The sequence below is a fragment of the Mya arenaria genome, chromosome 6 (assembly GCF_026914265.1).
Source record: "Mya arenaria isolate MELC-2E11 chromosome 6, ASM2691426v1".
Classification (NCBI taxonomy): Eukaryota; Metazoa; Mollusca; class Bivalvia; order Myida; family Myidae; genus Mya; species Mya arenaria.
Window position 1 is genome coordinate 68,557,244 of NC_069127.1, and position 64,622 is coordinate 68,621,865.

General features: G+C 37.5%; 2 protein-coding genes, 2 long non-coding RNA genes and 2 pseudogenes across 4 annotated transcripts; 3 read left to right on the forward strand and 3 right to left on the reverse strand.

The window, feature by feature from the left end:
• Positions 1-20,621: 20,621 nt before the first annotated feature.
• Positions 20,622-24,468, reverse strand: LOC128237454 (procathepsin L-like; annotated as a pseudogene).
• A 5,870-nt stretch (positions 24,469-30,338) lies between these two features.
• Positions 30,339-35,001, reverse strand: LOC128237455 (procathepsin L-like). The gene is made up of 7 exons (XM_052953014.1): positions 34,718-35,001; positions 34,370-34,512; positions 33,574-33,726; positions 33,199-33,231; positions 32,258-32,431; positions 31,794-31,959; positions 30,339-31,348 (listed from the first exon to the last, which is right to left on the reverse strand). Exons 1-7 carry the CDS (start codon positions 34,872-34,874, stop codon positions 31,146-31,148), a joined length of 1,029 nt encoding a protein of 342 aa, XP_052808974.1. The 5' UTR covers positions 34,875-35,001; the 3' UTR covers positions 30,339-31,145.
• Positions 35,002-40,477: 5,476 nt separating this feature from the next.
• Positions 40,478-42,957, reverse strand: LOC128237996 (procathepsin L-like; annotated as a pseudogene).
• A 5,562-nt stretch (positions 42,958-48,519) lies between these two features.
• On the forward strand, positions 48,520-52,995 carry LOC128237456 (uncharacterized). The gene is made up of 3 exons (XR_008261609.1): positions 48,520-48,654; positions 49,464-49,537; positions 50,453-52,995. It is a non-coding gene; the product is annotated as an uncharacterized LOC128237456 (long non-coding RNA).
• A 2,017-nt stretch (positions 52,996-55,012) lies between these two features.
• Positions 55,013-59,058, forward strand: LOC128237997 (uncharacterized). Its single transcript, XM_052953571.1, has 4 exons — positions 55,013-55,283; positions 55,845-55,885; positions 57,658-57,807; positions 58,963-59,058. The coding sequence occupies exons 1-4, from the start codon at positions 55,187-55,189 to the stop codon at positions 59,056-59,058; spliced, it is 384 nt and encodes a 127-aa protein (XP_052809531.1). The 5' UTR covers positions 55,013-55,186.
• Positions 59,059-59,331: 273 nt separating this feature from the next.
• On the forward strand, positions 59,332-60,274 carry LOC128237457 (uncharacterized). Its single transcript, XR_008261610.1, has 2 exons — positions 59,332-59,712; positions 60,171-60,274. It is a non-coding gene; the product is annotated as an uncharacterized LOC128237457 (long non-coding RNA).
• Positions 60,275-64,622: the final 4,348 nt, after the last annotated feature.

The window sequence follows — 64,622 nt, forward strand, 5'->3', positions numbered from 1 at the left end:
CATCTCTCCCTTTACATCCTTTTCCAATCCTCTCTCTTAATAGTTTATGACTTCTCTCCCCTTACATACGTTTCCCATGATCTCTCTATACTATTCATGACTTCTCTCCCCCTACATCCTTTTCAGCTCCTCCCTTTATATAATTCATGTCTTTCCTTCCATACATTATTTTTTCTATGTCTGTCTCTATATGATTCATCTCTTTTCTCATCCTCTCTTTATATAATACATGTCTTCTCCTCCCTATTCTGAACCAGCCTCCCTCCAACCCATTCCTCAGCACCCATTTCCAAGTCCTCTCTCCTTTCCTTTTGCCCATTAACGTAAACACAATAGTTATTTGGTCGAATCAATGAAATAATACTTACGGTGTTCACAAGGTAAAGTTTTGCGATAATATTTTATAAAAGCAAATGAAACTAAAGCTGCGATAGAATTCTGCGAACAGTTACAATATAATTCAGTAACACATATTAAATTATTTTAAACTGACACAAACAAATAGCTTCATCTTAAGTGAATGTTACAGTGCAAAACATAAGCAAATTTGTAGGATTTTATTCTACAATTAAAGTAACCCTTACTTCAAACTCTTTTGGCTTTTCTTCAAACACCTTTTTAATGTATATTTTGTGCATGAGTTGCTACGTGCATTCCATCAGTTGTTTGTAGTCGGGTGATATTGTGAAAAAAATGTGCACATTTGGTTAGAATTTTGAAACTTGGTACACTTGCAGAAAATATGAATGAAATTGAAAAAGCTCAGGACCCAATCTGGATTCATCCAATATGGCTGCCAAAGTTCACAATGGCCGCCATTTCCATAATTATGTTAATATATATTTGTGGTTTTAAAACAATAAATGCCTTGTTCAGTGATGTTTAATGATGTTAAGATGTTGAAAGTGACATATTTCAAAATTCATACAAATACTCCTCAAAAACAAGATTCATGTTGCCCTGGAAACCATAATTTCCCTGAAAAATATGTATATTGCTCATGTTCCCAATTTACCTTGAATTAACATGCTGCATTGACTACCTAAAGGTCAAGGCCATTTCATGGCCAAAGTACATAAATTTGCGATTTCCTGTATAATTTTCTTGTATTATGCTATTAATACAAATTTGTGTGTATCCAATTTGGTACGACATATATGTAAATTGAAAACGCCTTTACATTAGCTTACTTTTCATGAACTCTTAAACATAATTAAGTAAACTACCCTGTAATGGTTAAGGTAAGGACCCTCTCAGGATATATCCAATATGTCCGTCAAATCCAATATGGCAACCACAGGGCATTGAGTACTTGCCCTAATGATGGTGCTGCACATGGGTTTGGTTGGCTTTTAATGGGTTTTATAGCTGCCCAAACGTGAAGTATTTGGCACTGAAAATGCCAAATGTGAGAAGCACATGGGTTTATTTGGCTGTGAATGGGCTTAATCATGGATTGCCAACATGTGGTGTATTAGGCACTAAGAATGCTTAATGAAACTAATCACCTTATCAAACTCCGGTAATAAAATAAAGGCGGGGCTCTTTAAACGGCATAGATTGCCATTTGTTTCATTTAAAACGGAGAAGTAAAAGAAAAGTTATCTGTAAATTTTGGAAGCGTTTATATGGTAATTGATAACATCAATTTTTAAAAAAAACGTCATTAGTTTGTGTTAAAAAGAACATTAGACAAAATGATGAAGCTAATGTTATTCACGGAAGATATCAATATCAATACAACTCCTTTTCACTAAGCGATATTATGTTGCAGTATTTAAAATGTAATCCTGTCAGAAAACATTTTGACTGCACGTATTCACGTTTTGTTTTTTCATTCTTAAAAACATAAGAATCAAGAATGTGTTTAAAGCTAATAACATCCAAAGTATAAACTGAACTAGGAATGTTATAGCTTTTATAGTTTTATGTATTTGAAATTTGAACATTCCATTTTGACAGCAGAGGAGTCTCCAAGAAAGTCCAAATATACTTAAAAAGAAGAAAAGGATATTGGAAAAAACGTTAGATTTTGGATTTTTATTACTTGACCTTGAAATGACCATTATATGTACTTTAAAGTCGTTAGTGTTTTAAGTACAATTTTAGAGAAGCTATATCCATGTGACTGTTCATCCTTATCTAAGTAAAGAGATTTGCCATATTTAAACATAACAGTTTTACTAAATTGAATTTTTTTTTCGGCCTTTTTGGACACCACCTCAGATTTCTCGGGCCACACCAAGCGTTGGAAATTAAAGCCACCACTTCCATTTACTATAGACTTTGATTTTTTTTCAAACATTAATGAACTTTCAGAAGTAGACATGTTTTGGGTCCATTACAGGCGCGTAGCTAGGGCCAATTTTGGGATTACGCAGATCGAAATTAGTTCGTTTGCGGACAACATATTAACCCCTTTACCCGCTACGGTTTTCATTTCAAATTCGGGGGTTTTGGTATGAAAAAAAACTTCAACATGTCAAAGTTTTATTACTCAACTGCGTATTTGCGTACAGTCAGCAACGCGCCTGCATTGCATAAGCAAACTTAAATAATGTATTGACTGAGTTTATATATAAAGATAAAATTGCTTGTTTCAGTGTAAGATCGTAATATATTTTACCGAGCGAGAACCAAAACCTACTTCACGAGTGGCGTAGCCACAAGTTAAATATTCACTTATGATGTTAACGAAGTGAAATATTTTGCGATCTTAAACTAAAAGCACATTTTTTTTTTATGATATGCCTAAAAACTGAGTAAAAAGTATATAATATGGCATTTAATTGGTAAATTCAGAAACGACTGTTGAATTTCATTTATTGTTTCAGTAAGTAAAACCGAATTTTTATCCAAAATTCTATAAAGCAAATTATTGCACGTGTGGAGAGCACCCTACGCATGAATTTTCCGACACAAAGAGCTCCTTATGCGTAGAGCTCCCGACACATAAAGCTCCCATCACATACAACTCCCAACACATACAGCTCCCGACACATACAGCTCCCAACACATACAGCTCCCGACACATACAACTCACAACACATACAACTCCCGTCACATACAACTCACAACATATACAACTCACAACACATACAACTCCCAACACATACAACTCCCAACACATACAACTCCCGTCACATACAATTCCCAACACATAAAACTCCCAACACATACAACTCCCAACACATACAACTCCCAACACATACAACTCCCGTCACATACAACTCCCGACACATACAGCTCCCAACACATACAACTCCCAACACATACAACTACCGTCACATACAACTCCCGTCACATACAACTCACAACACATACAACTCACAACACATACAACTCACAACACATACAACACACAACACATACAACTCCCAACACATACAACTCCCGTCACATACAACTCACAACACATACAACTCCCAACACATACAACTCCCGTCACATACAACTCACAACACATACAACTCACAACACATACAACTTACAACACATACAACTCCCAACACATACAACACCCAACACATACAACTCACAACACATACAACTCCCGTCACATACAGCTCCCAACACATACAGCTCCCGACATATACAGCTCCCGACACATACAGCTCCCAACACATACAGCTCCCGTCACATACAGCTCCCGACACATACAGCTCCCAACACATACAGCTCCCGACACATTCAACTCACAACACATACAACTCCCGTCACATACAACTCCCGTAACATACAACTCACAACACATACAACTCCCAACACATACAACTCCCGTCACATACAACTCACAACACATACAACTCACGTCACATACAACACACAACACATACAACTCCCGTCACATACAACTCCCTACACATACAACTCACGTCACATACAACTCACAACACATACAACTCCCGTCACATACAACTCACAACACATACAACTCCCAACACATACAACTCCCAACACATAAAACTCCCGTCACATACAACTCACGTCACATACAACTCACAACACATACAACTCCCGTCACATACAACTCCCGTCACATACAACTCACAACACATACAACTCCCAACACATACAACTCCCGTCACATACAACTCACAACACATACAACTCCCAACACATACAACTCCCGTCACATACAACTCACAACACATACAACTCACGTCACATACAACACACAACACATACAACTCCCGTCACATACAACTCCCAACACATACAACTCACGTCACATACAACTCACAACACATACAACTCCCGTCACATACAACTCACAACACATACAACTCCCGTCACATACAACTCACAACACAAACAACTCACAACACATACAACTCCCAACACATACAACTCCCAACACATACAACTCCCGTCACATACAACTCACGTCACATACAACTCACAACACATACAACTCCCGTCACATACAACTCCCGTCACATACAACTCACAACACATACAACTCCCAACACATACAACTCCCAACACATAAAACTCCCAACACATACAACTCCCAACACATACAACTCACGTCACATACAACTCACAACACATACAACTCACGTCACATACAACTCACAACACATACAACTCCCGTCACATACAACTCACGTCACATACAACTCACAACACATACAACTCACGTCACATACAACTCACAACACATACAACTCCCGTCACATACAACTCATGTTACATACAACTCACGTCACATACAACTCACAACACATACAACTCCCGTCACATACAGCTCCCAACACATACAACTCACGTCACATACAACTCACAACACATACAACTCACAACACATACAACTCCCAACACATACAACTCCCAACACATAAAACTCCCAACACATACAACTCCCAACACATACAACTCACGTCACATACAACTCACAACACATACAACTCACGTCACATACAACTCACAACACATACAACTCCCGTCACATACAACTCACGTCACATACAACTCACAACACATACAACTCACGTCACATACAACTCACAACACATACAACTCCCGTCACATACAACTCACAACACATACAACTCCCGTCACATACAACTCACAACACATACAACTCACAACACATACAACTCCCGTCACATACAACTCACAACACATACAACTCCCAACACATACAACTCCCGTCACATACAACTCCCAACACATACAACTCCCAACACATACAACTCCCAACACATACAACTCCCAACACATACAACTCCCGTCACATACAACTCCCGACACATACAGCTCCCAACACATACAACTCCCAACACATACAACTACCGTCACATACAACTCCCGTCACATTCAACTCCCAACACATTCAACTCCCAACACATACAACTCACAAAACATACAACTCCCAACACATACAACTCCCAACACATACAGCTCACAACATATACAACTCACAACATACAACTCCCAACACATACAACTCCCAACACATACAACTCCCGTCACATACAACTCCCGTCACATACAATTCCCAACACATACAACTCCCGTCACATACAACTCACAACACAAACAACTCACAACACATACAACTCACAACACATACAACTCCCGTCACATACAGCTTCCGTCACATACAACTCACAACACATAAAACTCACAACACATACAACTCCCAACACATACAACTCCCAACACATACAACTCCCGTCACATACAACCCACAACACATACAACTCCAAACACATACAACTCCCAACACATACAACTCCCGTCACATACAGCTCACAACACATACAACTCCCAACACATACAACTCCCAACACATACAACTCCCAACACATACAACTCCCGTCACATACAACTCCCGACACATACAGCTCCCAACACATACAACTCCCAACACATACAACTACCGTCACATACAACTCCCGTCACTTTCAACTCACAACACATACAACTCCCAACACATACAACTCACAACACATACAACTCCCAACACATACAACTCCCGTCACATACAGCTCACAACACATACAACTCACAACACATACAACTCCCAACACATACAACTCCCAACACATACAACTCCCGTCACATACAACTCCCAACACATACAACTCCCAACACATACAACTCACAACACATACAACTCCCAACACATACAGCTCCCAACACATACAACTCCCAACACATACAGCTCCCAACACATACAACTCCCGTCACATTCAACTCCCGTCACATACAACTCACAACACATACAACTCACAACACATACAACTCACAACACATACAACTCCCGTCACATACAGCTCCCGTCACATACAACTCACAACACATAAAACTCACAACACATACAACTCACAACACATACAACTCCCAACACATACAACTCCCGTCACATACAACTCCAAACACATACAACTCACAACACATACAACTCCCAACACATACAACTCCCAACACATACAACTCACAACACATACAACTCCCGTCACATACAACTCACAACACATACAACTCACAACATATACAACTCCCGTCACATACAACTCACAACACATACAACTCCCAACACATACAACTCCCAACACATACAACTCCCGTCACATACAACTCCCAACACATACAACTCCCAACACATACAACTCCCAACACATACAACTCCCAACACATACAACTCCCGTCACATACAACTCCCGACACATACAGCTCCCAACACATACAACTCCCAACACATACAACTACCGTCACATACAACTCCCGTCACATTCAACTCACAACACATACAACTCCCAACACATACAACTCACAACACATACAACTCCCAACACATACAACTCCCAACACATACAGCTCACAACATATACAACTCACAACACATACAACTCCCAACACATACAACTCCCAACACATACAACTTCCGTCACATACAACTCCCAACACATACAACTCCCGTCACATACAACTCACAACACATACAACTCACAACACATACAACTCACAATACATACAACTCCCAAAACATACCACTCCCGTCACATACAACCCACAACACATACAACTCCCAACACATACAACTCCCAACACATACAACTCCCGTCACATACAGCTCACAACACATACAACTCCCAACACATACAACTCCCAACACATACAACTCCCAACACATACAACTCCCAACACATACAACTCCCGTCACATACAACTCACAACACATACAACTCACAACACATACAACTCACAACACATACAACTCCCGTCACATACAGCTCCCGTCACATACAACTCACAACACATACAACTCACAACACATACAACTCACAACACATACAACTCCCAACACATACAACTCCCGTCACATACAACTCCAAACACATACAACTCACATCACATACAACTCCCAACACATACAACTCCCAACACATACAACTCCCGTCACATACAACTCCCAACACATACAACTCCCGTCACATACAACTCACAACACATACAACTCCCAACACATACAACTACCGTCACATACAACTCCCTACACATTTAACTCACAACACATACAACTCACAACGCATGCAACTCACAACACATACAACTCCCGTCAAATACAACTCCCAACACATTCAACTCACAACACATACAACTCACAACACATACAACTCACAACACATACAACTCCCAACACATACAACTCCCTACACATACAACTCCCAACACATACAACTCACAACACATACAACTCACAACACATACAACTCACAACACATACAACTCCCAACACTTACAACTCCCGTCACATACAACTCCCAACACATACAACTCACAACACATACAACTCAAAACACATACAACTCACAACACATACAACTCCCGTCACATACAACTCACAACACATACAACTCACAACACATACAACTCACAACACATACAACTCACAACACATACAACTCCCGTCACATACAAATCCCTACACATACAACTCCCAACACATACAACTCCCGTCACATACAACTCACAACATATACAACTCACAACACATACAACTCACAACACATACAACTCACAACACATACAACTCCCGTCACATACAACTCCCAACACATACAACTCCCGTCACATACAACTCCCAACACATACAACTCACAACACATACAACTCACAACACATACAACTCACAACACATACAACTCCCGTCACATACAACTCCCGTCATATACAACTCCCGACACATACAGCTCCCAACACATACAACTCCCAACACATACAACTACCGTCACATACAACTCCCGTCACATACAACTCACAACACATACAACTCCCAACACATACAACTCACAACACATACAACTCCCAACACATACAACTCCCGTCACATTCAACTCACAACACATACAACTCCCAACACATACAACTCCCAACACATACAACTCCCAACACATACAACTCCCGTCACATACAACTCACAACACATACAACTCACAACACATACAACTCACAACACATACAACTCCCGTCACATACAACTCACAACACATACAACTCACAACACATACAACTCACAACACATACAACTCCCAACACATACAACTCCAAACACATACAACTCCCGTCACATACAACTCACAACACATACAACTCCCAACACATACAACTCCCAACACATACAACTCACAACATATACAACTCACAACACATACAACTCCCGTCACATACAACTCCCAACACATACAACTCCCAACACATACAACTCCCAACACATACAACTCCCGTCACATACAACTCCCGTCACATACAACTCACAACACATACAACTCCCAACACATACAACTCCCGTCACATACAACTCACAACACATACAACTCCCAACACATACAATTCACAACACATACAACTCCCGTCACATACAACTCCCGACACATACAACTCCCAACACATACAACTCCCGTCACATACAACTCTTGTCACATACACCTCCCAACACATACAGCTCCCGACACATACAACTCACAACACATACAACTCCCGTCACATACAACTCCCGTCACATACAACTCCCAACACATACAATTCCCAACACATACAACTCCCAACACATACAACTCCCAACACATACAACTCCCGTCACATACAACTCCCAACACATACAACTCCCAACACATACAACTCCCGTCACATACAACTCCCGTCACATACAACTCCCAACACATACAACTCCCAACACATACAACTCCCGTCACATACAGCTCCCGACATATACAACTCCCAACACATACAACTCCCGTCACATACAACTCACAACACATACAACTCACAACACATACAACTCACAACACATACAACTCCCGTCACATACAGCTCCCGTCACATACAACTCACAACACATACAACTCACAACACATACAACTCACAACACATACAACTCCCAACACATACAACTCCCGTCACATACAACTCCAAACACATACAACTCACATCACATACAACTCCCAACACATACAACTCCCAACACATACAACTCCCGTCACATACAACTCCCAACACATACAACTCCCGTCACATACAACTCACAACACATACAACTCCCAACACATACAACTACCGTCACATACAACTCCCTACACATTTAACTCACAACACATACAACTCACAACGCATGCAACTCACAACACATACAACTCCCGTCAAATACAACTCCCAACACATTCAACTCACAACACATACAACTCACAACACATACAACTCACAACACATACAACTCCCAACACATACAACTCCCTACACATACAACTCTCAACACATACAACTCACAACACATACAACTCACAACACATACAACTCACAACACATACAACTCCCAACACTTACAACTCCCGTCACATACAACTCCCAACACATACAACTCCCGTCACATACAACTCAAAACACATACAACTCCCAACACATACAACTCCCGTCACATACAACTCACAACACATACAACTCACAACACATACAACTCACAACACATACAACTCACAACACATACAACTCCCGTCACATACAAATCCCTACACATACAACTCCCAACACATACAACTCCCGTCACATACAACTCACAACATATACAACTCACAACACATACAACTCACAACACATACAACTCACAACACATACAACTCCCGTCACATACAACTCCCAACACATACAACTCCCGTCACATACAACTCCCAACACATACAACTCACAACACATACAAATCACAACACATACAACTCCCAACACATACAACTCACAACACATACAACTCCCGTCATATACAACTCCCGACACATACAGCTCCCAACACATACAACTCCCAACACATACAACTACCGTCACATACAACTCCCGTCACATACAACTCACAACACATACAACTCCCAACACATACAACTCACAACACATACAACTCCCAACACATACAACTCCCGTCACATTCAACTCACAACACATACAACTCCCAACACATACAACTCCCGTCACATACAACTCACAACACATACAACTCACAACACATACAACTCACAACACATACAACTCCCGTCACATACAACTCACAACACATACAACTCACAACACATACAACTCACAACACATACAACTCCCAACACATACAACTCCAAACACATACAACTCCCGTCACATACAACTCACAACACATACAACTCCCAACACATACAACTCCCAACACATACAACTCACAACATATACAACTCACAACACATACAACTCCCGTCACATACATCTCCCAACACATACAACTCCCAACACATACAACTCCCAACACATACAACTCCCGTCACATACAACTCCCGTCACATACAACTCACAACACATACAACTCCCAACACATACAACTCCCGTCACATACAACTCACAACACATACAACTCCCAACACATACAATTCACAACACATACAACTCCCGTCACATACAACTCCCGACACATACAACTCCGAACACATACAACTCCCGTCACATACAACTCTTGTCACATACACCTCCCAACACATACAGCTCCCGACACATACAACTCACAACACATACAACTCCCGTCACATACAACTCCCGTCACATACAACTCCCAACACATACAACTCCCAACACATACAACTCCCAACACATACAACTCCCAACACATACAACTCCCGTCACATACAACTCCCAACACATACAACTCCCAACACATACAACTCCCGTCACATACAACTCCCGTCACATACAACTCCCAACACATACAACTCCCAACACATACAACTCCCGTCACATACAGCTCCCGACATATACAACTCCCAACACATACAACTCCCGTCACATACAACTCCCAACACATACAACTCCCAACATATACAACTCCCAACACATACAACTCCCAACACATACAACTCCCAACACATACAACTCCCGTCACGTACAACTCCCAACACATACAACTCCCAACATATACAACTCCCAACACATACAACTCCCAACACATACAACTTCCGTCACATACAACTCACAACACATACAAATCCCAACACATACAACTCCCAACACATACAACTCCCGTCACATACAACTCCCGTCACATACAACTCCCGTCACATACAACTCCCAACACATACAACTCCCAACACATACAACTCCCGTCACATACAGCTCCCGACATATACAACTCCCAACACATACAACTCCCGTCACATACAACTCCCAACACATACAACTCCCAACATATACAACTCCCAACACATACAACTCCCAACACATACAACTCCCGTCACATACAACTCCCAACACATACAACTCACAACATATACAACTCCCAACACATACAACTCACAACACATACAACTCCCAACACATACAACTCCCAACACATACAACTTCCGTCACATACAACTCCCAACACATACAACTCCCAACATATACAACTCCCAACACATACAACTCACAACACATACAACTCCCAACACATACAACTCCCAACACATACAACTTCCGTCACATACAACTCCCAACACATACAACTCCCGTCACATACAACTCACAACACATACAACTCACAACACATACAACTCACAATACATACAACTCCCGTCACATACAGCTCCCGTCACATACAACTCACAACACATAAAACTCACAACACATACAACTCACAACACATACAACTCCCAACACATACCACTCCCGTCACATACAACCCACAACACATACAACTCCCAACACATACAACTCCCAACACATACAACTCCCGTCACATACAGCTCACAACACATACAACTCCCAACACATACAACTCCCAACACATACAACTCCCAACACATACAACTCCCGTCACATACAACTCACAACACATACAACTCACAACACATACAACTCACAACACATACAACTCCCGTCACATACAGCTCCCGTCACATACAACTCACAACACATACAACTCACAACACATACAACTCACAACACATACAACTCCCGTCACATACAACTCCAAACACATACAACTCACATCACATACAACTCCCAACACATACAACTCCCAACACATACAACTCCCGTCACATACAACTCCCAACACATACAACTCCCGTCACATACAACTCACAACACATACAACTCCCAACACATACAACTACCGTCACATACAACTCCCTACACATTTAACTCACAACACATACAACTCACAACGCATGCAACTCACAACACATACAACTCCCGTCACATACAACTCCCAACACATTCAACTCACAACACATACAACTAACAACACATACAACTCACAACACATACAACTCCCAACACATACAACTCCCTACACATACAACTCCCAACACATACAACTCACAACACATACAACTCACAACACATACAACTCACAACACATACAACTCCCAACACTTACAACTCCCGTCACATACAACTCCCAACACATACAACTCCCGTCACATACAACTCACAACACATACAACTCCCAACACATACAACTCCCGTCACATACAACTCACAACACATACAACTCACAACACATACAACTCACAACACATACAACTCCCGTCACATACAACTCCCTACACATACAACTCCCAACACATACAACTCCCGTCACATACAACTCACAACACATACAACTCACAACACATACAACTCACAACACATACAACTCACAACACATACAACTCCCGTCACATACAACTCCCAACACATACAACTCCCGTCACATACAACTCCCAACACATACAACTCACAACACATACAACTCACAACACATACAACTCACAACACATACAACTCCCAACACATACAACTCCCAACACATACAACTCCCGTCATATACAACTCCCGACACATACAGCTCCCAACACATACAACTCCCAACACATACAACTACCGTCACATACAACTCCCGTCACATACAACTCACAACACATACAACTCCCAACACATACAACTCACAACACATACAACTCCCAACACATACAACTCCCGTCACATTCAACTCACAACACATACAACTCCCAACACATACAACTCCCAACACATACAACTCCCAACACATACAACTCCCGTCACATACAACTCACAACACATACAACTCACAACACATACAACTCACAACACATACAACTCACAACACATACAACTCACAACACATACAACTCACAACACATACAACTCACAACACATACAACTCCCAACACATACAACTCCCAACACATACAACTCACAACACATACAACTCACAACATATACAACTCCCGTCACATACAACTCACAACACATACAACTCCCGTCACATACAACTCCCAACACATACAACTCCGAACAAATACAACTCCCAACACATACAACTCCCAACACATACAACTCCCGACACATACAGCTCCCAACACATACAACTCCCAACACATACAACTACCGTCACATACAACTCCCGTCACATACAACTCACAACACATACAACTCCCAACACATACAACTCCCAACACATACAACTCACAACATATACAACTCACAACACATACAACTCCCGTCACATACAACTCCCAACACATACAACTCCCAACACATGCAACTCCCAACACATACAACTCCCGTCACATACAACTCCCGTCACATACAACTCACAACACATACAACTCCCAACACATACAACTCCCGTCACATACAACTCACAACACATACAACTCCCAACACATACAACTCACAACACATACAACTCCCGTCACATACAACTCCCGACACATACAACTCCCAACACATACAACTCCCGTCACATACAACTCTTGTCACATACACCTCCCAACACATACAGCTCCCGACACATACAACTCACAACACATACAACTCCCGTCACATACAACTCCCGTCACATACAACTCCCAACACATACAATTCCCAACACATACAACTCCCAACACATACAACTCCCAACACATACAACTCCCGTCACATACAACTCCCAACACATACAACTCCCAACACATACAACTCCCGTCACATACAACTCCCGTCACATACAACTCCCAACACATACAACTCCCAACACATACAACTCCCGTCACATACAGCTTCCGACATATACAACTCCCAACACATACAACTCCCGTCACATACAACTCCCAACACATACAACTCCCAACATATACAACTCCCAACACATACAACTCCCAACACATACAACTCCCAACACATACAACTCCCGTCACATACAACTCCCAACACATACAACTCCCAACATATACAACTCCCAACACATACAACTCCCAACACATACAACTTCCGTCACATACAACTCACAACACATACAACTCCCAACATATACAACTCCCAACACATACAACTCCCAACACATACAACTCCCGTCACATACAACTCCCAACACATACAACTCCCAACATATACAACTCCCAACACATACAACTCCCAACACATACAACTCCCAACACATACAACTCCCAACACATACAACTCCCAACACATACAACTTCCGTCACATACAACTCCCAACACATACAACTCCCAACATATACAACTCCCAACACATACAACTCACAACACATACAACTCCCAACACATACAACTCCAGTCACATACAACTCAGAACACATACAACTCCCGTCACATACAACTCCCAACACATACAACTCACGTCACATACAACTCACAACACATACAACTCCCGACACATACAACTCCCTACACATTTAACTCACAACACATACAACTCACAACGCATGCAACTCACAACACATACAACTCCCGTCACATACAACTCCCAACACATACAACTCCCAACACATACAACTCCCGTCACATACAGCTCCCGACATATACAACTCCCAACACATACAACTCCCGTCACATACAACTCCCAACACATACAACTCCCAACACATACAACACCCAACACATACAACTCCCAACACATACAACTCCCAACACATACAACTTCCGTCACATACAACTCCCAACACATACAACTCCCATCACATACAACTCCCAACACATACAACTCACAACACATACAACTCCCAACACATACAACTCCCGTCACATACAACTCAGAACACATACAACTCCCGTCACATACAACTCCCAACACATACAACTCACGTCACATACAACTCACAACACATACAACTACCGTCACATACAACTCCCAACACATACAACTCCCAACACATACAACTCACAACGCATGCAACTCACAACACATACAACTCCCGTCACATACAACTCCCAACACATACAACTCACAACACATACAACTCACAACACATACAACTCACAACACATACAACTCCCAACACATACAACTCCCTACACATACAACTCCCAACACATACAACTCACAACACATACAACTCACAACACATACAACTCACAACACATACAACTCCCAAGACTTACAACTCCCGTCACATACAACTCCCAACACATACAACTCCCGTCACATACAACTCACAACACATACAACTCCCAACACATACAACTCCCGTCACATACAACTCACAACACATACAACTCACAACACATACAACTCACAACACATACAACTCACAACACATACAACTCCCGTCACATACAACTCCCTACACATACAACTCCCAACACATACAACTCCCGTCACATACAACTCACAACACATACAACTCACAACACATACAACTCACAACACATACAACTCACAACACATACAACTCCCGTCACATACAACTCCCAACACATACAACTCCCGTCACATACAACTCCCAACACATACAACTCCCAACACATACAACTCACAACACATACAACTCACAACACATACAACTCACAACACATACAACTCCCAACACATACAACTCACAACACATACAACTCCCGTCACATACAACTCCCGACACATACAGCTCCCAACACATACAACTCCCAACACATACAACTACCGTCACATACAACTCCCTTCACATACAACTCACAACACATACAACTCCCAACACATACAACTCACAACACATACAACTCCCAACACATACAACTCCCGTCACATTCAACTCACAACACATACAACTCCCAACACATACAACTCACAACACATACAACTCCCAACACATACAACTCCCAACACATACAACTCCCGTCACATACAACTCACAACACATACAACTCACAACACATACAACTCACAACACATACAACTCACAACACATACAACTCACAACACATACAACTCCCGTCACATACAACTCACAACACATACAACTCACAACACATACAACTCCCAACACATACAACTCCCGTCACATTCAACTCACAACACATACAACTCCCAACACATACAACTCACAACACATACAACTCCCAACACATACAACTCCCAACACATACAACTCCCGTCACATACAACTCACAACACATACAACTCACAACACATACAACTCACAACACATACAACTCACAACACATACAACTCACAACACATACAACTCCCGTCACATACAACTCACAACACATACAACTCACAACACATACAACTCACAACACATACAACTCCCAACACATACAACTCACAACACATACAACTCACAACATATACAACTCCCGTCACATACAACTCCCAACACATACAACTCACAACACTTACAACTCAAACACATACAACTCCCAACACATACAACTCCCGTCACATACAACTCAAACACATACAACTCACAACACATACAACTCACAACACATACAACTCCCAACACATACAACTCCCGTCACATACAACTCCCAACACATACAACTCCCAACAAATACAACTCCCAACACATACAACTCCCAACACATACAACTCCCGACACATACAGCTCCCAACACATACAACTCCCAACACATACAACTACCGTCACATACAACTCCCGTCACATACAACTCACAACACATACAACTCCCAACACATACAACTCCCAACACATACAACTCACAACACATACAACTCCCAACACATACAACTCCCGTCACATACAACTCCCAACACATACAACTCCCAACACATACAACTCCCAACACATACAACTCCCGTCACATACAACTCCCGTCACATACAACTCCCAACACATACAACTCCCAACACATACAACTCCCGTCACATACAACTCACAACACATACAACTCCCAACACATACAACTCACAACACATACAACTCCCGTCACATACAACTCCCGACACATACAACTCCCAACACATACAACTCCCGTCACATACAACTCCCGTTACATACACCTCCCAACACATACAGCTCCCGACACATACAACTCACAACACATACAACTCCCGTCACCTACAACTCCCGTAACATACAACTCCCAACACATACAATTCCCAACACATACAACTCCCAACACATACATTTCCCGTCACATACAACTCCCAACACATACAACTCCCAACACATACAACTCCCAACACATACAACTCACGTCACATACAACTCCCAACACATACAACTCCCAACACATACAACTCCCGCCACATACAGCTCCCGACATATACAACTCCCAACACATACAACTCCCGTCACATACAACTCCCAACACATACAACTCCCAACACATACAACTCCCAACACATACAACTCCCAACATATACAACTTCCGTCACATACAACTCCCAACACATACAACTCCCAACACATACAACTCCCAACACATACAACTCACAACACATACAACTCCCAACACATACAACTCCCGTCACATACAACTCAGAACACATACAACTCCCGTCACATACAACTCCCAACACATACAACTCACGTCACATACAACTCACAACACATACAACTCCCGACACATACAACTCCCAACACATACAACTCACAACACATACAACTCACTTCACATACAACTCACAACACATACAACTCCCGACACATACAACTCCCAACACATACAACTCACGTCACATACAACTCCCAACACATACAACTCCCGTCACATACAACTCACAACACATACAACTCCCAACACATACAACTCACAACACATACAACTCACAACACATACAACTCCCGTCACATACAACTCCCAACACATACAACTCCCAACACATACAACTCCCAACACATACAACTCCCAACACTTACAACTCCCGTCACATACAACTCACAACACATACAACTCCCAACACATACAACTCCCAACACATACAACTCCCAACACATACAACTCCCAACACATACAACTCACAACATATACAACTCCCAACACATACAACTCCCGTCACATACAACTCACAACACATACAACTCCCAACACATACAACTCCCGTCACATACAACTCCCGTCACATACAACTCCCAACACATACAACTCACAACACATACAACTCCCGTCACATACAACTCCCAACACACACAACTCACAACACATACAACTCCCAACACATACAACTCCCAACACATACAACTCACAACACATACAACTCCCGTCACATACAACTCTCAACACATACAACTCACAACACATACAACTCCCGTCACATACAACTCCCAACACATACCACTCCCGTCACATACAACCCACAACACATACAACCCACAACACATACAACTCCCGTCACATACAACTCACAACACATACAACTCCCAACACATACAACTCACAACACATACAACTCACAACACATACAACTCCCGTCACATACAACTCCAGTCACATACAACTCACAACACATACAACTCACAACACATTCAACTCCCGTCACATACAACTCCAGTCACATACAACTCCCAACACATTCAACTCACAACACATACAACTCCCAACACATACAACTCCCGTCACATACAACTCCAGTCACATACAACTCCCAACACATTCAACTCACAACACATACAACTCCCAACACATACAACTCCCAACACATACAACTCCCGTCACATACAACTCCAGTCACATACAACTCCCAACACATTCAACTCACAACACATACAACTCCCAACACATACAACTCCCAACACATACAACTCACAACACATACAACTCCCAACACATACAACTCCCAACACATACAACTCCCAACACATACAACTCCCGTCACATACAGCTCCCAACACATATAACTCCCGTCACATACAACTCCCGTCACATACACCTCCCGACACATACAACTCCCAACACATACAACTCCCGTCACATACAACTCCCAACACATACAACTCCCGACACATACAACTCCCAACACATACAACTCCCAACACATACAACTCCCAACACATACAACTCCCGTCACATACAACTCCAGTCACATACAACTCCCAACACATTCAACTCACAACACATACAACTCCCAACACATACAACTCCCAACACATACAACTCACAACACATACAACTCCCAACACATACAACTCCCAACACATACAACTCCCAACACATACAACTCCCGTCACATACAGCTCCCAACACATATAACTCCCGTCACATACACCTCCCGACACATACAACTCCCAACACATACAACTCCCGTCACATACAACTCCCAACACATACAACTCCCGACACATACAACTCCCAACACATACAACTCCCAACACATACAGCTCCCGACACATAGAGCGTCCGACGCATTATTACCCCCGGTCCATACAATTCCCAGATAGCAGAAGGCATGATGGATTCGCATAAATGTCCTCTATACGACATTATTGAATTACAAGGACATTAATTTTACATACCACCACCACCACCACCACCACCACCACCATTATTAACACCACCACCTCTACTGCTATTGCCACTGCTACTACTACTACTACCACTACTACTACTACTACTACTACTACTACTACTACTACTACTACTACTACTACTACTACTACTACTACTACTACTACTACTACTACTACTACTACTACTACTACTACTACTACTACTACTACTTCTGCTGCTGCTGCTGCTGCTGCTGCTGCTGCTGCTGCTGCTGCTGCTACTACTACTACTACTATGGACCGCACCGGGGAGATCTAAGCAATACACATAGAGTTCTATGATTCGAGTTCTATGTCTAAGAGGTGTTTTATGCTCATATGACCGGCATGCAGTGTTGCAATGTATCCACGGAATAAATTTTAAGATTTACAAACCAAAATAAATTTTCTATAAGAAAAACGAACTAGGCAAACAAAAAAATGTTTATGGAATTTACATAAGATTCATTGACGGTTATATGGTAATAAATGGATAATTGGTTTGAACGTGCATGTGATAATTTTGTAACAACATTCCAAATACTTATAATTATAGTACTCTTCTCAAACACATGGGCCTATTTCTTAATCTATAAACACAATGTAACATGACGCCATTGAACGGTGACATCCGTTTTTGTATCATTACATAATTGACAGCCACAAGTCTGTGTTTAAGGCTTTATCATGGAAGCTTTATTTAAACTGTCGGGAACACAGGGCTTCTCGCGATCCCACAAACGTTTCCCTTGTTTCTAGCCATCCGGATGTACCCTTGTTCGCCCCAGCGTGGTCCCCACGAGTTCTTGACGAGCCAATATTCCCCGGGGGTCGAGCCATACCCCACAGCCAACACCGCATGACCGGCTTCTGCACTGATGCAACTTGAATTGTAGAATATGCCTGTGATTTCCAAAAGAAAACACAACCGGTTGAAAAATAAATCATTTGCATTTTGCTTTATACATCCGTTCCTTAAACAGGACGAATACACTTGCATATACATATATTTAGGAACTTGAAAAAAACATACTTTAGAAAACGGTATTGATGATAAATCTCAGCATCAACACATTATTTGCGGTTATGAGCGTTATGAAAATAATCAAAGGTCTGAAAGTACTGTTGGGAGGATTGTTTTAACAACATTATACGATTTGTCCATGTTGATATACTTTTAAAGCATTGTTTTGTTTTGTTTATATACGATAAAAAAACCCATGAAAGATGAAAAACTATAATGAATTGTAACCTGTCCTATTGGTATTAACCAATCCACTCATCGTAAAGAAAAACAACAACAACAACAACAACAGCAGAATAATCCTACCTCCGTCATAATTCTGGAATTTTTTGTTGACCTTGATGGAAACTGCAATGGGCCCCTGTGACGCGACTGCATCCATAAGACTGGATTCAGTCGAATCTACTCACTTAACCCCAGTCACCGTCGCAACTGCCATGGACTTTGTGAATCGGCAAGAGAACACTTTACTCTAAAAACATTTAAACCGATGTATTAGTTTCATAAATAAATGCCGTTTATATTTCAGTTGTTATCAATAGTCTATTGGATTTGTACAAGTCATGATGCGGCTGTACAACCAAAGATGGTGAATTTTGAAAGATGTTGATTCAAATGTACATATGGTAAGTACATCCACCTGTGGGAAGTCTTTCTCATATGTAAAAAAAGGTCCTCTTATTGTCTAAGAGTTGATAACGTTTTTATTCTGAGTTTTACATCCAGTTAAATAGACGTTGGTAAAAACACACTAGTAGTCAAATATGTTGCATAGTACTGTACGACAATAGCTTTTCGCAGAATATCATCAGGAATATATATCATCACAGGGTTACTTACCGAGTCTGTGTAAGGGTAGGCATTTTCTGACTCGATTCCTCCCGCGTCCCTGACATACAGCATGGCCTGGTCCTTGAGCCCTCCACCACAACCCTTATTGCCATAGGAACGGGAGCAGTCAACAAGTTGTTGTTCGCTGAGGGATAACAGTTTGCCTGTTTTCCGGAAATGTTGTCCTTCTATTGCCCCAGTCTGAATAATTTAAAGTTAATGCAGGGAAAGAAAGTTTTTGGAAAGATGGAACATTTTTAAATCAGCACAAATATCTATAAAGAAAATTACTTCGCTGAAAATTATTAATGTTAGTGTTATTTAAAAGAAATAGAACATAGCTATAGTACACTTACGGCGCTAAATGACCAGCACGATCCGCAAGCACCCTGTAAATGAAATTCGAAAATCAAATAAAATGTATGTAAAAAAAACAAATAATACGCCATCGCTCATGTGTTTTCAATATCCGTTCAAGTAAAATTACAGCAAGAAAGTATTCACAAGTTGTTTGACACAAATGGTTTATAATATGCAGTACGTTTCAGTGAAATTGCTTAATAAGCCACACGTACCTGGTCTTTAACCGAAGTCACGTATCCCTTTTGACGCCAGTCTACAGAACCCGGTGCATTGAAATTCTCTGGCGTTAGAAAAGTGGAAGCGTTGCCCGTGCCGACGTCATCAATCATCCGACTCGTGTATACTGACGCCCACTCTTCGAACGTCTGTAATTATCATTATGACGATAGCATTCATACATTTGGCATTTAGTCAATGATTAACAAATCATATATTGCAAGACAATACATATATCGAGGTACAGTAGGCTGTTGTAATATAGTGAGATGTAAGTGTATTGTCACGTGACCAAGACATAGAGGTTATTCTGTGAAGGACATTGGTGTGTGTGTGTGTGTGTGTGTGTGTGTGTGTGTGTGTGTGTGTGTGTGTGTGTGTGTGTGTGTGATAAAAGTAATCCAATCACCCACAAAAGTCGTTTTAAAGATTTCTTTTAAAAAATAACAATAGATAGCAAATGTGATTCGACCTTAAATCGCAGATATTGATATGTTTTATCTAAACCCCTTTGGAGTAATGTAGATGATAAGTGTTTAATATCAAAACTCTGAAGCAATTTCCGAATCCAATCTAATTTTTGGCTAAATTTAACTTCATCGTACATACAAATCTATCGTAAGACGGTCTCTGATTGACTGACGGAAAACGTTTCATAAAATGAACTCATACGGGTGGATCTTAGATCCTAATGGAAAGCCTATATTAGGATATGATTTTGGTTGTATTGGTACTTCAATAAAATCTTTATGCCCACTACCCATTTTCAAACTTAAACAATTTACCATGTCTGAGAACTGGGTGACACCCATGTAGTACGACATCTTCCCCAATGCTGGAAGTTATGGGCGTTGACGTATTCAACGTTGTCTGCAAATATAGCACGTCGCCGCGCCTCCTCGGATGCGTTAGCGTATTGTTTGCCTAATTGTAATTAAAATGGCATTAATTAGAAAAGGATAATTAATTTTAAAATATAATGACGATGCTTTAGATTATGCAAATGTTGACACGTTTATTTTTGTTGTTTATAAAAAAAAACATTAGTATATCTATTTGTATGTTTTTAATTCATGTAAGGATTGATCGCATTTTTTCTTGGGTCCATGCTGTATGAACGCAGTAGGGCACGCGAGCAAATCCCATGAAGCGCGCTAGCATATTTAAGATTTGAAACACGTAAGGATCTGATAAACACAACGTTATTCTAACTTTTAAATCAAAATCATTACATTAAGAATGACTAATAGTGTGTAGGGTATAAGAAGGAAGCAGGACCTTTTATATTTTGATATCGCTGAGTATCTTCGGGTATTCACCCAATGATTTGATAAGGATGGTAATTCAGTATTTTAACGATGATTCGTTGTAACTTATCTATTCGGATCGTTTTTGCTTAGAGAACCTTTGTTAAAGATCTAATAATTGCAATCAAAATTCGTCTTTTGATCTGATTTACTATTTATTTAATTGTTAGAAGAAAGTTTAAAGGTACGTTTATTTGTGTTAAATGTATAGTTTACAAAATTTCACATTTTTTTTATAAATATCCATACTCACCATAATCCTGTTTAAACTTCTCGAAATTGGCGCCCACATTAATTTCCGAAGTCGTTTTATTAATCCCAATATCTGGTCCAGAAGCACCATTCAGCTCCACTTGGAACGTTAACAGTACAACAACAAGGTTTAAAACTAGCATCATCTTCATAACTCCTTTTTAAACGGTTACTGCTTTACAGGTGAAGATATAAATGGTTTCAATATGGAAGTAAATGTGTAAAGTATCAGCAAATCGTAATCTTGGTTTAAACAATTTCAATATCCCCCTGTCCAATCGTTACAGGGTAAGGTGGTGTAAGTAGCGTTGGACGGTGGTGGAATAACGCCGGTTTGTGTTGGAAAACATGAGCAGAGGTAAGAAACGTAATTAGAATACAACCTACATTTTCAGACAATGGTATTGCAGAAAGGTAACCATTAAGTAGTAGACTTAATCATTAAGAATTTGAACTTTCGCGCGTGTATAAAGGTCCGTCTACTGCCAATCATCCGATACACATTCTCTGCGTCAGATTCTGCGTTGACAATGTATCAGCCAATGAGGTTGTATTCTAAGTCAGTTAGATGACATGAGTGAATTCTTAATGATTAAGAAGGATTCGTTCGCTGCGCTCACTCCGCCCATTCTTAACCATTAAGAATTCTCCTCATGCCATCTAACTATTACATAAAATAATCAAGGAGTTGAAAGGTTTTTCACAAGGATTGGTGCAAGATGACCTCATATTTTTCTTCATTCCATATAGTTATTGGTATACTTATGATCGGAAGTAGATCAGCAACTAGGGCAAGCCCGTAGTGGATATCCTATTACCCATCATTTCAATCAAGGAAAACATAGCCTTTTCAATATTTATTTCATTTTCATTGTCTTTATCTTATGTTTGGAAAATAATGGGCAAGGCTCGGACGAAGAGTAGATAAAACATCAACGGTTCTGTCATGGTATATCTATGATCAGATCCGACCAATCTATTTAAATACCACAAATTGCCCATAAACAGTTCTTTGAGAGTTGCCAATCACCAATGAGAGGCTGAGATAGTAGAAGCCGATCTGCCCCCCAAAAAACACAAAAAAAACAACAAAACAAAAAAACAACAACAACAAAACAAAAAACAGCAACACCAAATACTAACTGAGTGGGTCAAATATTTTGGATTTTTTTTTTGGCTTGGCAACACGAAATGTAACAAATGGAGCGTGCTGTTTTTTGTGTGTGTTTTTTTGCAAAGCGCCAAATGTTTTGCACATAGTAAAATGACTTTGTACCGGCTGTAGCAAACATAGCATAGCGTAGCCGACATGCATACATATATGTATAAATAAATTGCGTAATGAAGAGCATGAGCATTAAAGCATTTTGCAAGATTTAAAAGCTGAATGTTGCATATCTGTTTTATACCCATCTTAATCATGTATTGCAAAGAGCTGAGGCCGGGCCAAAGTAGCCTCAGGAAAGTTTTAATAATTGTGTCACCTGCCAATAATTTGATTGGCGTTTTCATGGCGACGCGATAAATTTGCAGCAATATTATTTTGCATAGACAAGTATGGCGTACAATGGGTCTTGCTAGCATTGCAGGCAAACATAGCATAGCGTGTATAATGACATAGCATAGCGTATATAATGACATTGTCCGTCTGCTTTTTCATGCTTATTATTGTGTTGTTAATGTTTCTTGCGCAAAGTGTTTCACAGTAAGGCACTTCGAAGTAAAATAATTAAAGCATGGTTCTAATGTAAATATATGAAGCTGGGACAAAGTAAGTAATTTGCAACACGCAATGGAATATACGTGGAAGTTGAAATGACCGCGCATGTATTATGCAAATCATAATGAGCTCAGGATTTCAAGAAGTTTAGACGCGGTGGCATTTGTGAACAAGTCGTTTCCTTCCGGCGTTAAATGAACGCCGTCGGGAAGTAGGTGCGATCTATTAACTGTATGGGAAATGTAGAAACCGCCTTTTGACAGAGTGGCGTTTTTACAAAAACTACTAAGGCGCCGCCTCGTTTTATTCATAGCGACATTATTGGAAGAATGACGCCATCGGGTTCGTGGTAAAATTTGAGAAAATACTACTTTAACGTTAGGAAGTAAGCGGTTGACCTTGTCGAGCAAAGAAATGTATTCACCCATCTCTACTTTTAGTTTACGTTTTCCAATGTCATTACCGCCGCAGTGGATAACCAAGACGGATGGAGGGTTAGTATTAGCGCGGACCAAGTGTTGTAGCTTTCTTCCGACATCCATTAATCGCATACCACCGTATCCTTGCCACCATATGTCACATTTGGGAATATGAAGATTTATGTTCTTATTTCTGGCGTGGCAAAACGCTGATTTTATGATTGAGGAGCCCACAATCCACACGTGTCTGACACCTAAATAAGAAGGAGAGAGTTAAATCAATTTCGGGATAACTCCAGAGGTAGTTGCTTGAATATACGACTTATATGCCCCTGATTTCCATCTTCCCGCGGCCTTTATTGTATCCGCAGAGCAGCCTAGCATTGCGGCGGTTGTTGCAGCCCCAATACGAAAGGAATGAGTGTTGTATTTTCCAAGATCGACGTTTAAAAGAATCAACGCTTTCTTTAAAACTGTAGAGAATTGTGTACGAGTTAATGGCGTGCCATTTGGATGACAAAACAGTGTACCGCTTACTTTCGGTCTGCGTATCGCGTATTGTTCAAAGCTAATTATTGGACATAGTGACTTTCCAGTTTTCTTGAGTTTGATGACCTGCCCTTTTGATTGTTGATCGGTTTTGGACCCCCTTAAAGTAAGCAAAAGCGCATCTTCGACAGGATCATACGATACGTCCCTGTTGGACAGAACCCTATCACTTAAGCCCCGGCTGGTTAAAGCTATTTCGCCGACCCTGAAGAACCCAAAGAATGCTAACGTGAAAGCAGCGGTAAACAAACAGCTCTCATAAGCATTATGGCAGACTGATGGTAAGTTCCGAACAATGTCCGTAAGCAGATTGACGGTAATTGGTAGTCTAGTTTTTATTGACGGCTTTGATCTCTGAATACCTATTAATACTTTGTTCACAATAAAGTTATCTGTTATGTCATCATGACCTAACAGCTTACATTGGCATCCTATGGCGCACTTATATTGTCTGGCGGTGTTATGCGACACCCCTTCCAAGGACAGTGACGATAGGAACAAAATAATTTCCTCAACTGTTGGAGGCCAGGCTTGAGATAGTTCATGCTTAGTTCTAAATGTTTCGAACCGCCTTACACCTACAGCGTAAGATGATAAAGTATTTTCTGACAAGGATGATTTAATTAGTCGTTTAACTTCATTCCGGAGATCATTTTCCGAAAAGCGTCTGGGATTACTTCCGGGAAGGTTGACAGCGGCACGCTGTGGAAGAGTCTGTCCCACTGTTTACGGGCAATAAAATCAGCGATAAAATTGTGTTTAGATGTAATATGGACAGCCTTAAACAGTATATTTTTGCGCATGCATGCCAATACAAATTGCCTGACTAAATGCATTAGTCTTTTTGACTTTGACGACTGACTGTTTAACACAGATACTAGTGCGTTATTGTCAATATGTAAGAGAACTAAGCTATTGGATAGTTTGGTACCCCATAAGGTCGTAGCTAACAATACCGGGACCATTTCCAAGAATGTTATGTCTCGCATAATGTCCTCATTTTTCCAGTGTACCGGCCATTGAAAATATGCCCATTTCCCTTGAAAATAGCAACCACAACCTAAGTCTGGATTGCCAGCGCTGTCGGTAAAAAGCTGCAGGGTTTCGCTGTCGTGCCAGACTTTGTTTGGAATAGGGCAAATTCCATTAAAATTAGACAAAAATTCTAACCACATCAATAGATCTTCTTTCATGCCTTGCGTTATTCTGACTCGGTAATAACTCTTTCGTGCACCCGACATTGCATCGTAAAAGCGTCTTGTGAACGCTCTGCTTGATCGTATTGCTGGACCGAAAAAACAAAGTTTGCCGGCAAAGGATTGCAAATTTCGGACAGTGTTTTTTTTCTGGGGTAAAATTTGTAATATAATAGCTTTTAATTCCGAGAGCTTCTCAAGAGGTATGCGTATCAACATTTTTTCCGAGTCAATTTCCATTCCTAGAAAAGTCATCACTGTTGTCGGCCCTACGCTTTTATCAGTATTAATTGGAACGCCTAATTCATTGCATACGGAAGTAAATGTTGTCACCAGGCTTTGGCAATTTCCCGTTCCATGTTGACCGCAAAAAATAAAGTCATCCAAGTAATGATCGAGTGTATTTTGACCGGATAGTGTCGCAACTGACCAGTGAATAAATTTTGAAAAACACTCGAAATAAAATGGGGCACAACTCACGCCAAAGGGGAGATTCCGATCTATGAATATTTTCCCATTTATTTTAATTCCTAGTAAATTGAAAACATCTGGTATAATCGGGAGAAGCCGAAAAGCCGATTTAATGTCGCGTTTTGCCAAGAGTGAACCTTTACCCAATTCGAATACCATGTCGGCAACTTTGTCAAATGATGTATAAGATACGCTTTTCAGTTCTACGTCTATATTTGCATTTACACTTGTATTGTCATTTCTTGGGAAACTTAAGTGTGTAATAAGTCTGAACGACCCATCAGATTTCGGGACAAGTCCCACAGGTGAGATTCTTAAATTATTTATAGGAGGAGTTGAAAAGGGACCAGTCATTCGACCCGCATCTACTTCCTTTAATATCTTTTCTAAAACTTCATCTGCGTTTGTTACCGCCGATTGTAAATTCCTCGCCTCATAATAGCGGCGCGGACCTAAATAGCCTAACCGGAAACCATGCTTAAACCCGTTTAGAAGTATATCGGCGTGATCCTTGAATATGATATCTTTTTGAAACGGTGCGCCGGTGTACAGTGTTGTGTATTGTGAATGCCGGGTGACTCTTTATTAATTTGATATCATTTGAAAGTTTTGTGAGAAAAAAATATAAAAACATACTGGAAACGGCTTGAAAGATTAAAAAATGGCATTTTCACGTCGGTTTCAATTAAAATAAAGTAAAAATACAAACAGCAATAACTGTCTCTAGAGTACAAACAGCAATTACTGTATTTATAATACAAACAGCAATTACTGTATCTATAATACAAACAGAAATAGCTGTATCTATAATACAAACAGCAATAGCTGTATCTATGATGTACTTTCGGTCATGTATTTCACAGAGTAATAAAAGAGCAAGCAATACTATTTCAAATGGCATCAAATTAAAGCAGTGTTGCAAATCGCACGATATAAGGAAAAGCTAAATGGTGTATATATATACACACATGTAAGATATTACAACCAATGGCTAGAGTTCATTTGAGTAATATATAATACAGGTTTACAAATTTAATACAAATATAATCTTTCATATGTTTAATCAAAGGCATATTTTGCCTTCATCAAACAACTGATTAATAGATCAATGCAACACCTTTGTCTTTGATCCTTTTACTATTTTGGTTATAAGTGTAACAAATAAAACCAACACATCTTTAATTGTATTTCAATATACAAATGTGTTAATTGCTATAATTGACTTGTGCTCTAAAAGTGTAAAAATAACAAGCAAACTTGTTTCCAAATAATGTGTAAAGTTTTAAGCAAAAATAAAAAAGAAATGACAAAAAAAAATAAAAAAATAATAGGGGTTGAAAAGTCTTTGATTTAGGGGTTGAAAAGTCTTCAATATTCCTATTAAAATAATTCAACTAGGGGTTGAAAAGTCTTCGATATAGGGGTTGATAAGTCCAAACAGGTAGGGGTTGAAAAGTCTTTGAAGCAGGGGTTGAAAAGTCTAAGGGTTGAAAAGTCTTCGTTTTTAGAAGGGGTTGAAAAGTCTTGGGGTTGAAAAATCCTGCTCCCATTCATTCATGGTGTCTGCTTTTCTAGACTTGACTTGGTTGATTTTGACATGCATCCTTAAAGTGACATTGCACATACTTATGAAAAAGCACTGTATATTGTAAGGAAGCGTGTGTTATCGTCTTAATTTCGTAAATCGTTTGCCAAAACGTCATGTGTTTCACCTTCGTCGTCCATTTTGTCGGTATACAAAATCATAATAGTTGTAAAATCCACCAACGGGTTAAATACAACTGTAATATCAAGCCGTTCAAAGTGGTTCAATCATTTAATAGGTTCAAGTATTCCAAATAGGTTTATACGAAGCAAAAAAAAATCAAAACAGTGGGAAAACGGAAAACAAAATGGCTACCTTTAAAAATAAATTCCAGCATATTTCTCATATTAGGCGAGTTTCGACAGCCAATTGAAATGGCCCATTTCTCAAATCCTATATTAGGCGAGTTTTGTAGCCAACCAAGACGGAGGAAACTCATATTAGTCGAGTTTTGTTGATATTGGCCGAGTTTGGTCGATATTGAGCGAGTTTTGGCATATATTGCCTTCTATTGTCTGGTATTGGTACTGCAATTGTCTCTGTATCTCGTCAAATACGTAACAGTTGATTAATAATTAGCGGTACAAACGGAATAAAGCGGCAAAATACATACGGACACACATACAAATAAAAACACACACAACAACAAACACAAATTGTCAGTACTATCAAAATACAGAACATGTACAAAACTTTTTTTTTCAAATATTATATTGATACGTATAAAAGCAATAATATGAGTAATATCAATTCTCAGCGGTATATTTTTTTCATTTATCATCTATTGCATAACTGTAATTAAATTTAAACTAAAACACACAAAAAACATCAAAATTAATATCACTTATACATTAAGTTAAGTAGCTGTTATTTTATTCAACAGCAGTGGCATTGTACTTGACATGAGAAAGAAACGCTTAAAGGGCAATGGTTTTATTTTGGTTATTTTCTGTAAATCATTCCTGCAGTCTGACGTCGCAGCCGCACCGGGGATGGCCGAGGAGTTTCACTTCTATCTAGAGTCTACATCGTGGGAAATACGGCGGCATTAGCGATTCGGCACATGTTTCCCTTATTGCGGGCCATACGGATGTACCCATGTTCGCCCCAGCGGGTTCCCCATGAGTTTTTCACGAGCCAGTATTCCCTGGGGCTCGAGCCGTATCCTACGACCAGCACCGCGTGTCCATCCCTTGCCCTGCTGCACGAGGGGTCGTAGAAAATACCTGCAAATCAATTATACGCTTTCATACAACTTCTCCATCGTTTATTATTTATTTTTTGGTTGGCACAATAAAGGAATTATCTAGGAAAAGGTTGCTCATTGTTTTTTTTGTTTGACATGTTATGTATGTCTGTTATTCTGTTAAGTCTGTCGGAAAATAGCTCATTGAGCTAATGTTTCTTGTTAACACATACCCGACTTTTAATAAAGATACTTATACCTTGTATCTTGTTAAGGTTTTCGAGCGAAGGGTTACTGCATATAAATTCATAAGATAATTAGAAGGGATGCTGCGGGTAATTTTGTCAAAAAAATAAGAAACATAGTGAAACTCCCTTACAACCAAAACGATTTAAAAGGGGGGGGGGGGGACTAAAGATCTAAAAAGAAACGAACGAATGTAAAAAAAGAGTCTTCAACAAATAACGGCCAATCTACATTCATACCGCCCCTGTACTGCATGAAGTTCTTGTTGACAACGATGGAGACGGAGATGGGCCCTTGGGAGGCCAGAACGTTCATCAGGTCCCGCTCAGACTGCCTGACCTGCATCACCCCCTTCACGTGGGCAACCGCCATGGATCTGCGGAAGTGACATCGCTCCGATCGTGCCTGGACATGTAATTATAAATTCTATCTCACCTGTTTTAAACACGACTATTAGTATAGAAAGATTAAAACGTCAACATATACGTGTTAAAACGTCAACATATACGTGTTAAAACGTCTTAAAGTGCGTGCATGTCTCAGAGTTATTATACGTTCTTTTGCGAATTTGCGCGTTTAATGACTTTGTCTGTAAAATATTCGGAGACGAGACAGAAACACGGTTAATACGTCTATTAATTAATAAGGTAGAACTATGTCTAATATTGGAAATTAAAATACAGAATCAAAACTCAAAACCCACCTTATAAGGGTACGCTTGTTCCGACGCGATTCCTCCTACATCCCTGACATAAAACATGGCCTTGGTAGGATACCCTCCTCGACAACCGTAACCGGAACAGTCCAGCAGCTGTTGCTCGCTCAGAGAAACCAGTCTATGATATTTGCGGAAGTGTTGGCCTTCAATGGCACCAGTCTGCAAGAAATGAGTGACATAAAGGTACGTTAATCGTTATTGAAGATGACATTTCGATTAACTAAAATGGGTTGATATATATGGTATAAATACTGCTCGCCAATCAGGGTGATCATGAAATGATTTCCCAGGGTATCAATGATTCACAAAAATTTAAAGGCGTACAATTTAGGTTGACGTCGTACAATTTAACGCATTTTCATGTTTAACTTATTTGGCTTTAATGGTAAAAAAAGCATATGATAAGTGTTAAGATAAAAAAATATTTCCGATATTTTGGCGTATTTTTACCTGCGGATTTTGCGGCCACGTAGCTACTAATTCAAAAAGAACATTTATAAATGCTTATACTTTCATAGTGCTTTTGAATGGCGAGAACATTCGAGAACATACGACAATGGGCAACTATGTGCATGCCAGTGGTTCGAAACTTTACATGTGAGTTGTGGGATTCCTACGAGAAACCTCACGGGGAGTGTTTTAATAGTCTAAACTCTCGGACGATATGCGAGAAACGACGATACTAGTTTGACCTCATACTACAGAAAGCGGCATATATTTCGATATCCCCATCATATTGTAAAACGTATGAAGTCGCCGTGACCGGGTGCCAGAGGTATTATTCGTCACACTGTAAGTACCTGGGAGTGTATGGGCGTATACACACTCGATGGCTTCATAATACACGAGCTCGAATTTACTAATATAGTAATGAGATATCTTTTAAATACGAGAAAATTTCAGAGAAAAATAACTCGCTCACTTACCGCACTGAACGCCCAACATGATCCACATCTTTGCTGAAAAGGTAAAGGAAAAATCACATAAACATCACCATTTGCTAAGTGATCCCAGCGGTTGATGCAGAATTTGACGTAAGATGGGCGTAATTCAGGGGCGTGACCTTTTAACTCGCGCCCCTCCCTTAAAATAAAAAAAAAATATATGTTTCAAGTGTTGGTGGAGGAGGGGATTCCCCTGAGTAAATCGTAACAATTGCTAGTCCGAAATGATGCATTTTTGTCGTATTTTATTACTTTTTAGGGGACGGGCTCGCTGGGTCCGCTAGTGGATTAATACATATACTAAATGCCAATAACTGAAAACGGTGTGAAAGTTACACTTCTTATTTTGACGAATACCTGGTTTTTCACTGGTGTTACATATCCTCTTTGTGCCCAGTTAACACTCGACGGGGCCTCAAAATTATCCGGCGTCAAGAAGATAGAATCATTTCTGGTTGTGACATCATCAATCGACTGTGTTGTGAAAAGCGACCGCCATTCGTTATATGTCTGAAAATATATGTTCAATATCTTTAAATTTACTACAGCTACATTAAGTTACAACATGAATTGCGTTTGTGGGGGTAAATCTTAGTCATTCATGGTAGTAAAACACCGAAAACATTATTCTTGGGAAATGTGAAGAAATGGTTCGATAAAAAAGATTAAAAAAACAACTATTGTTAATATTTGTTTTAAAATGTAACAGAGAATGCTTATTTGTTTTAACGCAACTAAAATCTGAATCATTTTAGGATTCGTTTTTCAACATACAATTTACTATGTTCAAACGATTACCCGCCAGTTGCTATTTGGTGTTCATTTATAAAGTAATTAGAAAAACTCAATTTCAGCAATGTTTAAAATAACCGTTGCCAACATAAACTCTGTGAACGATTCCCTTTAAAACTGGTGAAATGTTAACGGAAAGACCAGTCTTATTGTATATGCAATATAAATACATTTAGATGATCATGAACTTACAGCTTGATTAAAAAAATCCACATGGATTATTTCTTATAAGGCATCGTACTATGATCTTATACAGTATTCAGTAGACGGTAGCGGCTTGGAAGAACAAATTGCATACTAACTTATTTAACTAATTTACATCTTTATCCATCCTTATCGTCATTTAAAACATGCTATATACCATATCAGAGAACTGGTTGACGCCCATGTAATATGACGTCTTTCCAGACAGGTACAGGTTGTTGTGGGCATTGATGTATTCAACGTTATCTACGAATATCGCACGTCGCTGTGACTCCTCGGACGCGTTAGCGTACTGTTTGCCTGATAAATACGGCATAGTTTAAAATGCAGTGTTTTTTTTATTGACATCTAAAACAATGAAAATAATGCATACATTAACTTCCCTTAAACAAACGTTACAATAACACTAGTAATAAATGCCACTAAAATATATTCAAAGTTTTAAATGAAATTGAATTATGCATCTTAATCACATTTAAACAAGGATTTTGTAGAAAGGTATTACCATGTGCGTGTTTGAAGTTCTCAAAGAGCGAATCTATAGGCTCCGACAACTCCTGGTTTATCTCTGCGAATCCGACGTCCACCATGGACATTTCCCGTACACCATATCCGTTCACCTCCACTAGAGCCAGTGTCAGAACAGCGTAAATAACGAACATTCTGACTCTGCGATTATTTTATTATTGTGTTCTTATAAATAATTAATCTTTATTTCAAAGATCTGCGTGCTGGCTTCACTTTTTTGTGCTCTGTTTAACTCGTCATCAACAACGTGCACTATGGTGGTTAAGTGTTTGGGTATTGTGATTTTAAATAAGGAGAAACGAGGAAGAAAATTATTAGGTTCGTGAGTGACAATGGTAAAAAATGATAAGTAGTTATATTCTAAGTAGGCATGATGCTCATATGACATGCAGACAATGGGCGACTTAAGAATGATGTTTAATTTTGAAATATATCACGAGCTACGGTACATTTAGCAAAACAATTGTAGAGTTCTCAGTAAAATGTATTGACAACAATATCAATCAATTGCATTCAATTAGACAATAAATATTATTTATGGGCGAAGAAAACACAACAAGCCTATTAAGTGCAGTTTTGAAATACGCTGGTAATTTATTCTTATTTTAAATGACAGTGTATGTATACCACGTGTTAAATTGCGTCATAAATGCTACGTCGGAGGGCAATATTTTCAAATAATATGGAGTTATCTAACCTCATCATGTGATGGCCCTGAACAACTGTGTGAAGTATTAAGTCAATTGAATGAAGGGTATTGGACTTATAAGTGAAAATCCCAACTTGCCCTAAAACTTTAACCGGACGCCGACGCCGACGCCGGGGCGAGTAATATAGCCCACATATTCTTCGAATAGTCGAGCTAAAAACAAAGTCTTAACTTGACTAACCTTATTTAAAACATAAATTTAATCAATGAACCACCTAGTGTATATTGTCTAGTTTAACACTTCTTTAATATTTGTAATTCACACATAATTATCACCCTATTAAAGTAATACCCTACTATATAATATATAGGTGGTTTTCTTGGGTAATCATCTGTGGCCGATCTGTGGTCTAGTGACTTACTTGACTGTCAATCCAGGGGTTGCAGGCTCGATTCCCCGAAATTGGGGTCCCATGTAACAGTGCTATATAAACAAGTGAATAATAAAGCAGGGATAATTCTATGTCAGATTTTCAATGAGAGAATTGCTCCAAATTTGTTCAAAATCGGTGAGAGAATTTCAATTTCAGTGAGATTTTTTATAATACATGGCTAACGCAGTGATAAAACAATGCATAACAGTAACTTGTTTCATGATTATCAATATATTTACAAATTTACAATATATAGATATATATGTATATAGATATAATATATACACTTGTTTGACTATACGGAAGCACTTGTTAACAGTTTAGATAGCATGAACATTTATACTTACTATACTTGAGCAAAAAATAAGATTACGCCATTTTGCATTGACTTTTTTGGGGAGATGAAGGCTTTCCATTGTTATTTTGATCTGAACCTGGTATTTTATTTTGGTCCAGAGGCTTTTTCAAGGAATGCAAACAACGTTTTCTGATTAGACATTTTGACGCTTCGGATCTTGTAGACGCCATTAAAATGCAGTGGTAACTCACGTAAACAAAATTATTCCGGGTCGCAAAAACGCTTGAAAAGACTTAGTGCATGGACGATATCGATCAAAACATTCGATAAGATAAATGCATTACATGTAGGGGAGGCAATTCGTGAGTAGTTCAATAAATACTGGTAAAGTTTGTAAATCCGAACAGTTTTGACAGTTTTTAGCTCTACTGGCCATGTGTTCGTGCATCCATCTCAGCACAATTGATTGTGAATGTTTGTTCAAATTGATCAATGTTGTCATAGGATGCCCTTGACTTTGACCTTCTGACCAACTTTTTTAACTTTTAAAACTACAGAAATATTTACTATGAGTACAGTTTTGAAAGCATTTTTTTTTTGTCAGATGACTTTCACTTGGCACATATTAAAATAGTTCATGCAACTAATCTGCTTACAATACTTTCTGGGCTCAGATGTTGAACGTGCAAAGTTTTCAGGTAACCCAAACACAAAACATAAACTATATGTCTGTTGCCTTTTACCCATACATACATGCTCTGGATTGATATGACCACAAAAGCCATGCCAGTAGAGCATAGGCTCTTTTGGGCCTCTTGTTTAACAATATCTTTGCGAGTATTGTTTCTAGTAACTTCAAACTTGGCACGAATAATGTTTGGTTCAAATCTCAGCCTCTGCTGAAGTACATATTCACAAAATGTTTTGATTCATGAACACAAAACGTTCATTTCAAGCACAGTAAATCACCATTCACTCGGTGAAATGGAGTATGTAAATCCGATCGCTTTTAAAATTATATTTTATCTAAAAATAGATTGCTATTCCGTCATAGTTTGTTTTCATTTCTAATCAAACATACAATGGGAATGGGCATCAACTCGAACAGATTCTAATCTTAGAAAATGAAAGAATTGTGTCTCTTGCTTCGAAAATCTAAGAACATGCCTTACCCATGATATTGATTTCAGTGCGATTTAAAATATATTAATAAGCAATTCCTTGATAAATTACAAAAAAGTGTCAAATTAAAGAAAATAAGTGGTGTTTGCAAAAGATGGAAGAAAACTAAGAATGTAATAGCATAGTTGGCAACGCAAATGCGTCAAAACCTAAAACGGTTGAAAATTGTTCACGAGGTCTGTGACATCATTTCCCCGCGTGCTGCATATTTACATTTCACCTGCTTAGGAGTTTGACAGGGATTTATTAGAAAAATACTCACCTAAACTTGACGAAAATTCGCATTCTAGATAATCGAATTATCGATCGAGGTAAACAACGCGTGATTTAACAGGTGTTCGGTATTATAGACTGTTCGGATTTACAAACTCAACCAGTATTTATAAACAAGAAGCTATCTGCGACTACGATGCTTTATTTTGTAAAACAACAAAAGGGAAAAGGCACAAAATACACAAACTGCGATCAAGAATATCTAGCATTTATGTAATTTGGATGCGATTTGAGCGATTTGTATGCGAGAAATCTTACTAGAATTATCCCTGTAAAGAACTCTAACCAGGGTAAAATTCTGTCTGTGCACTATGCTCAAAAAATACTAATATAACTAACAATCTTATCGGATCACTCGCCGAATAAGCCTTGCCGGAGTGCGGATATAAATAAACTTACACACCCACCCTTCAGTAATCAAATGGTTCACTTTATCCTGCACACAAACCACAAATGCTTAATAAATTGGGAAATAAACCCAAATCATCTACCTGCAGAAATGGGTTTGCTGATGGTTAAGGAGGTGTATGGAATGTCCTCATCTCTCTGAGAGCGGATGTTGCTGCACCCATCTGGATCTTTAAATGATAAAAATCATCCTCATATAATATAAATATATTAGAACTTTTTAGTTTCCAAATAAGAGATTGAGACAATGAAAGTTGATCTAATGTGCAAACTTATTCCATGTTAAATACTATAAAGAAACAAGTAGTTATATTTTAACTTTTAATGATTAATATTTTAAACACAATCACATTAGATATAAAACAAAACAATCTGTTTTTGAACAGAAAATAATAATCAGTTAACAAATAATAAATTAACATTGTTAAGATTATCTTTATTCTGTAAAAAAAATAATGTAATAATGCATAATTTTATGCCGGTGTTCTTTGTTCACATGATATAATTTTATAATCATAATAATATGTCTCATTCTCCATCTTTGAACTTAACCCTTTATCGTCATCATTATTATTCTGTTTTAAACATGTTTAAATGTTAATATTGTTTATTGTATTGCATTGTTTTGTCAGATGCTCGAAATGAGCCTTGAACAATAAAACTTTCAAACTATTACGCAGTGGCCTCCCTTTACATGTCACCAAAAGCTGCATGCAGAAATATTATCATAAACAAACTGCAAAGATTCACATCATTAGTTTTAATTTTGAGGTTCAGAATCAGAAAAGCGATACATTAAAAAAAATACTTACTGTAATCTATATCAATTGTAACGTGCGACGCAAAACCTTTCCAGATCCCTTTAGAGAAAAACATGCTCGACCCTGAAGGGGTCTTTATATACAGTTAATTCTCAATCCACACAGAGCCCGGGCTTTGGTAATTTGCATATTACCAACCAAGTAAACATACGTACTATGAACGTACTTTCGTCTATAACGCACATCCGCCGCCTACAGCGGACTGTTACACAAATAATGCTGAGAGTATGATGTATTGAATTATTAATTTTAATTATTTGTCCCAGATTATTGCAATTTACAAACTGTTTTAAGTAATAGAAAAATGTGTTGTTATCAAAGTTCATCATAACTCTGGTTTAAGCAATACTAAAATAAAATAAAGAGTTGGAACATTGAGTCTGGCCGAGTCTACCAATACACTCTAATCGAGGTCACGGGTATGAGTATTTTACGGTGATTTTTCCCGTTTTATCCAATCTGTATAAAAGGCGAATTAATGTATGTAATAGGATGCGCTCATTTATTAACCCACATCGCGAGAATATTCTACATATACCTCATGTAAGAAATACAACGTTGTGTAAATATTCGATTAGATATGGGGCTCCGGTGCTATGGAACTCGCTCCAAGATACTAGAAGAAAGTGAGTACATTTTGTTTACTTCAAAAATCTAATGCTCTCGGAAAGAATGTTGATATCCAGGTTTCGTCAAACGAATTTGTTTTATTTCCTACTGTAAATATCTCAATGAATGTATCTTGCATTATGTTATAGCCTGATGTTTTCTTTCTTAAGTAATGTTTGCACACACACGCACGCACGCACGCACGCACACACGCACGTATGCACCCACGCACATACGCACGCACACACACGCACACACATACGCTAAATATATGAAGGATATGTTTATTTTGAAGTTAATTATATTTCTTTTGTTGCGCTGGCCATCAGATGTTTAATTGCTGCAACCGAAATGTAAATACGGTTTCCCTTTTTAATTATCTCAGTCGAGGGGTGTAAAAATGCGCAGACTTTTTCAAAACACATTTTAAACTATATCTTTAACATATTTAATCAACGGTTTAATTATTGGTTGTTTATTACGGAATTTATAGTTAAATTTAAGAACAGTCGTGTCGGGATATCTGGGTTATCCGGAGCACGAGGTCGATGTTCAGGACGCCGAGTTTGTTCATGATGTTTAAAATTTACATAAATATAAAACAACAGGGAAACTTGGCAAGCATTGTTTTAAATCATTTCTTTTTAAGCAGGAGCTATTTAGTTTTTATATATAGTTACTTAACAAACTTCTCAAATAAGGTAGAGATATTCATGACGGAATCGTCATTTGAACAGAAGTCATAAAAGTCGGTCGAATTTTTGTTTCCGTGTGTTTCAATGTTTTTAGACAGAGATGATTTGTGCAATCCATGCCAATTCTCCAAATAAGTTTTCTTGTACTTCATTAATTGTTTCAATAAGTGAAATCGCATTTTTGTTCTAAATTCTATAAAAAATAAATGAATCAATATCATAAAACTAAAACTCTTATCAAACACATGGGCTTTATTTTTTTATCGTATCTATAAACACAACGTACCATGACGCCATTGTACGCTGACATCCGTTTTTGTATCATCACATAATTGACAGCTTAAGGCTATATATCATGGAAGCTTTATTTAAACCGTCGGGTATACAGGTGTTCTCGCGATCCCGCAAACGTTTCCCTTGTTTCTATCCATCCGGATGTACCCCTGTTTGCCCCAGCGAGGTCCCCACGAGTTCTTTACGAGCCAATATCCCCTGGGGATCTAGCCATACCCCACAGCCAACACTGCCTGACCGGCTCGTGCATTGATGCAACTTGAGTCGTCGAATGTGCCTGTGATTTTAAAAGAAAACCCAATCGGTTGATCGTCAACAGGATAAATTAACTTTATTTTTTTTGAAATAACTTACATGTATGTAGTAGCTTGAAAAAATACTATAGAAGACGGTATTGATGATAAATCTCACTATCAATACATTATTTGGGGTTATGAGCAAAATGAAAATAATCAAAGTACTGAAAGTACTTTTGGGAGGATTGGTTTAACAACATTGTACGTTTTGTACATTAGATGAACTCTCGTAAGCACGATACAATAGAACAAAGAAATCTTGAGATGAAAGACCCTGAATTGAAATGTAACCTGTTCCATTGGTATAAACCAAGTCACTGGCCGTGAAGGGAAACAGTAACAACATAATAAACACAATCATACCTCCCGCATAGCTCTTGAAATTTCTGTTGACCCTGATGGACACTGCAATGGGCCCCTGTGACGCGACTGCATGCATAAGACTGGATTCTGACGAATGGACTCTCTTAACTCCGTTTATCTTCGCAGCCGCCATGTACTTTGTGAATCGGCAAGGGAATACTCTAGACCGCTGTATTAAATTCATAAAGGTATGCCGTTTATGTCTTAGTTGTAATCGATACTCTGTCGGTTTGGGCGATATTGCCCAAGAATAATTTACTCTCAAATTTTCAGACCCAATGCATTATTCATTGGTAAAATAACACCAGCAAGGCAAGCATGAGGGATAGTAAGAAAAAAGATTTCCGCAGAATATTAATCATGAAATTATGAGTCACTTACCGGGGCGGTATAAGGATATTCCTTCTCTGACTCGATTCCTCCCGCGTCCCTGACATACAGCATGGCCCTGTCCTTGAACCCTCCATCACAATCTTTGTTGCCATAGGACCGGGAGCAGTCAACAAGTTGTTGTTCGCTGAGGGATATCAGTTTGCCTGTCTTTCGGAAATGTTGTCCTTCTATTGCTCCGGTCTATTTTAGAGTTAATGGAGGTAAACACGAGTTTCAGAAATAGGACACATTTTAACATCATTACTAACATATGTATGGAACTTGATTTATATGTAATTCATTTACGGTAAAGTTCAGAAGGAAGGCTAGCCTTTTCAAATCAGTGTTTTGAAAAAAATGGACATAGCTATTGTACACTTACGGCGCTGAATGCCCAGCAAGATCCGCATGCACCCTGTAAATGAAATTCGTGTAAATAGAAATATGTAAACAAAATATTACACCATCGTGTATGTCTTTTCAATACCCGTTACTAAGAAATTTACAGCAAGAAAGTCTTTACAAGTTGTTTGAAACAAAAGCTATATAGTATGCAGAACGCGAGAACCTGGTTTTTGACTGAAGTCACGTATCCCTTTCGACGCCAATCTACATAACCCGGCACCTTGAAATTCTCTGGCGTCAGAAAAGTGGAAGCGTTGCCGTTGCCGACGTCATCAAAAATCCGACCCGTGTATAATGACGCCCACTCTTCGAACGTCTGTAATTATCATTATGGCGATAGCATTTATACATTTTGACATTTACACCGCGGAACTTTTAGCAACTTGTCAAACAGCTCTTTAAAATTGTCAAATAACGATATACATATTATGTGTTGCAAGAAAAAAATAATTCTAAGCACAGGAGGTTATTGTAATGAGGTGTGAGAGTATTGCCACGCGACATAGAGTAAGAGGTTATACAGTTGAAGGACAATGTGACTAAAGTGCACGATTTTACTTAGTTAAGAACTGGTGATCACATCTTCAAGTGTTTGTTTTAGATGATCTGGAAGTTATATACAACTGACAGTCTGTTTCATTTGGAGTTAATTCCCCTTTTTTAAAATGGAACAAAGACGGCATCAACTTCTCAATATTTTAAACAAATAATCGAATGACTGACAAAGGTCGTTTTAACAATTTATTTTTAAAAAAGCGAAAATGTGATTCGACGCTACATCGCAGACATTGATATGTTTTATCTTAACTCCCTTGGAGTAATGTAGATGATAAGTGTTATATATCAAATCTCTGAAGTAATTTTCGAATCCAATCTAATGTTTGGCAAAATTTAACTTTAACTTCAGCGTGGATACAAATTTATCGTAAGTTGGTCGTAGATTGACTGACGGAAAGCGTCTCAGAAAATGACCTCATACGGGTTGATCTTAGATCCTAATGCAAAGCCTATATTATGATATGATTATGGTTGAAAGAAAAAAGTTTGAGAACATGTAATTTAAATGCCCACTACCCATTTACAAACTTTACCATATCTGAGTACTGGTTGACACCCATGTAGTATGACACCATCCCCAACGCGTACTGTAAGTTATAAGCGTTGACGTATTCAACGTTGTTTGCGAATATCGCATGTCGCTGCGCCTCCTCGGGCGATTTAGCGTACTGTTTGCCTGGATTCAAATTTGAAAAGAAAATATATCGTAATGAATCAAACAAAGATAATTAATTTAAAAGGTAATGCTAATTCTTTAGATGATTTGAATTTTAACACGTATATTTCAAATATATATCTTAACATTGTTAATATATAAATTATTCATTAAGGGTCTTAGTTTTCAATAACCTGTTTGTTTTTAAAAATATAATCAAAATCGATACTGAAAGAATATTTTTTAGGGTCAATGCAAAAAGGTGGCAAGACCTTTTACGCTTTAATGTCGTTGGTACCTTCTGGTATTAACCCAAGGCTTTGGTATGGATAGGAATGAAGTATTTTAACATTTTAACTTATCTGCAAATTGTTTGCCAAAAAAGTAAACTTTTTACATGGAATACTAGCATCATCTTCATAATTCCTTTTAAAATGCTTTATAGACGAATATATCATTGAGATGGTGTCAACAAGGAAGAGAGAATATGCAAGCACCAGCAATTTTTATAATTCTTCTATATCAACTAACTGAATGCAATTATAATTTGGACTCCAACCCTAAACTTTATCTTCCTGGTTTTGAAGAGCATTTTAAGCCTTTGCACTATTGTTTTAATCGAGGCGGACGTTACTCCTTTTGTTCGTAAGGGAGTTACCTCATCAACTACAAGAACACCGGAAAACGAGAAAGAAAGTTCCCAGGATTCATCACCAGGTCAAGTGCGAATAATGTATACACTTTATATATACACTTATATGAAATATATAGTTACGTTCGCATTGCTCAAGGTTCAGTGTTTAATTACGAAAGGTCAAAATAATTCAAAATGCCCTAAAGTAAATCTCATTTTCAAAAATAATGACTTTAATTGTTTTACTCTAAAATTAGGATCTGAAATATTTGATTTTGCTGTTAATGATTTGCAAATCTTTATTAGATTAGAGAAAATGATTGGCACAACTCGTAATTCTGGAGGGATAATTATGTCAAAGATAACTTGGGACAAGATAATTATGTTTTGTGGCATATTATGATACACATATTTCGATTTAAATTTGATGGTTGATTTTTCAATTTATAAAAACGATTTATTTGTTTGTCCAAGATATATTTTTCCAAGTACGTCAAGTAGGACGTCTCCTGTTGATACTAACACATATAATGTTATGTATAATAGAAACTATTATACATATTCAGGATGAATATGGTAAAGAAAAGAAAGTGTTTATCAATGCTATCTCGTGATCAAAACTCTAGAATAGGATTGTTACCAGACTTAGTTTTGGAGGCTTCTGATTCGTTTTTTTTTCTTTTGAATACAATACCAGATGATAAATATATTAATACGATTTTACCAAGAACGTTTTGCCCGAACGTTTTAAATGATTTTTTTTATATATTATAAAAATAAGACATTTTCACCTCATTTTCACCATTTTGTTGTTCAAAAACTTGATTATTTTCCTGAAATATCGAGTGCCGGCTATTAAGGATAGACGACACAATTTAGTGTATTAGGGAAATAATTGACAAGATGGCACAGAGTGGGCTGAAGAACAATATATCACAATCCGGGTTCCGTTCTAAAATGGGAACTTTTGACTATATTTTTATTTTACATAGATTTATAAATCATCTCCTTAATGCAGTTGAACAATTGTTTTGTCTATTTATTGATTCTTTAAAGCAACTGATGATCTTAATAAACGTAACATTTTGGTATAAATTATAGTTGTTCATGGAAAACTGTAAATATCCGCTTTTTGGAGAACTGATGAAATGCTTGAAAGTTTTTTTGGTGTTCGTCAAAAGAAATGTTTAAACCCTTATTTTTTTCTATTTATCATAATGATTTGGAAGATGAGTTATTCTTTAATGGAGCAAAATGAATAACTGATGGGGCAATTTAGATATTGTAATAGAAGAAGATTTTATTAACTATAAGCTTACAGCCCATGAGTTACATATAATATAAACATGAACAGTATATAAAACATTTCCGATAGAACAACTTTCAAATTCAATCATTATGTCTAAACAAAGTGAAGTTATATCACATTTGCTTAAAATACTGAAAAACAGTTAGTGGAGAAAAGTGTCTAATGTCTAAACTGACGCATTTCAAAGCTATTACAGACAAAACAACATAGTTTTCTAATAGTAGTTACATTTTCGCTCGAAATCAGTTCGATGAATTTAGGAATATTTGGATTGTGCCAATAATATCGCTTAATATATAAGATTCTTAATTCATGGTATAAAGAACATTCTAAGAGAAAATGGAATTCATCTTCAAGTGTATTACAAAGTTGGCATTTTCGTTCATTTCTTGGAATTATTTGGGGCTTGTGCCATCTGCCCATTTCTTTTTTTAATCTGTGTGATGCTACTCTTAGTCGTGTTAAAGCTGTTCTGAATTTATTGTTTTGTATCGGTCTAAATATGACTGATAATTAAAATTTGCAAATAGTATATATGTTGACGCTCTTGATGACTCTCGTAATTCTTCATTCCATTTTTGCATGAAACAATCTCTAGCCCTTATCTTAAAGGTGTGTATAAAATATTTTGTATTTACAACCCCTTGGTTAAGCCAAACTTCAGCGAATCCCATAGATTCTAACAAATTTTAAACTTTATTTGCCCAATTTATTTCCGTTGCGTTGTTTTGTATATCAGTTAACATCGAGTTATATGTAAGCCGGATGAATTTTCTTTCATCTGTCATAGTTATTTTCAACCAAAAGTGGATGATTGATGTCAACCTATGGACATACAATGGGACTCTACCTAATTCTCCATATATAAAGTTGTTTTGCGTTGAAAGTTTAACGCCTAATAGTGTTGTTTTTTTTTAATGGAGGTGGATTTTTTAAAGTCCATCTGCTTTCGAAAAACCACTACTTCTGAACCATAATTAAGTATTTGAGTTATTAATTTATCGAATAATGATAAGACGTGGCTTACTTTCAAATTTATAAATGTTGATAAGTATTTTTAAGTTTAAATATGGCTTTAAGCGCTTGACCTCCAAGGGCTTCAAACGTTTTATTAAATGAGCCCCCAGTGGAAAAAGTTATTCCAAGGTATGTAAACTGATTTACTATTTTTATTTCTTTATTATCATCAAAGAATTTTAAATTATTTTTTAATCTGCCCCCTTTCCGAAACACCATAATCTTTGGGGTTTTTCAATTTCAACAAATAATTTTTATTTCTGACAATAATTTTGTAAAATATTCAAGCCATTTTATAGGTCTTCCTCTGAATTTGAAAATATAACGATATCATCGGCATACAATAATAGCAGTAGTTTGAGTGTGTTAATCTTAAGACCTTGAAACCCTTTTAGTAAGAATTCTTCTTCTTAGTCATTAATATACATAGAAAATATAAATGGAGTTAAGCAGTCCCCCTGACGTGTCCCTATTGAACATTTAAATGTCTCACTTAGCTCATTTTGAATTTTTATGCTTGATTTTACATTGTAATATAACGACTGTATAGTATTCATCATGTTGCCACGTATGCCGTATTTAATTAGTTTGTAAAATATATTACCCCTTAATAATAAATCAAATGCTTTGGTAAAGTCAACAAAACTTACATACAGTTTGTTGTTTTGTTTAAGAATACTTTCAATGATATTACTAAAGACATATATATATTGTCAATCGTACCCATATTTTTTTCTGAAACCGGCTTGTGACTCGGTGTAGACATAGTAAGTTTCTGCCCATGTATTCAATCTATTATTAATTATACGGGTAAATAATTTGCCTAATGTGCTTAAAAGAGTTATACCCCTATAGTTTTCAGGCAGATTTGGGTTCCCCTTTTTGGACGGTGCCCGCTCAGGGCAGCGTTCATAGTAGGGGCAATCGGCTGAAAAGTTACAAACCGATTTACCGCCTGTCTCGGTCGAAGAAAGAGTGCGGTTTTTCAATGCTTAAAACACCAGTAATATTCAATAGCATACAAGAACATTAATAATTATGCAATAAACCTATAATTCTAAAGCACAAAGGATATGTTTAAAATACATTACTTAAGAATGCATGATTTATTTTATCTTGATTTTTTTCCTGCGTTAGCTGATCGTTACATTTAATGACATTGGACTTTTTCCTTTTTTTGGCAGCAACCAAATTACTTGCTAGAATAAATCCGGACTCCAAGCTTTACTAGAATAAGGGCCAGTTTTATTACACTTCGTACGAAGTCTGTTTTGCTCACGAACTTTGTACGATGTATCTCAGGCTGTTTAGCCGTTTTATTAAGAATTTCGTACGAACAAGCACCTGTTTCTTCGTAGATCTACGAAAATTTCTACGAAAGCTCTTAGGGTGGCGTACGAACTTCGTAGACTAAAAAATGGCCGCCACAACAACATAAATATTCTATATTGGCGATCCTTCATGTATTGTGGCGTATTTTAACAAAACCAACTGCCAATTTCCATTCGGAACTCCTCGGCCATTTTTTCAAAAACAACCTCGGATGTATATGGGGTCACGGACACTACGGACCATGGACATTACGGACCAGACATTACGGACCAGATTTAGGGACACTACGGACCAGATTTAGGTACATTACGGACCATCTTCAGAAACTTACGGACCATCATTTATAATGTTTTTAAACATTTTTTTTAATTTATTCACTCATTGGTCTTAAATTTGTTAATAAATACTTGAATATTAGTGCTCAGTATGAAAATTATCTTTAATGTAACTGAAAAATCCAGGAAATTCCAATGTTAAACATCAATGTATTTTTAATAAAATATTATAATTATTTGAATAATAACAAGATTTTATATTGAGATCTATTCGAACTTCACGGGATTTTTCAGTTTTATGGAAGATATAACGTCATACTGAGCACTCATATTCAAGTATTTATTAACAAATTATAAACTAATGAGTGATTAATTTAAAAAAAAAAATGTTTAAATCATGGTCCGTAAGATTCCGAAGATGGTCCGTAATGTCCCTAAATCTGGTCCGTAGTGTCCCTAAATCTGGTCCGTAATGTCTGGTCCGTAATGTCCATGGTCCGTAGTGTCCGTAATTCTGTATATGGACGGTTTACATACTTAAAAAGTGGTACGTTTAAGTCCGCTGCAAATAGATCGCGTAGTAATCTTATTTAATAGTTAAAATTTATGACTTAACTCTTGGGAATCGTAATTATGTTTGCAATAATACACTTCACTTGCAATCAATTTAAACTGAGAGCAATGAATACAACTCTTAAACACTACATTTAATTAATGCTTTTATTCAAAAAAATACGGACTACTTCAACAGATGTACCGGCATACATCCGAGGTTGTTTTTGAAAAAATGGCCGAGGAGTTCCGAATGGCCAATTTCAAGACAGAAGACGACTCTGTGGAATCTGCAACCCGGTGAGTAAATTAACAAATCTTTAAGACGCCGTTTTGACTAAATTTTCAGGGGACGCAACCTCGCGCCAACTGTCAAAATGTTTTGAAAAACAAAATGCTCTTATTTCGATGCATTTCAAGAGTTTTGTTGTGATAAGAACACTGGAATATAGACTGAAATACTATCCAACCATTAGACTCATGGTATTTGAATTTTACGGTGTTTTAAGTAAAACAAACAAGCTAAAAACAGACTGATTTTATGACGGTGTTAACACTGATCTGTCAGTGTCATTTCTTCTGTCAAAGTTTTTATAATTTTTAAATAACTTGCTTTGACTTATATTTACAAGATTATCATGTCTCTAATAGTGTTCAGAAATTCTAAATCAACATTGAAGCTTATAAATTTAATAGTTGCCTGGGGCCCGTGGGGGTGGGGATGCGGGGGGGGGGGGGATGGGTGTTATGGGTCAAAAAGTGTTGTTTTTTTAAATATCCAGAGCAGCCAGAAGGTAAGCATAAGCTCTATTGGTCACAGTTGGGAGACTTGTTTGTCCCAAACTACATTTTTTTTTCAATTTTATTGCCGTTCTGAAAACATTGCAGCTAGTAATGGGACTTGGACTGGGGACTCCCTGTTTGCAAGTTTGTGCTCTATCAACTTGGCTCACAGGCCCTTAGAACTTAAATTAACTTAAAGCTTGCAGTTGAATTGTTCAACCAGCTCGACAAACTGTTCCTGATAACTTAATTTGCAAACAATCTGACCTTTGTGGGTTAGTACTGGGACACACTCATGAACGGTATAATATTAGTACGGTAAACCTGGGTGCAAAAGTGGGACAGGTTCAGATCTTGAACCCCACGACTGATGACTACTTGAGCTCAAGCAATGGCTTTATTAAAACAGAAACCACCTTGCATTTAAAGAAAAATGTCAACCATATTTTAAGCTTCAGAAAGAAAACAGCCCGTTTATAAATAAATAGATTATTCATTTTTTATTTCAGATCCTGACATGGATCCAAGATGTTGGTAACTAGGCGGGACGGATTGTTACACAGAACTGCAGGTTTCTGACTGGGTAACTAAATTTCCATATTTCCGGTTTACTCGTGTTATTTATAAGCAAGATAAAAGTAAATACACCACAAAAGCGAATCAAGTGGAAATCCTGCATTATGTATGTATTTACAGTCAGTTTGTAGCATTTTTTTTTACCAAATCTCAATTTAATACAAACTTTTAAGCTTATCATGCATATAGTTTGATGCACATTCTATAATTATAATATTAAAGATGTGCAGCATATATATGGAATGATCCACATCACTGGATACTGTATATATGTAACATTGCATGTGAAAATGCAACAAGTGATATAAGACTGCTGAAAAAATCACATTACAAGTTTTCATATTTATTTTCAAAAATTGATGTTTTATGCATTTTTCAAAAACATTAATTTGCGACAGAAATATGAAAAACTGTGACAAAATCTTTTGTCAGCATTTTTGTATCGCTGGTTTTCAGATGTTTACACAAAATTTGCTCATTCCTGGACAAAAGATAAAATATTATTAAAACTGTTAATCTGTAAGAGTGCAGCCTTAAAGAAAACAAATGAAATAAAAAGGGTTTTTAATGATTTCTAGCAGATAAGTCTGTAACTCTGTTGTCAAAGAACCAAATTCAAGGTATCATTATAGCCGTCTGTCATGTCAGAGACAATACACTAATTTTATTGTATTATATTTGTATATGATGTATAGGTCCTAATTATTAGGTCTATAAATCCGGCTTTAAGTGATTTTGAGTTGTACCCTTTATTTAAATGAGAAAACAACTGATGTTTTATTATACGTATTTTACAAGTGGCTCTGTGAAATATTCTGTGACTGTTAAGAGGTGTAAATTTAAAATATTTTGTATATATACTCAATTTTTTTTTTATCATTGTTTTTTTTGGCCCTTAAATAATTTTTGTTTTTCGTTTCAGAGACTCAGCGCCATGTCACAAATACTTCAGAACCTAGAATGAAAGTTACCGAAAGAGCAATAGACTTTCCAATCTCTACAAAATTCATCTTAACTGTTTTTCAAGGTGATACTTGAGACTACCAAAGACTTTTCAAGGACAGAATTTACAAAACAGTTTATGCCACCATCTCATATCAAAGGATTGTGCTTGAGTTGAACAGCCTTCAAACAGAAACTGCTTCAACACCTTCATTCTGATTCAGTTTACCCTTGCTGTGATCTGAGCAACTATTTACATCAATTCAACATTGTAAATTGTTTAAACTTGAAAATTCTGTCTTCGTGCAACTCACATGAATCTATTTACTGTGGACTTTGATGTTGACTCTATACAGGAAGAAGAGACCATCTTTATACATGCTGGCATATCTTTTAAAAAGGAAACAAATATTATAACCAACATACTACACTGTTATGTCATCCAAGGACTCAGCTACTGACTCAATTTATAAATACTTCAAATGTCAATGTAATTACTGCTGTGCATAATAAGATATTTTTTATTATGCGCCCCTTCGAAGAAGAGGGGTATATTGCTTTGCACATGTCAGTCGGTCCTGGACGTATGGTCATCAAACTTGACATGAAGGTTGGGCCTGACCAGTAGATGATTTTAGGGCTCATCAGGTCAAAGGTCAAGGTCACAGTGACCTTGAATGGTAAATTAATTTAAAAGCTTGTCCGAGTGATAACTCAACAATGCCTAGACCTTTCGTCATCAAACTTGATATGGAAGTTGGGCCTCACCAGTAGATGACCCCTATTGGTTTTGGGGATCATCGAGCCAAAGATCAAGGTCACAGTGACCTTGAATGGTAAAAGGTTGTCCAAGTGATAAATCAACAATGCCTGCCCCCATGGCCCTCAAACTTGACTCGGAGGTTGGGCCTTACCAGTAGATGACCCCTAGGTCAAAGTGATCTTGAAAGCAAACTCGACAATTCCTGGACCAATCATGCCATTCAGTCTGAATGGTCATCAAACTTGACATAAAGGTTGGGCCTGACCAGTAGATGACCCCTCTTGACTTTGAGGGTCATCAAGCCAAGGTCAAGGTCACAATAACCTTTAATGCAAAAAAGATAACAAATCCTCTCTCAGGGATATCTCAACAATGCCTGAACCTATGATCATCAAACTTGACAGGGAAGTTGGTCCTGACAAGATGACGCTTATTGATTTTAGGAGTCATTGGGTCAAAGGTCAAGTTCACAGTGACCTTGAATGCGAAAATGTTTTTAGTGATAACTTGACAATGCCTGTACCCATGGCCCTCAAACCTGACTTGGAGTTGTGTCTGGCCTGTAAATGAGTCCCTTTCATTTTAGGGGTCATCGGGTCAAACGTCAAGGTCACAGTGACATTGATTGAAAAAAGCTTGTCTGTGTGATAACATGTCAATGCCTGAACCCATGTCCCTCAAACTTGACATTTAGATTTTTGTAGACCAGCTGATGACTCATATGGATTTTGAGGTCATAGAGTTAAAGGTCATGGTCATAACACACTCTATCCTCAAACTTTGAATGGTCATAATCTTAAAACTGCCTCAACGGCATCCAATGTCAGTGACTAATCAGCTGTCATTTCGGTACATGCTTATTTCATTCAATTGTTCATATAATCCTGACAACATGGCGCTCAGGGGGGCATAATGTTTGACAAACATCTCTTGTTGATACTTGGCTCATTTCTTACATGTAGCTGTAACATTTTGGGCAACTTCTCAATTATTTTGTTTAAGACATTTTTTATCCAGCTCATCTAAGCCTAAGTTAGTGTTCATGTTAACTTTTATGACTGCCTGTTTATTGTACTTTTTATAAATTATTTTTAATGACTTTTTCTCAAGAACCATTTGGCTAGGTATGTCTCCTCCTGAAATAGACTAATTCTTTTAGCTCCAGTTGTCTGTCTGTCCGTCTGTTACAAATTGTGTCTGCTCCATGTCTCTTTAACCTTTTGAAGGATTTGATATAACTTCCCACAAATGTACATCATATTGTAAGGAAGGGTTTATTATTATAACTGTTGAGCAGTTTCTGAACTTGACTGTATTATATCTTGCATTTACCTCAAGCTGTTAAGTGAACAATATAACATTGACCAATACAAGGAACTAAACCTTCTAGGTCACCATTTTGGAATAAAGTAATACTTAAAGCTCATATTTCCATAAGAATCTGCTCATATACAGTTTAAATAGCTTATACAAGTATATCATTTTAACATAACATCAGATCTTCCACTGTTTTATATTTGCAACATTTTTTTTTAAACTTTGATTTATATATCATGACTTTTATGAACAAATACCAAACAGCAACTCACAGATCTATACTCATTTGGGCAGATTTTGTAAATCCAAGCATTGTCAATTGATATTCAGTGCTTTTTGGCAAATTGGGGCATTTTCTGTCACATTAAAATCAATATTGACAATAAATCTCCAACTTCAATATTCTTATAGTTTTGTGCCCATTCTTTGCCAATTATTTGTTTGTCTATTTGGTATACATGTATGTTTATTCATGCTGTTTTTCAAAATAACGAATTAATAAAATGTTTGAAATATTTTATTTGTTCATAACTTATTTAATATAACAAAAAAGATGACTGCATTTTGTTTTATTTCACATCATGATCACTCATAGAGCAAGACTTGAAGAAGTATAGTGATATAGCCACAGGTGTCTGTCTGACTTTCTCCTACCCAAGACGGCATGTGTTTGAATCCCAAGTTGGAAAACACAGTTCAAAGGTCAGTTGATGTATCCTGATTGCAGGCAAAGAGAAACACTCTATGATGGGCACCTGTAAAATAGAAGATACATAATCTTTACTATTATCCATAAAACGTGAAAGTTGTTAGTAAAATAAAAAAAGAAATGGTCTAACATTTTTTTTCAAATACAATTCTTGATAATATTTCTTGTAAAAGTACACATTTATCTTAAGAGATAAAAAAAAACATTACAGTACAAATTTGTTTTTTAAAAGCCATTTCTCAAATTCAAATGAAATGCCTGCCTTGACAGTGATATTTTGTTTCAAGATTACATATATTGGTAAAAAATCGGTAGTTTGCAAGAAGCAGTAGCAAGTATTTTCTTATTTCATACTATGTTATAATGGAAATTGCATCTGTTTTTGAAAGACTGGGTCTAATAACACTAAAAAATATAATAATAATCCTACTCCCCGATTACTGTTTGCATAGTTTTTGCAATAGTTGGTTTAATCATACGCTGAGATATACAGTCATACCCAATGCTTTTCAGTGCTGCAACACTGCATCTCAGATGACTGAGCTTTTCTTTAAAAAGATTGCCTGCAATGAAAAACTTAATAAATCATAACAATAACAAACAAAGAGGATACTGTAATTGACAATAGGTCTACCTATTTGTAATGACAAATATCATTTGTATACTGGTTAGTATATAGAATTGTATATTAAAACATATTTGAGTGTGTAAACTTACATACCATAAGGAAACAGTTCAAATAATATTCGCTTACTAAACTCTTTCTTAAATTTGTACTTCCGGGGTTTTCAATCGAATAGAACAAAGAATTAACGAACGTAATAGTACATTTACCTTTTGGGATATGATTATTTAACATGTTAACGCCATAACAATTATTATACACAATACAAGCGATAAGAAATGAATATAGTTGGTATCGAAATGTGTCATAACCTGAAAACATTGCAATGTGACACAGGAAACAGCTGTTTAAACGGGTCAAACCATGCCGTAGCAACCGTAGTCGACAAAACGTTACCACCCACTGTATTTATCAAAATAAATAGTAAATGTCTATTTTGATTATTCGAAAAGCGAAGCAGATCAAATCACTATTTGCGATTTTTTTAGTATACTCACATCTACAGTTTGTTTACATTTTCGTCCGATCCTTCCCCATTTTGAAGAGTAATTACGTACGAAAGCGTTAATAAAACGGTCGCAGACATCTTCGCATGCAACTTCGTACGAAGTGATCGCTTGCTTAACATGCATTCATAAAAAATAGTCATGCATGACGAAAGTTGGCTCTTGAAATAACCAAACTGTCAATAGATGATAACAACGACACGATTTTGAAACCAGGCAGCTCTCCCTGTATATTTTTCTGCACATACACCAGAGGCACCGTCCCTCAGCACTTTCAGTGCTTTGATTAAATAATGGTACAATATAGCCCTCTGTCCATTGCGAAGGGAAATAACCAAGTTTTAGGACACTATTAAATAAAGCATTAAAATATCCAGATAAATGAGGAAATCCATGTTTAAGAATTTCGTACAAATGTATTTGCCAAGCCGAATGAGGAAATATTTTTTAACATTTTACTCAATCAATGCGTCGTTTTATAGAGTGCTTGCAATTTTTGAAGATTGTTAACAATAAGAAATATGAAATAGCATTAATTTAATAACACCAGCTCTCCGAGATGCACCTATCAATATTTTGCCCCAGGGGGAGGGGGGGGGGGGCGGCGGGCATACACGGGACTTTAGACAGAAGACAATTCCCGACAGGCGGGAATTTGACACGCCGAATAATTCCGGGTCCCGGGTTTTAGACATAAGACGGATTTTACATCTCGGTACCCGGAGTTGTATAGACAACCGTATTTCGTATCCCGGTACCCGGAGTTTAGACAACTGTACTGTCGCACTAAAAAAATGGCGGACAAACTTTCACACGTTTCATCCTTCTCAGTTAAAGAGATGTGTGAATGGGTGGATAGCATCTCAAAAGATCTCACAACCATATTTAAAGGTACAGTATTAAATATAAACAGGAACTGTTCATCATTACTATAATTTATTTTGGCATATCGTATTAAAGTTCCATTCTATTGCCATGTGTTTTTGCGCGCGCTGTCCTTTACGATTTTGACATAAAGTCCGTTTTGATCAATTTCTTCTTTTGCCACTATGTTTTCAAATGCCCTCTGCTGCAGTCTCGTCAAAAAAGCGTCTATATGAGGGAGAGGGTTTTTAAAAAAATGACCGTTTGTCATATTATAACATGAAATTTTCATGTTATAATATGACAAACGGTCATTTTTTCATTGAAAATAATTAACATGATTATCATTATAGACCCACTCATTGACCTCATTCATATTTGGATTACCTGCCCTTGTAATTGGCTATATCATAGAATATTATTGCAATTTTCGATGTTTAATACACTTGTTTGTGCAGTGTTTTCGATATTCCGCCCTAAATATACGTCTGTAGCAGGGTATTAATCTTAATAGCCCCGTAATTATAATATTTATGCATTTATGCCCATAAGAAGAATAAATCGCTTCTTTGGATATCTTTTTTTCAGATTTTTTGTTATGCTGCAACAACTATATATTAACAAAAAAGGTAATTAAATGTGAACTCACAAATGGTATAATACTAGCAAAATATTTCAGTACTGTATGCTATGGTGATGGTGTGATAAAAGTAGTGCAAAGTATTCTGTGTTTCGAGCAACCTGACCTTATATACTTTCTTATTAATGAAAATGTCCAGGACTCCTAAAGCTTTTACAAATATATAGGGGGAGGCACTTAATAATACAATTGAACGTGTATATACATCCATCTGTTTATTTTATGGACTGCAAATTAGTCATGCATTGTGAAAATTTTCAAATAATGTGGCACAACTCATTTATGTTTCCAAAATGAAGACACCACCCAGATCCCTACCTAAAAGGTTTGACAAGGTCACCCTGAGACGTTAACTGTCGTCTCCTTTGTACTTTGTCACACACACACTAAGAGGTTACAGGTCAAAAATAAAAAATATGCATGTTTTTGGTGACAAAAGGGTGATGAGATCTCATTAAAAGGGCCTCATCACATCAGATAGAATTGACAGAAATAAAAAATCATGATACTTTTACCTGTCCAACTCAATGAGTCTCAAGAGAAAATGAATTGAAACCATCTACACAAAATTTTGTAAACTAGCCACAATTACCTGTGTGCGGATTTGTTTGGTTGCAGACTGCTGAAACACATGTTTTGCCTTATTTTTATATATATATGTACATTAATCCTATCCTTGCTTAGCTAGATACTAATTACATTCTGATATATGAATGGTATATATTGTAGCATGCTTTTAAAAACTATCTCTGTCTGCTAACTTGTCTTGTCATACTGAATGCTCTGCAGAAGCGCCAGCGGCCAGCAACTTTTCTGGGTATTTACAAAATGTAGCATTTTTTGCCCCAAAAATTGGCTACGTAAATTGCTCCAAAGTTGTGGACTGTCCATTTGAGGGAGTCAACGTGACACAATCATACACTTTTATGACTAAAACTTCCTAGCAAACACAAGACGTTGATACAACATCGGATCTAGGTAGGATCTAGGGTGTGACGTTGGCAACTTAACTTCAATGTCAAAACGGCTTCACATTTAATATGATGATCATCCTGTCATACCGACGTTGTTTTTTAGGCTTAGTTCGTCACGACACAAATACAACGTCGCGTTCATAATGTCAGAAATACGACGTCCAATCAACGTATGTTTCTGACTTGTAGACATCTGGTACTGTTCAATATCATTAGTATTCTAAATTAATATTTCTTAAATCGATTTTGAAGCCAATTTCTGTAATTCAAACGCGAACATAACTTTGCTCGGTGTGAAATATTTTATTCAAATTTGAAACTTATGTTGCATATACATATAGAAAGAAGGTCATGATCATATTAATTTTAGGGTGACTCGGTCCAAGGTCAATGTCACTATTTATACCAAAACATTTTTTGTAGCCTCCGTAACGCTGGTTAATAGGCGTGAATTATAATTGGATTGGATATCAGATAACATACAAGCCAAAGTATATTGTAGATATTATTATAGATTCTTTATTTTACAAACCATCAAGATTTCAAAGTGTATTAACCATTAGCCCTTAGCCCGCCATTCATGATGGAGGTTATTTTTCAATCAGCTTGGATCAAGATCAGACGCCGAATTACTCTGCGTCTGATCATGATCCAAGCTTTTTGACACTCGGACAATAGTTTCACCAATTTTTAAGTAAATCCATCAACATTTGACAATGAAGCAGGAGACAAATATAGCGGTGGGCTAGGGGTTAAGTTTAAATTAAAAACGGTGCCTGCTTTTCAGTCTATGCTGTGGTTTCCTGGTGGGCCACCTCTCACCTTCCTGCCTTTCCCCATGCCTGACGGAGACAGAAGACCGGGAAGCTGTCCAGACCATGAGTGCTGTGGTGGTCACTTCCTCCCACCAAGCGAAGTCATTGAAAAAAGGCTTAAGGTATGGTGTATGTCTTGATCATGATTTTAATTGCAGTCATGTCAGATGAGAATCTACCTAGTGACCATTTGAATTTTGTTACTGCTAGTATAATATAATTGTTTTTATCTGCACGTGTGTACAATGGTTTCAGTCACCACTAGGGCGATTTTCTCTTGACATGGCCCTTCCACTATGCTACCCGTTTCCGTGCATCGGTCCGTATGTGTGTTCCAGTACCTATATTCTACATCATTCACACTAGATACTTAAAACATTGCCACATTTTTGCTGTGACCTTGAGGTCAAAGATATAAAAAAATATATATATAAAATATGTAGTTTTCTGATGTATCATTTTCATGATAAGTTGGATATTGAAATAACCTGGCACAAATATTGGTAACTTGTCAGCAGATAATACATCTCATCCAAGACCCAGGGCCCTACCTCAAAGGTCAAGGTCATACTCGGATATTAAAGGTCAAATATTGATATGTCATTTTGGGCTGGATCTTTGTCATGTCAAGTGGGATATTGAAAATAACTTTGCACAAATATGTGTCACATGAAGATATTGCATTGTATCCAAGGCTCAGGTCTCTACCTCAAAGGTCAAGTTCTCACTCTAGAGATTAAATGCCATGGTCCTTCGAGATCATGAATTTCAATGCGTTTAGTTTTGAAGATTGAATACCGCTTCAGCCGGGTATAGGGGGCGTGAGTAGTGTTGCATCGTTAATTACTACTCATGAACAGACTCAATAAAACCGAGTCTGCAATTTTCTCTATATGAGTTGTTTTTCTTGATCTTGAAGGATCACCCTTTTACATAATTTATAGAAATAATTTGTTATATAATATGATATCATAATCTGTTTATTACTTGACCCAGTGTATTGATATTTACAACTTGCAATCCTTATGACAAAACCTTCACTTTGAATTGTTCATTTGTCCCCTGGACCACAGCCCTGGTGCCTGGGGCAGACTGGGTGGGATCATAGTTCTTTTTTATTTTTTGTATTTCTTTTTGTTTAACCCTTTACAAAGGTCATCTTTTAAACCATTTCATGTTTCAACGTTTTAACTTACCTACAAACATTCAGCGTGGTGATGCGCAATGGCTTTCATTGACAAATTCTTGTTTCAATTGTTCTATCAATTTGTTTATAGGGAGTCGAGTTGCCACCCTCTGACGTTTTACAGAGGGCACATACAGATGGCAGTACAGATGCAGCCCTACTTAGTAAAGAGTGTACGCTTTTGTGATCGCACGGTCTCCGTAGTTGTGGTCGTCACGGTTTTATTTATAGCAATTGCTTCAGATGACTCCTGAACCAATGGTCGAATTTCAAAATATTTTCCTTGGGTGACCCTCTACCAAGTCTCAGATTAAATCTTTTCATCTACGTTGAATAATTAAGGTCCCTAGGTCAAATCTTAAAAAAAACGTTTTATACTCTCTACATGCCACATTTAACATCCAATCCTCATGAATGAAATACGGGCAAAATGTGAGTCTACATGAAATGTAGGCTAAGTTTGAATTTGGGTTGCGTGGGGTTAAAAACTATGTATTCGGTCAAATTTTAGTAAAACCTTGTATACACTTCAAAGGCCACATTTTTCACCCAAACATACTGGTATTTTGTCAGAATGTTTGTTTCCATACAACTACCGGTACTACAAGGAACTACTGATACTGTTGCTCCTCCTCTGTCATGGGAATGTCTAAGTCTTTGTATTGTGATCTCAGGCTAGCGATATAGGGACTATTGGCTCTCTTGTTAAATAAAGCTTTGTTTTTCTAGAAAGAGTTGAGGACAGAGACAACTCCTGGTGGTGCTGCCACATCGACTGCGACTACCCATAGAAGTTCCGCTAGGAGCCCAAACCATAGCCAGGCTCAGAGTGCACCAGACAGTGAGTACCCATGCTACTCAGCTTAATAGTTATATATTTTACATATAATATTAGAATATTTATACTCCCAAAAAGTCAGAATTTTTTATATATATTTTTTTTTTTTTCGGGGGGGGGGTTTATGTAGGAATATGTCCATAACATCTTTTCAGTGCAACTCCTCCTAAACCGCGCAATGACTTTTGTTTAAACTTTACTCAAAAGGAGTACATGATATGTAGATTTTAAGAGTTGTATTGTCTATTCAGCACTATACTTTATGTATGTATAAATATTTTAAGTTTACATAAAACCCTTTATAATACACAGCTGGAATCAAAATATACTTATAAATTACTTTTGTGCAATTGTATACTCAAATCACCATGTACTCCTGCCAAAGCATGGTTATTATCTATCCCAGGTACCACAACCTGCATACTATAAAATCATGCTTAATTGAGTAACTTCTGTTTCAGATATCATGGTAGATGTTTCGAGGTTTGGACGGAGGAGGGTACCAAAAAGATTTGATGAATATATTATGTAAAAACAATAAAAATAAAAATAAAAAATGAAGTTCACAATGTTCTATATATTTTTGATCCTAGTGATTGGTCTATTTTTAGATCACCTAGAGCCAAAGGCTCAAGGTGAGCTATTCTGATCACTGCCCACTTTCATCCAAGTTTTCACAGGAATGTTCCTTTGGTGGACCTCTTTCAAAAATGTACTGGCCTGGCACGGCTTTCACAAAGCATCTCGAGTCGATATCTTGCTAAAACTAAAATTTCAACATTGGATATCTCATTCAATTGTATTGCCACTGCACTAAATTTGTGTCTGCTTGTGAAACTCCCATGTTTCACAGGCAGACAAAATTATTAGCAATAATATTGAGGTCATTATTTGATATTGAAATTTTGAGTTTGAGCACGATCTCGACTCAAGTCGCTTTGTGGAAGACAGGCCTGGTACTGGTTTGTTTTAAATACCAGGGATCATGAAAAAGTAATCTGTTGCCGTGATATAACTGAAATAATGTTGAAAATGGCGTAACACTCACCCCACACTCCTCAAAAAAACACAACAATATTAAAAACAAACACAACAAAACAAACATTTTCTTCAAGCTCTTTCATTTAATATCAAATACAGTGGTGTTTTTGCTCCTGAACAGAGAAATAAGAAAATGAATGCAAACTATTTGTAACATTTAAAACATTTAAAACAAAAAAAAGCCTACAGAAAAGGGTTAACCAGCTAACAACAAAAAGTTAGTGCATTTTTATACACCAAACTGTTAGTGCATTTTATACATTTATTCTTGCTTGAGGGAACCATGTTACTGATTTTTTTAAAAAGAGGTTTAGTTTCATTATTACTCCAAATGTGGTATTTATATCCCCTGTGATTTCCAAATATATGTTATAAAATTCATTTAAAGGCAAATTGCAAAAGTATCAAGGTATGAAATGCGACAAACAAATATGTGTTGGGGTTGCCCCTTTCTGTAGGACAATTTTTTTTTTTAAACGGCGCATTCAATGTGTACTTTATCTCTTCACATCCAAATAATTTTATTGACTTTGTCATTGCATGACAGAGATAGTAATTGAAGAGACCTTTCTAAAAATGTATACTTTTATATACTTTCTGACATTCTTTTTTAAGTTCCAAAATATAGCAAAGGGTAGTCATCCCTTTGAATATAAAAACAGTAATGCTGAAGTCATTTATTTTATAAAGTTTTGTTTTATTAAACCTAGGAAGTAGGTAGGGAAACGTTTTGATGTGCTTTCCATCAGAATAGATAAAATGGTGCAACTTTTTTCTCCATATATTTAAAAAGCATTGGTTGGAATGAATAAAACAACTGTCATCTGGATGACATTTCTGGCTGGCTGACTTCTAGCTCTTTCATGTCGGGTGAAAAAAATGCTTATCTGGCAATATTGGCACTAGGTTTGCCTTCATCCATCTATCCCCGGGACATTAGATACACAAAGCATCTCCCACTATGGGGATTTAGACAAAAGTATTGGCTCCAGGGTGGGGAATTAGACACCCAAAAGGAAAACTTGTCTAATTCCCCTGGGTCTGCCCCCCCCCCCCGGGGCAAAATATTGATAGGTGCATGACAGGGAGATAAACAGATATTCCAGCATTAGAACGCATATGTAATGAATGCAATAAGTTAATAGATGAGTTTCACATTTTATTTGAATGCCGTTTGTGTAAAAACATACGATGTAAATATATCTTAAAAAACTTAAATAAGAGATCAAGAATGTTTAAAGCTGGTTCTATGTTAAAGTTTGAAAATCAATCCTAGGCCCGTTATTCATTCTTATATATTTCAAAAACATCCCACATCCGTTCCCATGTCAACCTCTTTGCTGATGACACTAGCATGTATGTTATTGTTAATGATTCCGTTGAATGTGTAGAATCTAAAACCTTGATCTCCACGCCGTCCATGACTGGTCCAAGGCAGGGATTGTCACCATTAACCGTGCTTTAACGGAAACACTAATCTTCCCGAGGAAAATAAAAAATAAGCCATCCTGAATTATTCTTCGTTAATATCCAATTGCATCCTGTTAAAGAACACATATACCTAGGACTAACCCTTTCAGACGACTGCAAGTGGTAGTCACATTTGACATCATTAGTCAAAAAAGCTTGACAACGGCTCTGTTGTCTTCGAACACTTTAATTCCTTCCAGACACATTCGTCCCTTGCTCAAGTACGGTGACGTGATCTAGGACAATGCGTCAAAGCTGACATTGAGGCGGTACAAATTGAAGAATCATTACTTGTGCTTCAAAGTACTGTAATATAGCAAAACTTCACAATGAAGTCAACGTTGAACTTCTGAAAAACAGACGTCGGTAACGTTAACTTACTGTTTTGTAAAAAATAAAACATAATCTGACACAAACATACATCTTGGCTGACCGACCCAATCACAGGTGCACTTTCAAAAACAACACTCGCTTGCAAATCACAACTCTACCAAACATATTTACTTCCTTCTGCCATTCGTGAATGGAATCTACCATCTCCAACCGTCACTCCACAGCCGACAATGTCAGCTTTATTTCAGCTTTAAATCATGTTCCATGCCTTAAATCTAGCCTGCTTTTCAATATTGGTCTAAGAAAAACAAACAAATCCTTTACGCCCGGCTTCGTCTTTCCAGTAGCTCACTTAAACAGCTCATTTTAAAAGTTCATCAGTTTATCGCGGCAACACGTCGTTTCTGCCAGTGACAAGGCAGACTTAAATATGCGGAGGTCACGAGTCCCCTAACTTTACATACCCCTATATTATCAACTACATAACTTGTCACATCTTTCTGTCTTTATACATTTTGAGTATTTGCATTCGTTACATTATATGTTTCCTTTATTCACAAATATCTGTTTATGTTCTTCTCACATCTTTTCATTGTTTGCTTCTTATATATTTTCTTAAACCATTAGGATTTTCTTTCAACACTTTTTGTACCATACTCATTTTTTCAACAGCAACTGTTACTATTGCATTTTCACCTCAGAGAGAGGAATTAACATAAGTTTGCCAAACTTGTTTTCTTATCCCTTATTCATTATTGTACTTGTTGTTCATATTCGAATTCATCTAAATAGATATGTTTAAACTAAAAACTTCAAATGCAAATATATTTCAAAACATGGATGTTTATTTATTAATGCAAGTAACGTGTTTGTATGAAGTGTCAAATCAGTGTATGCCGTACTCTTTGTTAAGTTGTTACATTTCATAAAAGTTTGAGTTTTCTTTAAAAATAATACGCAGACTATTTATAGATAATTCAATAAAAAAATAATTTTAGAGATTGTATTTTTCAAATTTTTTTTTTTTACAACGACCATTTGAAAACATCACTTTTTATATTAAAAAATAACATATCTGCCTTCAATTTTAAAAGTCTAACATTCGACCGTCCATTGATATACAAGTAGCTGTAGTACGCTCAATTTAACTTCTTTTAAAACAGGAAGTACTTTCAGGGCTAGACCGCCAGAACGGAACCAATGTGAAGTTGCCTTTAACTACTAAATGTATAAACATCTAAAATAATCTAATTTGTATGACAATAAATGTGTCTTTCCGCTGGTTTTCGATACTTTCGTTAATGCATATGTGGCCATGAGAACTGTCCCTAATCACCTGTCATTTCCCTTCATTTTGACTTTATCCCCCCATTACATCTAAACATTTACCATCACTATTCTCTCTTTCCACCATACTCTCTCCCCTCCCGATATTTTTTTCGCTTCCCATTACCTCGTTCTCGCCCATCCTCTCTCACCACTTCACTTTAACTATCTCCTCTCACCTTACATCCTTTTCCAATCCTCTCTTTATATAATTCATCCCTACTCTCACCTTACATCCTTTTCCAATCCTCTCTTTATATAATTCATCTCTTCTCTCCCCTTACATCCTTTTCCAATCCTCTCTCTATATAATTCATCTCTTTTATTCCCTTACATCCTTTTCCAATCCTCTCTCTATATAATTCATCTCTTCTCTCCCCTTACATCCTTTTCCAATCCTCTCCCTATATAATTCATCTCTTCTCTCCCCTTACATCCTTTTCCAATCCTCTCTCTATATAATTCATCTCTTCTCTCCCCTTACATCCTTTTCCAATCCTCTCTCTATATAATTCATCTCTTCTCTCCCCTTACATCCTTTTCCAATCCTCTCTCTATATAATTCATCTCTTCTCTCCCCTTACATCATTTTCCAATCCTCTCTCTATATAATTCATCTCTTCCCTCCCCTTACATGCTTTTTCATTCCTTTCTCTCTATAATGTATGTCTTCTCTCCCCTTACATACGTTTCCCATGATCTCTCTATATTATTCATGACTTCTCTCCCCCTACATCCTTTTC

What these genes read in the sequence shown, in the direction of transcription:
- LOC128237455 (XM_052953014.1), bottom strand. Translation starts at nt 34,874, where the DNA reads ATGTTCGTTATTTACGCTGTTCTGACACTGGCTCTAGTGGAGGTGAAC. An exon ending in CATGTTGGGCGTTCAGTGCG is followed by an intron (nt 32,432 to 33,198) that starts GTAAGTGAGCGA and finishes CATTTCTTGCAG; the next exon opens with ACTGGTGCCATTGAAGGCCA. An exon ending in AACAAGCGTACCCTTATAAG is followed by an intron (nt 31,960 to 32,257) that starts GTGGGTTTTGAG and finishes TTACATGTCCAG; the next exon opens with GCACGATCGGAGCGATGTCA.
- LOC128237997 (XM_052953571.1), top strand. Translation starts at nt 55,187, where the DNA reads ATGGCGGACAAACTTTCACACGTTTCATCCTTCTCAGTTAAAGAGATG. An exon ending in TCTCACAACCATATTTAAAG is followed by an intron (nt 55,284 to 55,844) that starts GTACAGTATTAA and finishes TCTTTTTTTCAG; the next exon opens with ATTTTTTGTTATGCTGCAAC. An exon ending in ACTATATATTAACAAAAAAG is followed by an intron (nt 55,886 to 57,657) that starts GTAATTAAATGT and finishes CCTGCTTTTCAG; the next exon opens with TCTATGCTGTGGTTTCCTGG.